This window comes from Canis lupus, chromosome 30 (assembly GCF_011100685.1).
Source record: "Canis lupus familiaris isolate Mischka breed German Shepherd chromosome 30, alternate assembly UU_Cfam_GSD_1.0, whole genome shotgun sequence".
Classification (NCBI taxonomy): Eukaryota; Metazoa; Chordata; class Mammalia; order Carnivora; family Canidae; genus Canis; species Canis lupus.
Window position 1 is genome coordinate 24,850,460 of NC_049251.1, and position 72,089 is coordinate 24,922,548.

At 36.8% G+C, this 72,089-nt stretch overlaps 3 protein-coding genes and 1 pseudogene across 18 annotated transcripts in view; 2 read left to right on the forward strand and 2 right to left on the reverse strand.

Annotated features, from left to right (window-relative positions):
• The window catches only part of GCNT3 (glucosaminyl (N-acetyl) transferase 3, mucin type), an 8,558-nt gene extending 6,810 nt beyond the window's left edge, over nucleotides 1–1,748 (forward strand). For all 6 annotated transcript variants that reach the window (XM_038580570.1, XM_038580571.1, XM_038580568.1 and 3 more), the window contains one exon: nucleotides 1–1,748. This exon is cut by the window's left edge and continues 1,374 nt beyond it. The gene's annotated coding sequence lies outside the window, so the exon portion shown is untranslated.
• Nucleotides 1,749–16,745: 14,997 nt separating this feature from the next.
• On the reverse strand, nucleotides 16,746–36,128 carry GTF2A2 (general transcription factor IIA subunit 2). 4 transcript variants are annotated; one of them, XM_038580575.1, is made up of 6 exons: nucleotides 35,972–36,117; nucleotides 35,162–35,280; nucleotides 23,256–23,376; nucleotides 22,329–22,433; nucleotides 19,232–19,358; nucleotides 16,746–17,038 (listed from the first exon to the last, which is right to left on the reverse strand). In XM_038580575.1, the coding sequence occupies exons 3-6, from the start codon at nucleotides 23,325–23,327 to the stop codon at nucleotides 17,013–17,015; spliced, it is 330 nt and encodes a 109-aa protein (XP_038436503.1). In that variant the 5' UTR covers nucleotides 23,328–23,376; nucleotides 35,162–35,280; nucleotides 35,972–36,117; the 3' UTR covers nucleotides 16,746–17,012. The 4 variants fall into 4 exon arrangements, with proteins under 4 accessions (XP_038436503.1, XP_038436504.1, XP_038436501.1 ...); XM_038580576.1 differs by having other exon boundaries at nucleotides 35,076–35,280; XM_038580573.1 differs by lacking the exon at nucleotides 35,162–35,280 and having other exon boundaries at nucleotides 35,972–36,128.
• LOC102157200 lies at nucleotides 33,287–33,781 on the forward strand (annotated as a pseudogene).
• Nucleotides 36,129–36,270: 142 nt separating the features above from the next.
• Nucleotides 36,271–60,374, reverse strand: BNIP2 (BCL2 interacting protein 2). Of its 8 annotated transcripts, XM_038580577.1 has the most exons (12): nucleotides 60,176–60,374; nucleotides 53,214–53,320; nucleotides 52,121–52,188; nucleotides 51,043–51,210; nucleotides 49,232–49,408; nucleotides 47,745–47,847; nucleotides 46,691–46,822; nucleotides 45,302–45,388; nucleotides 45,080–45,178; nucleotides 44,333–44,368; nucleotides 41,649–41,696; nucleotides 36,280–36,441 (listed from the first exon to the last, which is right to left on the reverse strand). In XM_038580577.1, exons 2-12 carry the CDS (start codon nucleotides 53,261–53,263, stop codon nucleotides 36,369–36,371), a joined length of 1,041 nt encoding a protein of 346 aa, XP_038436505.1. In that variant the 5' UTR covers nucleotides 53,264–53,320; nucleotides 60,176–60,374; the 3' UTR covers nucleotides 36,280–36,368. The 8 variants fall into 8 exon arrangements, with proteins under 8 accessions (XP_038436510.1, XP_038436509.1, XP_038436511.1 ...); XM_038580582.1 differs by lacking the exons at nucleotides 52,121–52,188; nucleotides 60,176–60,374 and adding an exon at nucleotides 50,074–50,164 and having other exon boundaries at nucleotides 36,271–36,441; nucleotides 53,214–53,297; XM_038580578.1 differs by lacking the exon at nucleotides 44,333–44,368 and having other exon boundaries at nucleotides 36,282–36,441.
• Between the last annotated feature and the right edge of the window lie 11,715 nt (nucleotides 60,375–72,089).

The window sequence follows — 72,089 nt, forward strand, 5'->3', positions numbered from 1 at the left end:
GATATCCCATCATAATATTGCTACCTGTGGGACAGGAACATATGCAGACATGCCCAGGGGGTGCTGGGACAGTAGGGTGGGGTGGGGCTCTAAAATCTTTGGGATCCCCAAGTCAGGGGGCTGCTATGGGGGTGCGGGTAAGTAGATCTCCTGCCTTATTACTTGCTGTCCTGGGTGAACACTGGGTGTGCACTCACCTCACTCCTAATAGCTCTCCCACTGATGTTCTCACAGAGTGAGAGTCAGAATCAAACCAGCGATTTGGGAGAGTAAGGGGAGGGTAGTGTGGCAGGGGACCCTGGATTTCAGTTGAATGCTTGGTGTCTGCTTTTCTACTCTGTGTGAACGCTGGTTCTAATAATTCTAGGCTTTGGTAGTGGGGATGGGGTGGGACTTAGTGGAAAGAGGGCCTTTGGGTACTATTAACTTAAAAATAAATAGCTCTTGATTCAAAGTCCTTACTTCTATTTTTTGTCTAGCAAGCCAGAAATAAGATAAAAGTAACTATTTGTGACATTTAAAATCCCTGGTGTCTGGCAAGAGAATCTCCATTATTCCAAAGTGATCACGGCAGGGTATGCAAATAGCATATTCAAAAGAATATAGAGGAACAGAATTGAATCTTTCATTATTAAAAGCCCTCCTCATTTTGTTTACACTGACAGATTCATGACTTCCCCATAAGGGAAAAAGCAGGACAATTTAACCAATTTGACCACTCATATCCTCATGGGTCAGTTACAGCATTAATTTTGCCAGCTTCACAGCCAAAGCTTAATGTCACATTAGAAAGATAATAGCGATTTAGGCAAGGCCATCATAGAATTTATTGTCCAAACTGGAACACATTTTAATGGGGAAGAGGGATACCACACTATTAATAATTAGGTTGGGAAACAAGCATGAACTAGGACTGCCTAGCAAAATCAGGAAGTCTGGGTATTCCAAGTTAGACCTTGTTAGTCAAAACTCTTATTTAAGTATATGAATGGAATGGTCGGTATTTGTAGTTCTGTGATTTATACATTTCCTTGTGGGGAGACAATTGTGTGTGTGTGTATTCCCTCCCACCCCCAATAAATGTTGCCCAGTGAAATATTTCTTTCTGAAGCTCCAGAGATGAATGTTAAACAATTGGAAGGCAATTGGCTATTCGTCGTACTCCTCTGTGATGGGCAAGGGATGTTATATAAAAAGAGAGGCATATCTTATACATAGTGCAGCTATTCTTCTGCTTATGGTATGCTGTGGAAGAGGGATTTATACACAAGTTAATGTAACTTGAATGATCCTGTGATGTCATGATGTCACTAATGTGTCCATCTCTGATTCATTTAAGTTCTCTCTCACAATCAACTTTTCCTGCAACTCAGTGACACAGTGAATTTTCTAATTATAAGTTACTTTTTTGTAGGGTTGTACTCCTTTGGTAATGGGCCTTGACCACCCCACCTTACCTACATTGCAATATTGAGTCCTCTTCACCTTGCTCCCAACCCCACCAGAGATGACCGATGAGTAGCCATGTGCCCAGCAGATGAGCCCTGTGAGGTCTGTTCCTAGCAGTGCTGATCATGGACCTCTCTATTAGCCTTTGTGACTGTCCTTGTTCCTCCTCTGAGGGGGCTGTGGGATGTGGGCAGAAAAGCCCCCCTTAGTGCATGTGAAAAAGAACTCGGGTCTTTGGTCTCATGGTCAACTTCCTCTGTAATTTATCATGTGAAATAAATTATAATTCTTAAAGATAAGAATGTGAACTTGTCATTTTGGGGGGATAAGTTGTTGGAATTTTCCAAGCACTGAAATTTTCTCTAGAAGTACATTCAGGTGCATATAGGAGGTGCTCTCTATTTAATAACACGAGGTCTTCATATCAGAAGGGTCAAATTATTCCCCCATTTGTTTAGTGTATTTTAGAATTCATACAATTAAACCATCATATCTGTTGATTTTTCCTTTCCTCTGAGTCATACCTGTTTCTTTAACCTTCCTCTGATCAAGAAAAATTGTGAGTTGAGCAATGATGTTTGTATTACCTCTCAAGGTTTGAGTGTTTCCTCTTTTTGATTTGGTAAGCATTGCTTTAACAACTATATTTCTGTTGTATGCCCTGCCTATCGTATCATTGCTCTTGATTGAGTGAAAATTTCATTAAGGAAGAAAAGGCAGTTGATAATACTGTTTGGAACAGATGGCCTGACTTATTTGGAGAGGTCAAGTATTTGCATTAAAAATAGAACAATTATACACACTGCCTTAATTAAGTACCTTAATTGGACCAAAGATCTGTTCTTTCTTCCATTCAGTCATTTATTACAAAGATGATTAAGATATCATTCCCTTCTCTATGAAGCTTGAGTGTATGACAAGGACTGACATAACTCCTGTGTTTATTCCACAAACATTAACTAAGCTCTTACTATTTACTAGGCGTTGTTCTTGACACTGGGGATATAGCAGTCAACAGAAATCCTCATGCTCCTTTTGTTCACATACTAGCAGGAAACTACTGTAAACAGATAAGTAAAATATATGTATATTGGAAGGAGATGGTGCTAGAGAGAAATTGAAGTAAGTGATAGAGACCTTAAGAGAGTGGGGTAGAGAGGGAGAGTGATTAACATTGTAAATACTGTGGGAAGGGAGGCCCTTGATGAAAAAGCAACATTTGAGTCAAGATCTGAAGAAACTAAAGGGCATGATCCATGAGGATAAACGAGGAAAGAGCATTCTAGGCCAAGAGGAGACTGGCAAGGTCCCAAAGCAGGAGCTCATCTGCCACATTTGAGGACAGCAAGGAGGCTAGCGTAAATGGAGCAGAGGTACCAGGACAGGTTTTGAATAGAGGACTGGCCTGATCTGGTTAACATTTTAGTGCTCCACTGAGAACAGACTGGTTGGGAGAGGGATGGCGGTGGGGTGGTAAGGAGCAGGAGGCTCCTTAGGAGGTTAACCTCATTAGGAGGTTATGGCAATAATCCTGGCACTAGCGAAAGTGAGTTAGACCAGGGTTATAGAAGTAGATATGGTGAGAGTGGTCAAATTCTAGAAATGCTTTGAAGGTTGTTTGAGGATTTGCTGACAGGTTGTCAGATGCACATGGATGGGTCCATGTGGTACTGTGAGTTTGTGGAATGTCTTTCTCTTTCATTAACATATTATCTGGGGAGGAGGGCGGGGGGTGGGGGTGAGTGGGTGACGGGCACTGAGGGGGACACTTGACGGGATGAGCACTGGGTGTTATTCTGCATGTTGGTAAACTGAACACCAATAAAAAGTATTTTATTAAAAAAAACATTTTATCTGAGATATAATACACAAGAAAGTACAAAAATCCCAAATCTATAGCTCAATAATTTCTACAAAGTGAACACACCTGTGTAACTAGAACCTAGGTCAGAAACAGAACATTACCAGCAACCCAGAGTGCCCCTGTATCCCTTTCCAGTTACTACCCCCTCTGCTGCAAAGATAACTACAGCCCTGACAACACAGATGATTTGGTCTGTCTTTAAGTTTGTTGTAAGTACTCTATTCTCTTTTGCTTATAGCTCCTTCAACTCGATATTATGTCTTATCTATGTTCCTGTGTGTAGCCGTAGTTCAGTTGCTCCTCCTGTTATGTAATGTTCCATTATTACCAATAGCCCATAGTTTATCCATTCTCGTGTTGATGATGGTTTGGGTCCAGCTTTTGTCGGAGTTATGCTCCCGTACACCTTCTGGAACTTGTTTTATAGACAACATGTATACATTTCAATTGAGTATCCATCAAGGGGAGAAACTCAAGTATACATGTTTGAGTTTAGTGAATAATGTCATGTAATTTTACAACATGGCCTACCAATTTAACTTCCTCTAGCAAGGTGTGAAAGTTCCACGTGCTTCCTCGTTATTATAGGCATACATTGCTTTATTGCATTTTGCTGAGTTGCGCGTCTTTTTTTTCCCCCCCACAAATTGAAGGTTTGTGGCAATCCTATGTTGAGGGAATCTTTTGGTGCCATTTTTCCAACAGCATTTGCTTACTTTATGTCTGTGTCACATTTTGGTAATTCTTGCAGTACTTCAAAATTTTGATTATTATATTTGTTTTGCTGATCAGTGGTTTCTTGAGATGGAATCTACTGGTGAAGATGCTGCTAACATTGTTGAAATGACAACAAAGGGTTTAGAATATTACATAAATTTAGTTGATAAAGCAGCAGAGGACTGACTTCAATTTTGAAAGAGGTTCTGTGAGTAAAGTGCTGTCAAACTGCATCGCATGCTACAGAGAGATTGTTTGTGACAGGAAGAATCAATTGATGAGGTAACTTCATCATTGTCTTATTTTTAAGAAACTGCCACAGCCACCCCAACCTCAGCAACCACCACCCTGATCAGTCAGCAGCCGTCATCAAAACAAAGACCCTCTGCCAGCAAATTAATCACAATTGCCTGAAAGCTCAGAAGATGATTGGCACTTTTTGTTTTTTTTTTTTTTTTTTTTTTTTAAGCAATAAGGGATTTTCAAATTAAGGTACAAACTTTTTTTTTTTTTTTTTTTTTGGACATAATGCTATTGCACACTCAAGAGACCACAGTGTAGCATAATGGTAACTTTTATATGCACAGGGAAACCAAAAAATTAATTTGACTTGCTTTATTGTGATATTTGCTACATGGCAGTGGTCTGGAACCCAACCCATATTATCTCTGAGGAGTCACTATATTATTATCTGGCTTTGTCATTTTAACCATTCTGGTGAGTGGTAGTGGTATCAGATTGTGGTTTTAATTTGCATTTGATGACTAATGATGTTAAGTAGCCTTTCATATGTTTATTAGCCATTTGGTAGTCTTATAAGTTTTCTTCCAATTATTATCTTTGTTCAGTGAAATAAAAAGCAAAATGATTTTATCAAATGAAGATGGAGGAGATAATCAAAGTGTTGGGAAGAGGAGGTCCAATTGTATCAAATTGGAAACTGGAAAAGAAGCTAGACCAAGGGGGAATAAATGATGCTGGGAGCATTAAGGATTAATGTCATCCAATGACATTAAGGTGAGCAAGTCTAAAAAGAAATCGGCCATTCATCCACATTCGGCTGCAAGAGTACAGGCATATAGAGCAGGATTTACCCAGGTTTGCGACTTACCCAAGCAAGTATGAGAGAGGGCCAAAGGAGTTGATGTTATATGCAAGGGAGTGATCATAATAATGGACCATGAAATTTATCTGAATAAGGTGGGAGGGGAGGGGACGGTGCTGGAATGATTTAAGGGGTATAGTGGAATGTCATGTTCTTCATGTGTTGGGACCACTTTGAAGTGTGATGGATTCTACTTCAAGGAGTCTCTTAAGGTCTACAGAAATGGTGACTTGAACTCTTAAATCTGTAGAGATTTCTTCTTCCACTTTTTTTTTTTTTTTTTGTATTTTTGGCAATTTGTTGAACAAGTTAGGTTTTTTCCTCTATAGTTCCCTATATTTTGGATTCTGCTGATAGGATTCCATCAGTTTTTGTCATTGAACATATTCTTGTCCCAAATATTTCTTGTAAACTGGTACTTAGATCTAGAAGGCTTCAGCAGATTCAGGACTGAAATTTTGTCAAAAAAAAAAAAAAAAGTCATAGTTGGTAGTTTGTATTTTCTTTTGCATCCCATCAAAAGGCACTTACACCCTTTATTTTTTTTTTTTTTTAAATGATGGGATTGAACTGTGGGTTTTGAAAATTGTCAGCCTGATTATGAATTGCCCATAACCTTCCCTCACCTAATCATTTCAACAGCCACTGAAGATCACTGCTATTATTTCATAACAGGTTGCAAAATGGAGACCTTTTATTTATTTTTTATTTTTTTGGAGATCTTTTAATTCCACAAATCCTTCTTACATTTTTCTGTAAAGCAAAACTTTTCCTATCATTCCACTTCAGTAGAGTTACTTCCCATTATCAGCTTTTAGGACACTGAGTAATTTACCTAGTGACAAATTTGTGTACATAGAGAGGGTATTGGTATCATTTTTAAAAAATATTTATTTATTTATTTATTTATTTATTTATTTATTTATTTATTTATTTATTTTAGAGAGATAGAGCACACTGCAGGGGTGGGTAGGGGCAGAAGGAGAGGGAGAACCTCAAGTAGACTTCCCTGCTGAATGGGGAGCCTGATGAAGGGGGCTCTGTCTCATGATCCCGAGATCATGACCTGAGCTGAAATCAAGAGTCAGATGCTTAACTGACTGAACCACTCCGGTACCCCAGAGGGTATTGGTATCATTTTGAACTCATGGCTTAAAAATGTAACTTATATACTGTGATTTACTGCAATTATTTTGATGATGCTCAAAATGTTCCATCTTTGGCCATTATTTTCCTATGGTTACTGTACCAAATTATCACAAATTTGGTAGCTTAAAACAACAGAAATTTTATTGTTTCACAGTCCTGAAGGCCAGAAACCCAAAATCAGTTTCGCTGGGCTAAAAATCAAGGGGTTGGGAAGGCTATGCTCCCTTTGAAGGCCATAGGGGAGAGCCTGTCCCTTGCCTCTTCTACATTCTGGTAGCTGCCAGCAGTCCTCGGCTTATAGCCACATCACACAAATCTCAACCTCCATGGTCACATGGCTTTCTCTTTTGTCAAATCTTAGACATTTCTCTTAGAAAAGTATATAGTATTGCATTTAGGACATACTCTATCCTATATTCTCCCTATCTCAAAATCCTTAATCACATTTGTGAAATCTTCTCTGTATAAGGAAACACATATTCCAATGTTTAGTATCTGATATCACTGGAGGCCATTATAACAGCCTACTAAAGCTAGTGAGAGCCTTTTAAAGTTGGGCTTTAAAATCCCCAAAGCTGTCTTTTTGACATGACTCCAGTGATTTTTGGTAACTGCCCTACTTCCTGATACAAGAAGCCTTTCCAGGTTCTTTATATATTCCTCATCTCTTACCCTTAATCAGCCACTCTCCAAGGAGATTTTTTTTTTTTAAGCGTGAATGGTTTTTATAAAACACAATTTGAGCATTAGGAATGCTCTTTGTTAGTGAGTTGTCCACTGAATCAAAAGTCCAGGAATCAGGGGATGATAGAGAGTGAGAATGATTCTTCTCAATATTACACCTAATAACCTATTCACAGAATTTTGGCTTCTGTACCTACAACTTCAGGATCTGCTGGTTGGGTCCCAAAAGAAGAAAATATGTCCACAAGGAAATGAACAGTACTCTCAAACAACTGGAAATTGAGATTCCCATTTGGGCATCTAGGGTTCTTGTGCCACTGAACCAATGGGAAAGGGGGTTTATTGTATGGACTGGGGTGCTTGATCTCAGTTATCAAGGGAAATATGGCTGTTGCTAAACAATGGAGGGGGCTGGGCTCTCTGGATGCCCCTGTAGTGCTTCCATGTTCAGTAGTTAACAGAAGGCTACAGTACCTCACCAACAGCAGAATGAATAAGGACTTAAACACTGCAGGAATGAGGTGTAGGGTCTCCCCACCCAGGAAAGAAACCCCAGCCAGCTAACTGACTGAGGGCAATAGGAAAATGATATGGGCTGTGAAAAAAAAGGCCAGAGATAACCATTTGATTTATAAAAAGGATGATTATGCCAGCTGTTTCTCAGATTTTTACATGTTAATCACCATCCCCCTCTCTCCTGTCAAGTGTAAAAATTTTGATGGTGACTGATCTACAAAGAGTCTTAAGATTTCAACATATCCAGGGGGGTTGACTTAACTAGAATTATCATCACCCAGATGTTCATAGTGACTTTTGGGACTTTTCAACTTTCTTTTGGGGGACAGATTAAGTATATGTTGTACAAGAACATTTTTGTGTGTGTAAATCACAAAAGAGGCAAAAGGATGGGTGTATATGCTGAGTAGTTCCAGGAGGGTGCTGGATACGGTCTGTTCCTTCAGTTCTGCAACTCTTTGGTATTTTTCTCTTCACTGTTGTGGTAGGAGATCCACAAGCCACATTTCTCCAGACTCCCTGCAGCTGGATTTCTGTTTAGTCTAACCCTTCAGTAGTGTCACAAGCCATGGTCATGGCAGCTGTGGGAGCTGGGATGCAGCACCAGCACGATGGCAGCTGTGGCTGACAGGGTAGGCCTGCTGGCTGCTGGTGAGGCAGTTGGTGTCACAGCAGCAGCTTCAGTGGAGTGACTATGGGTCTTCCTGTTCCCCTTTTGCTCCTTCCAGCAGTGGGGATGGTATGCTGTTCCTTAGTCTTCTTTAGATACACTTACCTTTCCTCTTTTGTTCCTCTAGCCCTTTGAACGTCTTTGTAACAAACTCTCTGTATTATGTTCCTTATGTTTGGAATACTTAATGTGCTTTCTATTTCATGGATTGGATACTGACTGATACACTTCCTCTAAGACAGGTGCTCTTGGGACCTCCAAACCAGCTGAAGACATAGTATTTTTCTTCAGGGGTCCTACAGATTGTCAAAACAAGTAGATAATTCAATACTAAATACAGTGGTACAGGAATTCAGGGAAAGTTGAGAAACATGGGAAATAAAAAGGTGAGTAGAAGTGGTAGGGCTTGGGACACCAGGGTGGCTCAGCGGTTGAGCATCTGCCTTTGGCTTAGGGCATGATCTCGGAGTCCTGGGATCAAGTCCTGCATCGGACTTCCTGCATGGAACCTGCTTCTCCCTCTGCCTGTGTCTCTCATGAATAAATAAAATCTTTTTTTTTTTTTTTTAAAGTGGTGGGGCTCAAGTAGAACAGAGCTGGGAAAAGCAGGGAGAAGAAACAGCAGGTTTCCCCCTAAGCATTATTTTTTTAAAGGTTAAAAAAAGGGGGAGGGCACCTGGGTAGCTCAGTTGGTCAAAAGTCTGCTTCTTGCTCAGGTTGTGTTCCTGGGTTCTAGGATGGAGCCCCGCATCTGGCTCTCTGCTGCAGGGAGCCTGTTTCTCCCTCTCCCTCTGCCTGCTGCTCCCCCTGCTTGTGCTGTGTCAAATTATTAAAATCTTAAAAAAAAAAAAAAAAAGGTTAAAATAATTGCGGCAAAATATACATTACATAAGTTTTTAAAAAAGATTTGAGAACGAAGACAGTGTCCACTTGCACACGGGTGGTGTGGGAGTGGCAGGGGGAGAGAGAGTCTTAAGCAGGCTCTACTGAGCACGGAGCCGAATACAGAGCTTGATCTCACCACCCTGAGATCATGGCCTGAACCAAAATCAAGAGTCGGAAGGTTAACTGACTATACGACCCAGGTGCCCCTACATCCCATTAAATTTACCACCTTAGCTATTTTAAAGTGTATAGTTCATCGTGGTTTACATTAACTGTTCTCCCAGAACATTTTTCATCTTGCAAAACAAAACTCTGCACCCATCAAATAACAACTAAATCCTCCCAGCCCCCAAACCTCTGGTAACCATCATTCCAAATTTGACTGTTCTAGGTACCTCATCTAGGTACAGTATTTGTTCTTATACTTCACTTAGTATAAAGTCCTCAAGGGCATCCATGCTGTGGCATGTGTGAGAATTTTTATGAAGGCTGAGTGATACTGTATTGTATGATGTATAACCTTTTGCTTATCCACCCATTCACTGATAAGCCCTTGGGTTGCTTCCATCTTTTGACTCTTATGAATAATGCTGTCATGATACTGGTCTATAAGTATTTCTTCAGTCTCGGCTTTCAGTTAATTTGGTGGATACCAAGAAGAAGAAATGCTGGCTCATATCCTATTTTAAAATATTTGAGGAACTGCCATACTGTTTTCCATAGTAGCTATACCATTTTTCATCACACCAACAAGTGCACAAGATTTGCACTTATTAGCAATTTCTCTACATCCTTACTAGCACTTGTATTGTTTTGATAGTAGCCGTCCTAATGGGTGTAAAGTGGTCTTCATCACTTTTAAGATTTTGTATCTAGCTACGTGGTTTTGAAAAAGTCTGTAGAAATTGTCTGTTTCTGTGGTAATGTGTCTTTTATTCCTATTACTTAAAAAAAATGTCTATCACTGGTTTTCAGCAATTAGATTATGCTGTGCTTGGTTATCTCGTTTGAAGTTGATCAAGCTTCTTTACTGTCACAACAGTTTATGGTTTTCATCAAATTTGAAAAAAAATTGGCCACTATTTATTTTTCTCCCTTTATGACAAAAAGAAAATTTTGGATAGGTTTTATTGCTAGGTCAATTTCACTGACCTTTTCTCCTATAGTGTCTAATCAATTAATTTGTCCAATATTTTATTCCATATACTTCTATTCCATTTGACTTAAAACATATTTTTAATTTTTCTCATGTTTTCAATGCTTGTACAAAATCCACTGTTTTAACATCCTTGTCTGACGTCATCCCTGTCATCCCTGCCATTTCTGGGTCTTTTCCTATAGACTACTGTTTCTTCTAGTTAGGAGTCACATTTTTCTGCTTCTTGACAAGTCTAGTAATTAGGTTCAGGGCATTATGACTGTTACATTATTGAGAATATGGATTTTGTTTACTTAAGTGTCGGGCTTTGTTTTAGCAGGTATCTGTAGACCAGTTTCATGCCTTTGAATCTTGTATTTAAAGCATCTTTGCTAGGGTGGGTCTAAGCTAAAGTAGCCTTCACTCCAGGGATATTTTATGGCTACTACTAAGGCATGACCACTCTGGGGTCTCTAATACTCTGGGTGATTACTGAAGACTCTTCACTCTGGCTCCTTGTCCTATGTGAGCTCTAGGAATTGCGGTTTACAACTAATACCCACCCCTGCTCCTCGGCCCCCAGTCACTTCCTGATCTTTTAGAGTGTCAATCTACTTATATAGAGAGTACTCAGTGAAGACTCTAGTGGACCACTGTATTGATTCCTTTCTGGAATTCTGCTAACTTCAATTACCTGAGTGTCCCTAAACTCAGATCTCTACTATCCATCACCGCAGTTACACATTTGTTGTTGTGATTAGAACTTTTATGATTTTTCTTTTAGTAATTTTCAAATATGCAATACAGTATTTTTTTACAGTATTGTTGATTATGGTCACCATGCTGTACATTACATCCCTAGGATTTAGTTATAACCAAAATTTGTACCTTTTGACCATCTTTGTACATTTTGCGTACCCACCCCTACTTCCTGCCTTTGGCAACCATTGATCTATTATTTATGATTTTTTTTTTTTTTAAGATTCCACATACAAGTGAAATCATACAGAATTTGTCTTTTTCCCCCCACTTAGTGTAACTCTCAAGATCCATCTGTCCATCTTGTTATGAATGGCAGGATTTCCTTTTTATGCCTGAAGATTCCATTGTGTATGTATGTATGTATACATATACATTGTGTATATATGTATATACACATATATCACATTTTCTTTATTCATCTGTTGACAGACCCTTAGGCTAGCTCTATGTCTTGGTTATTGTAAATAATATGGCAATGAACATCGGGTAAATGCCCAAAAGTTGAACTGCTGGGTCATATGGGAATTCTATTTTAAATGTTTTGTGGAATTTCCATATGGTTTTCCATAATGGCTATACCAATCTGCATTATCACCAATAGTGCACAAGAGTTCTTCATATCCTAACGCTTTTTTTTTTTTTTTATAAAAGCCATTCTAATGGTATAATAATATCTCATTGTGGTTTTGATTTGCATTTCCCTGATATTAGTAATGAGGACCCTTTCACATACCTGTTAACCATTTGTATGTCTTCTTTCAGGTCTATTCTAAATCCTCATTTTTTAATTGGTCTACTTTCTATTGAGTTGTAGGAGTTCTTATGTATTTTGAGTATTAACACTTTATCAGATAATATTTGCAAATATTTTTCTCCCATTTACTAAATTGCCTTGTCATTTAGTTGGATACCTGTTTTTGCCTTTAGTTTAATTTTTAAAGAATTTTATTTATTAGAGAAAGAGAATGAATGAGCAGGGGAGAAGCAGAGGGAGAAATCCCCATCTTAAACAGACTCTGCGTTAAGTGCAGACTGAACAGGAGCTTGATCTCCAGGACCTTGAGATCATGACTAGAGCTGAAACCAAGAGATAGACTCTTAATCAACTGGGCCTTTGCTCTTTGAGTTAGATCCAAAACAATCACTGCCAAGACTTATGTCAAGGAGTTTACCACCTGTTTTCTTCTAGGAATTTCATGGTTTTAGGTCTTATATTTAAGTCTTTAATTCATTTTGAGGTTTCTTGTTTTGTTTTTAAGTAATCCCTATACCCAATGTGGGGCTTGAACTCAGTCTTGAGATCAAGAGTTGTATGTTCTACTGACTGAGCCAGCCAGGTGCCCCTGAGCTTATTTTTGTGTATTGTAGAAGACAGTGGTTGAGGTTCTTGTTTTGCACGTGGCTGTTCAGTTTTCTCAACATGATGTATTAAAGAGACTACCATTTCCCCATGAGTATATTCTTGGCTTTTTGGTCATAAATTAAACGTTATCTGCAGGGGGTTTATTTCTGGGCTCTCTGTTCCACTGATCCAGGTGTGTATTTTGATACCATATTGGTTTGACTACTATAGCTTTGTTAATATAGTTTGAAATTAGGGAACATGCTGTCTGTAGCTTCGTTCTTAAGATTGTTTTGGGTATCTGAGGTGTCTATGGTCCATCTTGGAAAACAGAATGAATAAAATCATAGGGAGAAAAATATACGACATGTATGTCCATCCCCTTAACTTAGGCAAAGGTTTGGTACTTGTCTATGTATTTCCAGAAGTGGAAAGAATCTCCAATCTGTTTGAAGCCAGTTTCTCCTGGAATAGAACTTTGAGAGGTTCACAATCAGAAAATAAGAGTTGGGACATTCCAGATAGAATACTATTGACAGTCTTTCTGCATAGTGTTCTTGAGCTGATTGCATTAAATTCTTTGCTACATATTGCCACGTTCCTGTATCTGTTATAAAGTGAAATGCCTTGACCCAAACCCCATGAAAATTCTACCTATCTATACTTGGAAATTAAGATTCTATTATTACCACAGCATGTAAAAAAAAAAAAAAATTAGCTGGGTGAATTTTCACCAAATTAGAGGGCATTTTTAGAATGGATTGACAAAGGCTTTAAAATCTACTGGAGGGTCCTGGAAGGCTCCATAAAGAGAGGGCAGTTATTGTCTAGAATAGCTGGAAGTGAGTTATGAGATTGCTATGTAGGTCCCATATGCCATGATGGTAAGATAATGTGGACAGAGAAAACGATAGTTTAAAAAAGTCCTATATATAATACCTTAGGCCAAATGTTGCATATTATGGGCATTGATTTAAGGGAAAAATAACCCCTTTTATTTAAGAAATTTTCTAACACATATTCAAATAGATGAGTATAAGGAGTCTCATTTATTACTAAACTTTATCAATCCATGGTTAATTTTATTAATATCCACCCCCCATCACTTCACTAATTTGTTTTTGATGTAAGTGTCAGGCATCATATAATTTCATTCAAAAATATTCAGTAGCAAGCATAGATTTTGATTGGCAAGGTTCTCAATTGGACAACTCCATGTAGTATGCTTCTACATGAATAGAACCAAGGACTTATTAGTGATGCTATGAAGGACAGCTTGAAGTTTTATGTACTCTAAATTTACAGCTTTTGGGGTTTTACACTTAACTCTCCTGACTGGCTTTTTCAGCTTGGAAAAGCTGAAATTAAGTTAAGTGGGATCTTAACATTCTTGTGCACTGAATGAGGTTGGATTTATTGGTTGATCTTCAAAGTTTCATCAGCTTTGAAGCTTTTCTGTGAACCTCATCACATGACCAAGAACAAGCATCATGGCCAGCCGGTCTGGACAGATGTCCATATATTTGTTGACGGCCTGAATTCCCAGTTCTGTTGACTTTTTTAGTGAAATTTCCCTGATTTGGGGGTCTTGCCATCCCACAATTATTCCTCTAGGCCTTAACTCCTGCATGGATATTCTATCATTCCTGCATATTTTAGCTTTGTTTCATGTATCTCCTCTCCCCAAAGACCATTAAAGGCTAAGAATTTCCCTGCCCAGCTTTAAGACCTCTGGTAATCTGCTCTCATTCTTTCATGTCCAGTTTCCCTTACCATGTGCTCAATTTTATTGAGTCCAAATTTCATTACTAGGCTACAAATAATGGTTTCTCCAGTTGATATATGTGTGTGTGTGTATAAATATAAAATATAAAACTTTGAAAATTTTACCCTTAAGAATTTAATTACAACTGACTCAAAACTGAAGGCAATCTACCTTCACATTGTAATTATGCCTACCAAGATAAATTATTCATTTTTTTTCAAAATTAGCTGAAGATCAATCAAAATAAAGTTGGACAATGACCAATCCACCAAACTCAAAGAGAGAACTGTTTGCCTACTACTTGAGTGTTAAAATAGCATTAGTAATGCATCAAGAGTCGATTGATTCTACATTATTACAAAAGTCCAGCTTTTACTCTTAGTCCTAACAGTAGAAAAACTAATGGGATTTGTTCTTCTTCCACATTAACAGGCAAGTAAACTATCATTGGAGCCTGTGGCCAGTTGGGAAAGCACAAAGTGGCGTGAGTTCTTGCTGTCACCCTTTTGTAATTCCAGTAAAGTATGAGTACTATTATGGGACTATTAGAACACCTACTGCAATAAAGTGTCAGCTGTGTGATGTTTAGGCAAGTAAGTAGAACTGACAGGAGGAAATGTTAGCTAGGATTACTGCAGTCTTGCCCAAGCAAAAGCAGAAGTGTATACGGTAACTAACCTAGTAAGTACGAGAATGGACTTCACCGATGGAATGAAGTTCCAATGAAGTTACCTGGACTGAGTACCTGAGTGAGTAATGAAATGGACCATGTTCTTCTAGTCTCTTGAGCTGTCTTTCATGTACTTAAAGGACTCCTTTGTAAGAGTAGATCAATATTAGTTACATGCAGAGACAAAACTGGGGTTAAGTTTTGAAGGCTGGGTAGGATTTTGATTTTTAAAAGAAAAGTCCTGGGATGCCTGGGTAGCTCAGCGGTTGAGCATCTGCCTCGGGCTCAGGGCGTGATCCTGGAGTCCTGGGATCTGAGTCCCACATTGGGCTTCCTGCAGGGAGCCTGCTTCTCTCTCTGCCTGTGTCTCTGCCTCTCTCTGTCTCTCATGAAAAAATAAATCTTAAAATAATAATAATAAAATAAAAGGAAAGCCCTGAGAAAGGGAAGAAAACATAACCTAACTTGACTGGAGCAGATTATGTAATGGCTGGTAGGGAATGTTAGGAAGAGAACCCTGGAACAGATTACTAGAATAGACTGCAAAGATAAAAGTTCAGTGTTAATGTGAAAGTCAAGAATTACACTAATATGCAGAGGTTAAGACTATAGAAGCACTCAGAGAATGGCATAGGTCATTATTATCCAGTTAGTAGGTCAGGCCAGTCAATTATAACAAATTCCTCACCCAGTGAGGAGAAATGCTTCTGCATTTCTTGGAAACACAATCTACTGATATCATTTACAAGATCTTAAATTCCCAAACAAGTATATAACTTCAGCTCTATTCTTAAGATCTCAGTGACTATTACTAGCAGAAGAAAAAATTTAAATTATGACTTACTCTTTAAGAACCAGAAATTTCTACAACTCCTGTTTACTATCAATGCACTTCTCTCCTAACCATTATGTTGAACCTCCAAAAAAAAAAAAAAAATTGGTTTGGATTAATTGCAATTAAGAAAAATCCTAATTCTGTAACCTTTGGTAATAAAGGTTGACTTTGTTTCTTAATCTGTAAAAAGGGAACAAAGTTCTTCTGAGGTTGTTATGAAGATCATCCAGGAGAATCTATGCAACACATATAGCACTTGGTCTCACTCATAAAGTCAGTTATTGCTTGCTATTATGTTACAAAGTCTGTACTAAGTAGATCACACTTGAGCACTGGTTGCCTAAAAATGACACTTGTTATATAAGGTGCTTCTACAAATGAAAAAAGGGGGACTATGTGTAATACAAAGACCTACTTAACATTTTAATAGGTTTATAAGAAAGCTATTTTGCTTAAGCTCACTGTGAACTCTACTCTCTGAGAGAGAGAGAGAGAGAGAGAGAGAGAGAAAGAGGCAATTTTTCCTCCCAGTGCAGTAAGGTGGAACTGCCATTGACCACAGGATGGGATTGTTGACAGCCTACCCTCTCTAAATGATAAACAGTGTCAGATCCTTGTTAATAATAGTTGGTCTTGAGCCATCTAGAGTCAGCTGCTGAATTTCAGTTACTTAACTCTCTCTGGTGCTTGCTATTCTCCCTCTGATATTTTAAAAAGGCCATATTCTTCATTATGTATACCTAGATTGACAAAACAAGGAAAATTTTTCTCCTTCAAGTACACAAAGATATGGCATATATTCGGTAGGACTTTTTAATGGAAGCCTATAAAAGGTGTAGATAATTTTAAAATGTATGAAATATGGCCAGCTTAAATAATTTACATGTCATATAGAGACTAGTTTATGTTGCTAGGTTTTTTAGTTTTGTTTTGGTTATGGGAGCTGTGTAAAGATTGTCTAACTTTTCCTAATTGAGTTGTACTTAGGGTTTTCACAACAATGATTGGTTTTGTACTTTTAAAAGAGATATATATTCCAATCCAGAATATGGTTTTGCCCTACCGATGAAACTACCCTCTACTGACATGAATGCATTTCCTAATTTCCTTTGTATGGCAGATGGTGCTCTTCTAAAATGCCTAGCTAATCTCTTCACATTGCTAATTTAATAGCTCTACTACTCATTAATCACATGGAGTTTTAAAATGAGTTTATTCAAGAATGTTCTTAGGAAGGCAACAATGTTTGTCATTAAAAAAAACTGTTTCTTCATGCTGAAAAGGTAATGTAAGAGGTTACAGTTATAAGCTTCTTTCTATTGGAATTCTGGTAGTATATATAGCACAGTGTAGTCATTTCTGCGATGCTAGAATAAATAAAAAAAAGTCTCTTCTATGCTTCTCTTCAAAAACTTGATGAATTATAACAGAAGATGGCATAAAAAAGCGATTTTTTTCTATTCATTCTGTAGTATTGGAGCCAGTATCTAGGAAACAGAGGAGAGAAAGAGTAAATTAAAATTTAAATATTTTGATGATATCTTTAACGACTAAAACAGGAACTAATGGTGGTGCTGATGTAAGAGTGGGGAAGAAGAGAAGGTAAGGCTGAGGGAAGCTGATCAAGGAACTGCCCCAAGAACTTAACTTTCCTTTATATAAGAGATAATTCTTAGCTCTTCATATTTATGCTGGAGAAAAACCAAATTATATTACTTGGTTCATTATGTAAGTTAACCTGGTTTGGTTCATACAGTTGAACATGACCATTTTTTCCCTCAGGTCCTCTACTGTCCCAAAATTTTAAACCACAAAGGACCATAACATACGTATCAGAAGAAAATTGTACTTTAATTACTGGTGAGAAACAGACCTAAATTCTAGCCACTATCACTCTTCCTATTTCAGAAAGCTGACTTATAGGAAAAATGGGCTTCAGAGCAGCACTCCATTTATCTGGTCACTAAGGAATTTCAGTAGTTTCTCAATTACTGAAACTTCTCCTTTTAAATGCCAAACTTTTTGTATTTTAATTTTGGAGAGAAAACATGCTAAGGTTGTATTCTTTTCTGCTGACCGAATACATGGAACATAATCGAAGCTTTCTTTGAAATCTCAACAGTTTTTTCTTCGATGATCAGTTACCACAGTGTGCTGGAAGTGGGGCAAACTTCTTAGAAGCTAATAGGTTAAGGCTAATTTACTACTTTGCATCTACTGATTTTTGGGAAAAAAAAAAAGCTAATCTTACATCTTTAGGCAAGAGTATGACACTCGAAGAACTACCAGACAGGAGCTCCTGTAAGTAAAATATATTTACATGGACTCTTTGATATTAATAATTTGCTCAGGGGCCTCCTTTACTGACTTTTTGGCTTTACATAACTATGGCTCAAATGACTGAAATGGACATACTAGTCTTCATCTGTGCTGTCCAACATGGTAGCCACTGGCTAGCTAGTTGTGGTTATTTAAATTAGTTAGCTGATAAAATTAAATAAAAAACAAAACACTAAATTTCTTAGTTGCTCTAACACATTTTGAATGCTTAATAGTTATATGTGGCTATTGGAGAGTACAGATGGAGAATGTTTCCATAGGTACAAAAGTTTTTACTCAATAGTACTGATCTACATCAATAATTTATAGCTTCTGTAGCTCTATCAAAATGAGTTTTAGTAGACTGTGGAATTTGGATATTAATCTCAGGGTTAGAAAAATATGAAAAAAGGATATATTATCTGACATACAGAAATGTTATCGTGTGATCTGGGAAATTACATATATCTTTTCTGTCATTATAGCAAGAAGACAAAGTATTTGATAACTATATTAAAAAGTCATCTTTGCTAGTACAAGTCAGTGTAGTATTGCTAGTTTAGAGACTTTCTGATATCTGGAAAAAAGAGCCAAAGGTATAACTTTATGTAGCCCTGAAAAATGATGTATTTAACAGATATATAATTATATAATAAAATATTTAAGTGATGTTATCCCCAGACGGTGGTACAAAGTGTGCTTTTCTGTCTTCTCTACATTTTTTCAGTGATTAGCTTATTTCTTTTGAAACGCAAAATCTATAAAACAAAATAACCTGAGAAATTCTTTTCCTTTTCTTTTATAGTAATAGTCTTCTCTATTTAATTTCAGGAACAGCTGTTTTAGACATAATTAGCAGAAAGGAGATAACCATGGAAGAAAAAGATAGGACTTAAACAAGGTCCTAGGTCTGACATGGAAAATATATCTGCACAGATTAGGGAATGGATTTTTACCAATAGACCTGATAAGGTTCTTATGGTTATTTAAAAACCTTTCAAATGATTACTTTTAAAATATAAAATGTATAGGCATCCAGCAACACCAAAACTAGGATAAACTGTCAAAATTAAACTTAAATACTTCAAATTTGTACCTGAAATGGGAGAGGGGGGGATTCCCTTAATTTGCTTATTTTTAACCCACATAAATTCAACCTGTGGATGTAGTCTACATGTCATATGAATTGTTCACACCTAAAGTCCTTGAGAGGACTGAGATCTGGAATTCAGAATCCAGCTGAGATAGAAGCCAGATCTCCAGCCATTTCCTCCCTTAATTTCTGAGGGAGACTTTCTGGAGACTCACAAAAACAAGATTTTAAGTAGCTTTGCTTTCACAGTAATTAGGTAAACACTTACTTTTACCATCACAGGCTACAATTTTCACTTTATCCACTTTAATAAGTTCTGTCACCTCTCTGAATTCAACATCATTCAATACAAAAGTCCACACGTTATCGCAGAATCTGTATGTATTTAGAGAGCCCTTTAAAACAAAACATTTAGATATACCATGAAGTCATTTTTTTCCTCAAAGCACTTTGAGAACTCAGCTACCAACCACCTAATTCTTAAAACAGTAGGACTATTTAATGCTTACCTTAAGATCTTCCTTAATTTTCATCCTATCACTTAAAAAAAAAAAAAAACAAAACCCTAAATTCTCTAAGAACTAATAGTCTGTAGTTAGCAAAGTACTGACCTGAAAAAAGGTGAAAGGAAATTTGTACTTCTACTGCTCTCTTGTGGCACCATGACGGAAATTCACTTGAATTGTTCTGTAGACACTAAACCTCTTGCAGTAGAAAACCCACATACAGCTATTGATTCTGCCCAACTTTAATAGCCTACTGTTGACCAGAAACTTTACCAATACATAGTCAATTAACACATTCTGTAACATTCAAATATATGTTGAAATTCTGTTAGCTGTTATATAAATGTATATGCTTCACTTACTTTATTGTAAAATTGCTGTATTAAATGCTTTCTTAAATATTTAGATTAAAATAGACAACATAAATAAGAGCTCATTGGCTACGTGACTTTTGGTCAACAAAAGCTTAATAAAATGTGAACACAAGATTAGATAATATAATTTAGTGCGCTAGAATCCCTAATAAATATAAAACCTTTATTACTCTATTTTTAGTTATTTAAATATCTTTTTCACTGTCTTCACAAAAGTCATACTCGAATATCTCAAGAATAGGGACTTGATAAAAAATTTTATTTCAAAGAACATAGAAGGAACTTTTGAATATTAAAAAATAATTATGATATTTGGCTTTGGTCAAGTAACTGATTTTAACAGTAACTGATCTGGCCAAACTATCTTCAATGGACTTCTAATAAATACGTGTGTGTGTGTGTGTGTGTGTGTGTGTGTTTTACACTAAACGTGTTAAGATACAAAATGGAGCTGAGTGAAGTAAGTCAATCGGAGAAGGACAAACATTTTATGTTCTCATTCATTTGGGGAATATAAATAATAGTGAAAGGGAATATAAGGGAAGGGAGAAGAAATGTGTGGGAAATATCAGAAAGGGAGACAGAACATAAAGACTCCTAACTCTGGGAAACGAACTAGGGGTGAATGGGTGATGGGCACTGAGGGGGGCACTTGATGGGATGAGCACTGGGTGTTATTCTGTATGCTGGTAAACTGAACACCAATAAAAAATAAATTTATTAAAAAAAATAAAACTAGAAGACATCAAAAAAAAAAAAGAAACAAAATGGAACAGAGAAAAGGAAACTGTCAATTTTTAAGAGTGATTTTTCTTGACCATTAATCTTTTAATGCTTGATTACTATTTGAAGTTTAGTATTTTAACAGTAAGTGTTACTGTCATCTGCCAGGATACATTCTATCAAAAGCATACATTGCCTCTTTAAAGGCTAGTTCAATATAGATTTTCTCCCTAAAAATTAGTTCAAGGTTCTTGATAAACATATATGTTTGAGTTTTTTTGCTAATTTTAAAATTCTCATACTCAAGGAAATTTCCCCCTCGTAACATTCTTTTAAATGATCTCAGTTATATGAAATTCATGAGGATTTAAAATAAAAATTTAGCATAAGATTGTTTCAATGGGCCCTCAGGCCAGTAAAAATTATTACAAACAATATAGATTTAAATGTGATTGAGCAAAATGCCTTTGAAAATTAGGAATGATCAATGTGTGATCTCAGAATTGATCAAGTTTGTTTTAACGGAGAGATAGGTAATGAAAGCCTGAGCTAGAACAGTAGGAAAAGAAAAAAACAGGAATGGTAAAGTCAGATCTGTTCAAAAACTAATTATTTCTAGCTTTTGGAAAATAGACAAACTTATGAAACACTATGCAAGCAACAGTAATGTAAATCATGTTGAATTTCAGCTAAATAGATCCAAACTGGAAACCTACAGTAATACAACATGAAGGCTATTAGGTATCAACATGGGTCAATTTCAAATTAAAGCATCGGGTTTTGAATGACAAACTTGGCAGATCTGTACAAAATAGCAAACTAATTTTGCCAGAATCATTACTGTTGAAAATATAAGAACCTACTGGTAAAATTTTATAAAGATACATTTTACTCTAGGATAACATTTAGGTATATGAAACTGGTAAGAGACTTATAACTTCCACCCAGACTTTATCCCTTCACTAAACTTGTTCTCTGTCAACCCAATATCCACAACAATGCCTGGTATGTAATGGGCACTGAAATGTTTGTTAAATAAATTAAAAAACATTTTTTTTTTAAATTTAAGAAAACCCCCAAACACTATGGTTCTCTTAAAAACAAATTAACCTCTATATTCTTTTCATATACTGTAATCTCTTAATTTTTACCTTATGGTATCCCTTAGAACAGTGTACAATTATATTTGGTTATATTTATTTGACTCCATCAATATCAGTGTGGTAAATTTTTTTCTATTCATCATGATACTTTCAATAGGCCTTAGTTTGAATTTACCATCAAGTTAAAGACAATTTTGTTCAGTTTGGGATTACCAAAACATATCATTATCTACCACGAGCTCAGATCTTCATTAAGAGTAGGTGGGAGGCAACACGAATGTACTTGTCTGGAATGTGTGAAGATCAGAGTTTGAAAAACATAAGTGAGCCTCAGGGACTAGTCTGTCACTTACCTTCAATCCTGTAGGGAATGGTTTGGGCACTTGAAATAGTAACTCTTCAGGGGAGGCAACCAAACATATATATAGGCTGATTTGTGAAACAATGGAATAAAAATCTAAAAACAACTCTATCTCACACTAAGTGGATAAACTTGGTACACAGGTCATTTAAAAGCAAAGTATAATTATTATAAAACAAATTCCAAAATTTGATTAAACCATTGCTTTCTTTTATGATTCACAAATATGTAGAGGTCCTAAAAAGCACCGTTTTAACAACCACTGTGCAAGCTTCTAGATTTAGGAAAATATTCTTACCCTGAAATTGACTCTGTTCCTAACCCTCTGCGCCAATGCTGAATTTATAGCTTTATCAAACTGAAGTAGAACTTGAAGGGCAAGTTGGGGGGTAATCTGTTGAGACTGAAAAAATAAAGGTCATAAGTCCTCTTAAGGAAGGACATTAAAGACAAATTATATACAAATTATAATCTAAAATTTAACTGAGGTTAACCAGAGGCTCTTAAACTAGACTCCCTTATTCTTCTTTGCCATACTGACATTTAAAGCCTGACAGTATTTTCTTGTACTGTCTTGATATAAACATAATTTTGAAAAGAAAACACACACAGTGATGTTACATTGCAAGGACAGAACTCTATCATTCCTTTACAGTGTCTGGAAAGAGGCATTTGATAAACTGAAGGAATAAAGTTTCTTTTAAATAAAAAATGCAGGCCAGGTAATGTATTTTTTTAAAAAAAATCTAATCTCACCAGAGCTCACAAAACATATGAAACAAATGGAAATACTTAATATGTTCTTAGATGAGTTTCTTTTATTTATTTAATTTTTTTTAAATGAGTTTCTTTTAAAAGGTCAATTCTCCTAAAACTGAAATATAAATTCAAATTTAAATCTCAAAAGACTTTATCAAATTGCCCAAAATTATCTTAAAGCTACAGACCATGCCTTATAAATAAGAGAAAACCAATAATCTCAATTTTTATGTTTAACAAAAAATCTTTGAAAATGTAGGCATGTTAAAATTGTGTCATTGATCTTCATTGTATCATATGCCCCACAGTCAGGATGGTATAATGCAGAGGAATTTGCACTTATTCATCTAAATACTGACTTGCTAGGTCAAAGATTCTAAGGTACTTAACCTCATATCTCTATGCCCGAGAGAAGGGATATAACAAAATTTATTATAGACTCAAAAATTGGTTTTCAGTTTCTCACCTGTATGAGCTCATCAAGGCTCTCCTGGAGACTGTTTCCCAAAGTGGTATTTCTATATAACTGATATGCCATGGCTTAGGAGGAAGAAATTGTTTTTCTTATTCAGGCTTGCATTGATGTCCTAAAAATTTAATATGAAAGTATTAAAGTATTAAACATTATAAATCCCATATGTAACATAGTCTACTTCATTCTAATGAATAGTCTACTTCATACAGTCTTTTTTTTTTTTTTTTTGGTAAAGATTTTATTTATTTGAGAGAGAGAGCACACTTCTGAGAGAGCAGATTCCCCTCTGAGCAGGACCCTGGGATCATGACCTGAGCTGAAGGCAGACGTTTAATCGATGGAGCCACCCAGGCACCCTACTTTATACCTTCTAATGTATGCTAGCAGAACGCTTAATAATTGCAAATTGCTATATAATTAAGACTTAGTTAAAAATGATTTTTCTATTTTGACATAGGCATTTATACTTTTATACAAAGCATAGATATATTTATTAAAAGGTACATCTTTACCATTTCTTTTATTTTTATTTTTTAAGATTTTATTTCTTCATGAAAGACAGAGAGAGAGAGAGAGAGAGAGAGAGGCAGAGACACAGGCAGGAGAAGCAGGCTCCATGCAAGGAGCCCGTTGTGGGACTCGATCCCCAGACTCCAGGATCGCGCCCTGGGCCAAAAGCAGGCGCTAAACCGCTGAGCCACCCAGGGATCCCCCTACCATTTCTTTTAAAAGTCTGCCTTTTGACCTAGTCTAGAGTGAATTTACTATGTACTATCATTCCTTTCTCTTTACTGTCAAGTCACTGATCCACACAATCTTCTGCTTACACTTGCATGCCTTCTGCTTCATTTTTTTCCCCTTAACACGGGTATTTTATAGAGTGCCTACCAAGAAGATGGCAGGAGGGAGAGGAAGATGAATAAGGATATGCTCCTGGACTCTAAAAAACTTATACTCTACAGAGGGTATCAGATGTACAAAACAGTATTTAACTCAATAGAAAATAAGCACCATGATAGATCTACACAGTGTATGATGGAGGTTATCTGTGGACTGAGTGAACTCGTTAATGAAGGCTTCCTGATTCTTCAAGCTAGACTTCAGCCAAGCAATGGCGGAAGACCATCTTAGGCTGAAAGAACAGAATGAGTAAAGCCACAGATCTATGAAATGACAGAGTCTGTAGAGACAGCTATGAATTGTTCCATAGTATTAAGGTGTATGACTAGGAAGTGGTAGGAGATGGAGCTGCAAAAGATGGCATGGGTGTATTTATTCCAACAGGAGGGATGCCAGAGTGAATGTACTGGAAGATGAGAAGGAGAGGAGGGCTTGAAGAAGGTGCTAGTAGTACAGATTCAACAAATACTGAGCTACAAGTCATACACAAGTTCTCTAACCTCATAGCACTTTTGGCTTAGCGATGGATAGGAGATCTAATCAGGGAGTTGTCAGGTAAAACTCAGCAAAAATAATGGCTAGTTATCAGTCCTTACATTATATATCTGTGGACACTTGACACAGTGGGTCACTTCTCCTTTCTTGAAACCTTTTCTTTGGCTTTTGGGACCCCACGATCTGTGCTCTCCTCCCAACTCACTGGATACAACAATAACTGTTTTCTTTGGCTGGTCCTTCTGCAGGTACCTGACTTCTACTTGAGTACCCTAAGGCTTCTTAGGTCTTCTCTATATGGTTTACTTCCTTAGTATTAGGCTATCTGCTGACGACTCCCAAATATATATCCCCAGTCCTCCCCTTGTTGCCCTATATAAAATTGCCTCCTTGCCATTGAATGGAAATACCAAGTAGGTAGCTCAAATGAAATGCGTCAAAAACCAAATTCCTGATGCTGTCCCTCCAAATCTTTTCTGCCCTCACCTTGCCCACCTTACTGAACAGTAAATCTAGTCCAGTGTAAGACACTCCCCAAATTTTACATTCCACATTAGCTTCTCTCTCACTCTGCATCCGATCCATTAGTCTTCTCAACTCTTCTAAGTATAGCCAGAAGCTGACAACTTTTACCATTTCCAGTAATACCACTAAGTCCCCATCATCTACCACTAAGATCACTGTGATAGCCCTGCAAGAGGTCTCCCTGTTTCTATAACTGCCTATAATAACCCTGCCCCTACAGCAGCCACATTGAGCCTTTTAAAACAAACCACATCACTCATTTATTCAAAACCTCCAATAGCAGCATCTTACTTCAGAATAAAGTCCTTTTAGTGGTTTGCAAGGCTGCTACTTCTCTCAATTTACCTTCCACGTACTCCTTCATTCCCCTCTGTTGCAGCCATACTGGTTCCTTGCTGGTTTTCAATATGGCAAGATAGTCTTGCTTTAGGGCCTTTGCACTGACTGTCCTTTTTGCTTCAAATGTTCTTCCCACAGCCTTGCATAGGTCACTACCTGATTTAATTTAGATATCTGCTCAAATGTCACTTCATTAGAAAGAACTTCTGTGACCAACCTATAAAAAGGAACTATCTCCCTTCCCCCTTACACTATTGTTTTCATTCATACCATTAATTGAAATCGACAAATACATGCTTATTGTTTCCATCCACTAAAATGGACGTTCCATAAAGCTGGGAACTTTTGTTCACAGTTATATATTTGCTATCTAAAACAATGCCTAGTGTATAGTATGTATTCAATAAATATTTGTTAGTGAATAAGCAACTTGGTATGTCTAAATGCTAATATCAAATATTATAAATTTGTCTAAGTGTGATAGAAAGTTTTCTACTTTACTGAGGAAAACGAAGTAATGAAAACTTCCAGACTCTCAAAATGGCATCAGACCACCTACCAGGATCTATAAGCACAAACTCTGTCTCCCTACCTGTCACTATAGCCAAATTATCCATGCTGTTACCCAAATACAATCATTCCACCTCTTCATCAAGCCTGTTCTCTCTAGTACACACAAGAATATTGTTCCAACAACTGAATTAGTTCTTCTTTCCCTCACCATCAGACTTCCCATCTCTATGGATTAGTGCCATCAGCCAACAGGTGGCTATTTCTCCCAACTTAAAAAAGAAAAGTCTCAACTCCTTTTTCTCACTAGCTACATTCTATTTCTCTGTTCCTCTGGGCAGCAACACTCCTTAGAGTTGTCTGTACTCACCGTCTCTCATTTCTTTCCTCTCACTTTCTCTTATACTCACTCCTCATAGGCTTTTGCCTCCAACACTCAAATGAAACAGATGATGAAGGTCACCAATGGCATTGGTAAAGCTAATCCAAAATTGTTAGTTCTCACCAGACTTCATCATTTGAGACAGCTACTTACTCCTCTCTGATACAGGATCTTGGCTTAGCTTCTGGGACATCACACTTTTTGGGTTGTTCTCTTAAACTCACTTGTTCATCCTTTTCCTATATCGCTTGTTAGTTTATCCTATTCTCCCTGAACTCTGTGTCACAAATTACTGTCCTTGGTCTTCTGCCATCTACACTCATTTGTTAGGAAAACGTTCAGTCTCAGTCTCATGATTTTAATGATCACTTCTGCTGATTCCCAAATTCTACGGACACACTAGCATATACCTTGCCCTTGAACTCACTCCTGGATCCAACAGTCTATTCAATATCTTTATTTTTTGTCTTTCCCATTTTAGTTGATATAACTCCATACTTCTATAGGCTAATGCAAAAACCTTTGAAATTCTCCTCCATTCCTCTCATCTCACCTTCACTCCCTAGCAAACCCTGTAAACTCTATCTTCAAAATGCATGCAGAATCTATCCATTTCTCACCATTTCCACTGTTACCACCCTGGTCTGTGCTATAATCACCTGCCATCGGATTACTGAAATAGCTTCCTAATTGGCTTTCCTGCTTCCACACTGTCGCTATACTTTAATCCCAACCGAGCAGCCCATGTCTCTTTTCTGTTCCAAACCTCCCATGGCTTCCATTTCACTCAATCCTTAAAAAAATCTGGCTATCTATGATCTCTCCAACCATATCTACTATCTCTCCCTTGCTCTCAACTTTCTACAGACACACTGCCTTCCATGTTATTCTTAGAACATGGCAGACACGTACCTCCCTATGTAAGCCTTTGTAAAGACTCCTCTTTCTACCTGGAATACTCTTCCCCTAGATGCCCACTTGGTTGTTTTAACTCCTTTAAAGTATAGGATGTACTTAATAAGGCTTAAACTGGTGGCCACACTTAAAATACCAACTTCCACCTCCACTCTAGAACTTCCCAATCTCCCTTTCCCTGCTATGTACTTTTGATGGCACTATCCCCTTCTAACACATTATGTATTTTCTGCATCCTCTAACAGGGACTTTTGTCTGTTTTGTTCACCGAAGTAAAGCAAGTATCTAAAACAAACAGTAACTGACTTGTAATGGAAGCCAAATAAATACTTGTTCAGTAAATTAATGAGAGCAATAAATCAAAGTATGTGATTAGGGATATTGCTATCCCTAATCAAATCAGGGAGGGTTAAAAGGGGCTAGGAGAGGTCCCAATGGAGATATAAACTTGACAAAGGAGGAGGACCAAATCTGTGCCACATTCATTTGACAACAGTCTAAGAATCATCTAGATAATTGCTATAAGTTAACAATGAACTATCAGAGAAATTAAGAAAACAATCCCATTTACAATTGCATCAAAAAGAATAAAATACCTAAAAATTTAACCAAGGTGAAAGTCCTATACACTGAAAACTGTAAGATACTGATGAAAGAAATTAAAGACATCAAAAATAAATGGAAAGATATTCCATGCTCACAGGCTGGAAGAATATTGTTAAAATCCCCACACTACCTAAAGCAATCTACACATTCAATGCAATCCATATCAAAATTCCAATGCCATTTTTCACACAACTCCAACAAACCACAAACAATCCTAAAACTTATACAAAACAATAAAAACCCATATAGCCAAAGCAATCCTGACAAAGAACAACAAAGCTTGAGGCACCAGGCTTCCTGATTGCAAATTACACTACAAAGTTATACAAAGTTATAGTAATTAAAACATTATAATATTGGCATAAAAACAGACAACTCAGTGGAACAGAATAGAGGCCAGAAAGAAACCCACCCTGATATGGTCACTAAATTATGTTTATTGCAGCATTATTTACAATAGCCAAGATATGGAAGCGGCCCATGTGTCCACCTGTAGACAAATGGATAAGGAAAATGTGGTATATATACACAATGGATTATTACTGACCCACAGAAAAGGATGACATTATGCCACTTGAGACAACATGGATGGAGCTAGAGTATATTATGCTATGTGAAATAAGTCAGACCGAGAAAGATAAATACCATGATTCTACTCATAAGTGTAACAAAAACAAACAAACAAACAAACAAACAAACAAAAAAACCCAACCAAATGGATAAACAAGAAGCAAAATCAGGTCAATAAGTAGAGACTAATGGTTGCCAGAGGGAACAGGGGTGAGAAGCTGGATAAAATGGGTGAAGGAGAGGGAGATACAGGCTTCCGGTTATGGAATGACTAAGTCACAGGAATAAAAGGCACAGCATAAGGAATACAGTCAATGATATTGTAAAAGCAATGTAACAGGATAGATGGTACCTACACTTGGGAACAGAGCATAACGTGTATAAACTTGTCAGATTACTAAATTGTACAACTGAAACTAATGTAACATTGTGTGTCAACTAGACTCAAAACCCCCCACAAAACTGTGGTGTATATATACAAAGAAATATTATTCAGCCATAGAAAAGAGTATCTTGCCATTTGTGACACTGATGAACCCAGAGGGATGGAAGAATGGTTTGACAGCCTCAGATAAAGACAATATCTTATGATTTCTTTCACCTACAGGTGGATTAGGAAAAAACCAAACCAAACCAAACCAAACCAAACCAAAACCAGGCTCTTAAATACAGGGAACTGGTGGTTGCCAGAAGGAAGGCAGGTGGAGGGAACGGGCAAAATAGATAAAGGGAATTAAGCAGTACAAACTTCCAGTTATAAAATAAGTCACAGAAATGAAAAGTACAACACAGAGAATCCAATTAATAATATTGTAATAACATCATATGGTGACAGATAGTAACTATACTTATCATGGTGAGTACTGAGTATAAAATTGTTAAATTGGTATGCCTGAAATTAACACTATATGTTACTTATACTTAAAAAGAATAGATTACAGACATAAGTTGTTATATATAAGCCTATGGTAATTACAGAGCAAAAACCTATAGTAAAAACACAAAAGGTAAAGGATACCACTAAAGAAAGTCATCAAACCATAAAAGAAGAGAGCAAGAAATGAAGGAAGAGAAGTACAAAAACAGCTAGTAAACAATTAATAAAATGGCAGTAAGTACATACCTATCAATAATAACTTTAACTGTAAATGCACTACACTCTTCAATCAAAAGACACACAGTGGCAGAATTAAAAAAAAAAAAAGGCCCATCTATATGCTGCCTACAAGAGATTCACTTTAGATGTAAGACATATACAGATGGAAAGTAGAGACAGGAAAAGATATTCCATGCAAATGGAAACCAAAAGAAAGCTAGTGTAGCTATAGTTATATAAGAATAGACTTTAAAACACAAAGACTATAATAAAAGATGGGTGTCACATAATGATAAAGGGGTCTATCCAACACAGTACAGAACATTTGGAAATACTTGTGCACTCAGCATAGGAATACCTAGACATAGAAAGAAAATATTAAAAAACAGACCTAAAGGGAGAAATAGCAATAATAGGAGATTTCAATATTCCATTTACATCAATGCATACATCATCCAGATAGAAAGAAAATTAGTAAGGAAACATTGGTCTTAGAACAACATGTTAGACCAGATGGACTTAACATATATACATATATACAGAGCATTCTGTCCAAAAGCAATAGAATATACATTCTTCTCACATGCATAGGCAACATTCTCCAGCATAGATCGATCATAGGTTAGGGCCACAAAACAAGCCAATGAATTTAGGTGGACTGAAATCATATCAAGCATCTTATATGACCATACTATGAAACTAGAAATTAATTACATAAAGAAACTAGAAAACTCACATTGGGTGGAGATTATACAATATGTTACTGAATAACCAATGGGTCAAAGGAGAAATCAAAGAAGTAAAAAATGCCTTGAGATAAATGAAAATGAACATATAACATACCAAAGTTTGTTGGATACATCAAAAGCAGCTGTAAGAGGGAAGTTCATATTGATAAATGTCTACTTTGAGAAATAAGTTTCACAAATAACCTGACTTTACACCTCAAGAAACTGGACACACACACACACACACACACACTAAATGAAGCACAAAATTAGCAGAAGGAAGAAAAAAGAAATGAAATAAGATTTAAAAGACTTAACAATTATCAATGAAACAAAGAGCTGGCTCTTTGGAAAGATAAACAATATTGACAAGCCTAGGGATCCCTGGGTGGCGCAGCAGTTTGGCGCCTGCCTTTGTCCCAGGGCGCGATCCTGGAGACCCGGGATCGAATCCCATGTCGGGCTCCCGGTGCATGGAGCCTGCTTCTCCCTCTACCTGTGTCTCTGCCTCTCTCTCTCTCTCTCTCTGTGACTATCATAAATAAATAAAAATTAAAAAAAATATATTGACAAGCCTATAGTTAAACTCACCTAGAAAAAAATGCAAATAAAACCAGAAATGAAAGACATGTTACAACCGACATCACAAAAATAGAAAGGATCTTAAGAGACTGCTATGAACAATTATATGCCAACAAACTGGACAACCTAGAAGAAATTAATTCCTTAAAACACAGAACTGAATAATGATGAAATAGAAAATCTGAACACACCAATTACTCATAAGGAGATTTAACCAGTAAACAAACAAACAACTTCCAACAGAAGTCCAGGATCAGATAGTTTCACTGATAAATTCTACCTAACATTCAAAGAAGAATTAATACCTATCCTTCTCAAACTCTTTCAAAAATAGAAGAGGAGGGTCATGGGACTGTGCCCTCACTGGGCTCCCCACTCAGCAGGGAGTCAGCTTGAAGAGTCTCTCCCTCTGCCTCTCTCTCAACTTGGGCATGTGCTTGTGTGCTTGCGCTCTCTCTCTCTCTCTCTCTCTCTCAAATAAATAAATCATAAAAAACAACCCAGAAGAGCAATAAACTCTTTCAAACTTATTTTTTAGAGTCCAGCATTACCCTGAAACCAAAACCAGACAAGGATGCCACAAGAAAATAAATTGCAGATCAACATCCCTGATGAATATACATGCAAAAAGTCTCAATTAATATTAGCAAACTGAATTCAATGATACATTAAAGGATAATACACCATGATCAAGGGGGGATTTATTCAAGGGATGTAAGAATGGTTCGAGAGCCTCAAATCTGCCAATGTGAGACACCATATTAACAAAATGAAGGATAAAAATCATACGATCATTCCAATACATGCGGAAAAAGCATTTGACAGAATTCAACATCCATTTATGATAATAACTCTCAACAAAGTAGATTTAGAGAGAACATACCTCAACACAATAAAGGCCATACAGGACAAGCCCAAAGCTAACATCACAGTCAGCAGTGATAAGCTGAAAGCCTTTCCTCTGAGGTCACAAACAAGACCCTAATACTCAACAAAGTCCTGGAAGCCCTTTCAGAACAATTAGACAAGAGATAGAAATAAAAGCCATCAAAAAAAATAAATAAATAAAATAAAAAAAATAAAAATAAAAGCCATCCAAACTGGAAAGAAAAAAGTCAAACTAAGAACTATCAGAAAAATAAAACAATTACATTTGCAACTGCATCAAAAGGAACAACATACCTAGAAATAAATTTAACCAAGGAGGTGAAAGACATGTATGTTGAAAACTACATTAATAAGAGAAACTTGGGGGGGGGGGATAATAAGAGAAACTTAAGACACAAATAAATGGAAAAGCATTCTAGGCTCATGGATTAGAAGAATCAGTATTATTGATATGTCCTTACTAGCCAAAACAATGTACAGATTCAATGCAATCCCTATATCAAAATTCCAATGGCATTTTTCAAAGACACAGAACAATCTTAAAATTTGTATGGAAACACCAAACCCCCAAATAGCCAAAGCAACCTTGAGAAAGAAGAACAAAGCTGGAGGAATCATCCTCCCTGATCCCACCATATAACAAAGCTATCGTAATCAAAACAGTATAGTACTGGGATAAAACAGATACATCAATAGAACATAAGGGCTCAGAAATGAACCCATGGGGGATCCCTGGGTGGTGCAGCGGTTTGGCGCCTGCCTTTGTCCCAGGACGCGATCCTGGAGACCCGGGATCGAATCCCATGTTGGGCTCCTGGTGCATGGAGCCTGCTTCTCCCTCTGCCTGTGTCTCTGCCTCTCTCTCTCTCTCTCTATCATAAATAAATAAAAAATTAAAAAAAAGAAAGAAAGAACTGAACCCATGCATATATGCTCGATGAATTTACAAGAAGAAGCCAAGGCTATCTAATGGGGGAAAGGACTGTATCTTCAGTAACTGGTGTTGAGAAAACAGAAAACTGCACAAATACATGCAAAAGAATGAAACTGGACAACTTACACACTATACACAATAATCAACTCAAAATGGATTAAACAGTTGAATGTAAGACTGAAACTATAAAAATCCTAGGAGAAAACACAGACTACAGTAAGTTCCTTGATACTGATGCTATTTTTTGAATCTGATACGAAAAGTAAAATCAGAAAAAGCAAAAAATATTTAAGTGGGTCTACATCATACTAAAAAGCTTCTGCACAGCAAAGGAAACCAACAAAACAAAAAGGCAACCCACTGAATGGAAGAAAATATTTCCAAATCATATATAAAAAAATATTATAAAAAATACATAAAGATTTCATACAACTCAATAGCAAAAGAACAAATAACTCAATTTAAAAATTGGCAGAAGAGCTCAGCTGGTCCACCTGAGACCCCGAGCGCCACCCCTATTCCCCTGCGTGGTCCCATTTCCGCTCCAACAAGATGAAACAAACTATCATGAACCAAGAGAAACTCGCCAAACTGCAAGCACAAGTGTACATTGGTGGGAAAGGAACTGCTCGCCAAAAGCAGAAGGTGGTTCATAGAACAACTACAGCAGATGATAAAAAAACTTCAGGTTCTCCTTAAAGAATTTAGGGGTAAACAATATCTCTGGTATTGAAGAAGTGAGTATGTTCACAAACCAAGGAACGGTGATCCACTTTAGCAGCCCTAAAGTTCAGGCATCGCTTGCAGCGAACCCTTTCACCATTACAGGCCATGCTGAGACAAAGCAGCTGACAGAAATGCTGCTACCCCAGGATCTTAAACCAGCTTGGTGCACACAGTCTGCCTAGTTTAAGAAGACTGGCTGAAGCTCTGCCCAAACAGTCTGTGGATGGGAAAGCACCACTTGCTACCGGAGAGGATGATGACGATGAAGTTCCAGATCCTGTGGAGAACTTTGATGAAGCTTCCAAGAATGGAACAGACTGAATTGAGTCAACTTCTGAAGAAGCTGAAACTTGAAGAAGTTACTGGGAGCTGCTATTTTATATTATTACAACTGCTTTTTAAAATTTTGTTCATGGATCTGATAAAATCTAGATCTCTAATATTTTTAAGCCCAAGCCCCTTGGACACTGCAGCTCTTTTCAGTTTTTGCTTATACACAATTCATTCTTTGCAGCCAATTAAGCTGAAGAAGCCTGGCAATAAAGTCTGAAACAAGGTTAATAAAGTTCTTTGCCTAGGGGAAAAAAAATTGGCAGAAGATCTGAATAGACATTTTCCCAAAGAAGACATACCAGTCGCCAGCAGACATACGGAAAGATGCTCAACATCACTAATCATCAGGGAAATGGAATTCAAAACCAGTGATACATCACCTCATACCTGCCGAAATGGCTGGTATCAAAAAAGACAAGAAATAACAAGCGTTGGTGAGGATGTGGAGAAAAGGGAACCCTAGTGCACTACTGGTGGGAATGTAAATTGGTGCAGCCACTGTGGAAAACAGTATGGAGGGTCTTCAAAAAGTTAAAAACATAACCCCTGTATGATACAGCAATCCCATTTCTGAGTGTTTAGCCCCCCAAAATAAAAACACTAACTCCAAAAGCTATCTGCACTCCATGTTCACTGCAGCATTATTTACAACGGCCAAGCTACAGGAGCAACCTAAGGGGTCCATCAAGGGGTAAAGGTGAGAGATAAAGAAACTGTGGATATATTACAATGGAATAGTATTCAGCCATAAAAAGAACGAAATCTTGCCATTCATAGCAACAGGGACAGACATCATGCGCGTTAGCATTAAATGAAGTTACGTGAGAGAGGAAAAGGCAAATATCCTAAGATACTGGATACGTGTGGAATCTAAAACCAAAAAGAAAAAATAAGCGAGTAGATTCAGAGAACAAATGGGTGGTTGCAGGGGCCAGGGCACACAGGTTTGATTCATTCAAAATGCCGACTTTTATATGTTTATATATTTGCTAAATACACAATGTAAGAGTTAAAGTTGAGAGGACGAGTGAACTGGAAGGTTGAGCACAAGGCATACAGCCAAAGTAAAGAGGATCGAAGTAGTAATACACAAACAAGAGCTGTAGGTAAAAAACAAAAGGCAACCTACCGAACGGGAGAGACTGTCTGCAAGTCATGTATGTGATAAGAAATTAAGATCCAAAATACACAAAGAATTCAGTCAACTCGAAGGCAAACAACCAGCCTGATCAAAAACGGGGCAGATCTGAATAGACATTTTCCCCAAAGAACACATACACACCGGCAAGACACACGGGAAAAGATGCTTGACACCACGGATCATCAGAGAAACGCAAATTAAAACCACGTTGAGCGATCACCTCGCACCTGTTATAACGGCCGTTATCGCGAAGACCAGAGATACGCGCTGGCGAGAAGGAAGAGAAGATGGGACCCTTGCGCGCGGCTGGCGGGGCTGTGGACTGCTGCAGGCAGGATGGAGGCTCCTCCAAATGAATAAAATAAATAAATAAAAACAGAACTACCGAACGATCCGGCAATTCCGCTTCTGGTATCTACGCGAAAGAAAACGGAAACACTAACCCGAAGCTAATGTTACGTGGTCAGTAATACCTCAATACATAAATACTAGTTCGAAAACCAGCTCTACGTTACTCAAACATTTGCTAAAGTTACTTGCTTTAATGACCTTAGATTCTTAAAAATTCCTCGCGGGATGTTCCCATCTATGGACCCGGCAGGCGCCGCGTCAGTTTCGGGCTCCTCCACCCCGCGGCTCAGAAAACGACCAGGGTCCCACGTTCGCAAGCGGCTCCGGAGCGCCAGTCCCCGCCGGGCGGGCCACCGAGCGGACACTCGTCACCACCCGCGAGGCCGGCCTCAGGCCAGCAAGGCCGCACGGGAAGGGGCGCCCGGGGAACGCGTCCCCCCGGCCGGCTGGGCGCATAACGACGTGCGCCCGGCTCCACCCGCCGTGCGGGGCGGACGGCTTCCCCAGGCCCGAGGCGCTGGCGCCCGGGGACCCAAGCCTCCCTCCGCCTCCCGCACCTGCCACTCGCGGGGACCCGCCGCGGGGCTCTCCCGGCAGCGAGGTCGCCGACGGGCCCACCCCCCGGCCCCCGGCCCCCGCCCCCCCCCGCGGGGCGGCACGGAGCGCGGGCCCGGCTCAGCCAGTACCTGTGGGGAAGGCGCTTCCCGCCGCGGAGCGGACCGAAGCGGAGCGGCCAGCGGCCCAGCAGGAAGCAGCCACTTCCCGACCGCCTCTTCGGCAGCCGCGGGAGCCGCAGAGCTGCGCCGGCGACCCGGAAGTGCTCGCCGAACCTGGAAGTGACCGCCCGCGGGTGGGCCCGAGGCCCCGCCCCGCCCCGCCCCGCCGCGCCCCGCAGCGCTGCGCCCGCCGCTGCTAGCACACGGCCCTCCGGCCGGCCCGGGAAGGAAGGGCGGGCGCGGCGAGGGGCGGGCGCGGCGAGGGGCGGGGCTGCCGTCCTTTCCGGGTGATTCACCAGGTTTACTAAATCGTCGTCAGGGAATTGTGGTTTAGAGAGACTCCTCTTATCCACTGTTAGGTACGCGATTAGGGATGCCAGGGCAGCCACATCGCAGGCCTGAAGTACGTTCGGGGTAGTACTGTTGAAGACCCTGCAATACTAAATTGAAGACAAATTGCGAAGATTAGAGCAGGATTTCTTTACCACTCAAAACAGGGCTGATATTCACTTAGCCTAGCAAGCTCTTGTGATTCCTTAAGAATTTTAATGTGGGAAAAATCCGTATTTAAAATTTGTACCTAATGGAAGATAAACATTTCAATATACATTGAGTTTACAAAAATCCAAATGGCATCCTAAATGTGGATTAAAGGCAGCAATATGTGGACAGCCGTTTGCCATTAAACAGCTGAACAGTGATTACGGAGTAAAGACATAATCAAGTGTTCCTAAGTGGAATCTCCCGAGCAGATCTGTAAGCTAAACAGTCTCATTTATGCCATGTTTTCAGCCACTTATTGAACTGATTTTACTGTTGGATTCCCCACTACGAAAATGATTCTAAACTATGGAGTACAAAGTGTGATAGTTAAGGTAATGTTTAAAACTCAAGCAGGATGGACACCTCACTTCCTTGACAAATAGGGAGTAGCACCCAGACTACAGAAAATGGTCGAAAGCTATTTGAAAGGCTTATGAGATAATTCACTGTAAAAACTTAGTCGCATAATGGGAGACAAAAAAATGTAATGAGTCAAAAACAAACTTTCCAATTAATTTATTTAAGTTCATTAACGTTGCAAAAATATGATGTGCAACAAATCAGGACACTGTATTCCTAACAAGTCAAAGGAAAATAAAAGATCACATGTCCTTAGTAAATCAAGACCAACCCTATTATTTCTTACAGGGACCATATCAACATCTTGCACACGTCATCAGAACTGAATTTCTCACACTGTAAAATGAAAGCACCAAGCTAGGCAACATCAACTGAATAGTAGTGAAATGGTCACAGCACACTGTGTCTAAATGGCAGCATGTGAACTTACATTAAGATAAATATTTGAATTTTTGAAATCTGTATCAAAGTGTGTAGGTGTCTAACATACTCTGAATTGTGTTCTATGTGAATAGTGTTCTGAACACCTCCAATATTTACTTAGCGAGGTTTATGTAAATAAACAGTTTAAGGGGTATAACTTTAGAAAGTTCGCATACAAGAAGTACAGTGGAATAGCTAATTAGTATTATTTTCCAAGTTCCTCCTTAGCCATAGTGATTGTGAAAACAGAAAGATTTCAAAATGTAAATATTTTAAACTCTTGTAGAATGTCTTGCGAGATAGAATCAGCTATATGAAGCTAACAGCTCAGGATACTTATCAATCTGAAAGCTTAATTAAACCCTTGATTTTTATTGGATGTTTAAGTGCTTCATGTGACCTTTTCAAAGTATTCTTAAAAGTAATTCTCAAAACATAAGTGAGTAGATCTTTATCATACATAGTTGCAAGAAAGTAACAGCTATGTTCAAATTTTAGTGTCACTTCTCATGCTCAACACATTACTTGTTTTCAAATACCATTTAGACCTTTAAAGGAAAGTTACATCACTGGGACTCACCACTGATCTAATTCATTCACAATTCTGGGATGGGGAAGAGATGAGTGAAGGGCTCCCTAGATAATTCTTCTGTACATTTAGAACACTGAGTAGATAATCTCCCACTTCCCTTACTAGCTGACCTTCTCAGGCAAGTCTAACTTCTTCACGCTTTCCCCCAGCAACTCAAATCACAAATTCCTGTTCCCTGTGACAAGGATAAACTCTAAAAGAATAGTTGGTCTAACTAATATGCACAGAAACTCCTCTATTCCTTCCTTTTGAGGTTACCCATTTCTCAAATATCTAAATAGGATGAGAAAAAATAAGCAAAACAAGATGCAATGGATTAGCAAATCTCTATTTTCAGCCTATCTTCTTCCTTCTGATGGAGCAATGTTAGTAATTTTCCACATATAACATGGAAAAAAGGATGAAGCTACTGTCACCTTATATACACCTTTACTGATATCAGGAAACTGGCCTATTCAATCCAGTAATATCCTAATACTAATTTACCTCTCAATTGAAGAAATCTAAAAAAGCCCCTTCTGCACTAAATCAAACACTTCCAAATTCCCTGAGCACTCACATAAAAACAGCCAAAGAGTAATGCTACAGTCATCTAGAAGTATCTTATGAAGCAGCAGATCCCTTACCTTTTTAAATCCTGAAATCGCAGCTGAGGAAATTCTAGCCACTGATATATACCTGTTAATCAGCAAATTTCAGTATCCCGTGCAGTTATTAAATTGTGCTGTCCATTTTGGAAAACTACGTTAATGTTTACCAACCATAAAATATGAAAAATAACCTAGTCTTAAACTTTAATCTGAGCACTGTAATTGTTGACTCTTTCTGTTCAAGCTTGCTTCTATGAAGAGACAAAGCAGGGGAAAATATAAATTCTCATTATCTAAATATATTCTCAGCCCCCTTCACTCCAGTCGTAACTCATATTGTGTGAAGCCTGCAGGTTTTCCAGTTGGATACAGAAAGCCTGTTACATGGTGTACAGAGCTGCCATACACAGTACACTTCCCTTAACAGGGACACATTCAGTGACATCTGAAGTTAGAGCTACTCTTTATCCCTTTAAAGCTCTTTCTCCTATATCCTTGCTTTGTTATCTTCCTTTCAAACTACCCCCTAGGCCCTCCTTAAAATCCTATCCTTCTCACCCCCTCACCCCAGTTAATGGCTATTAAGCTTCAAGTGTAAGGCCAATATAGCATTTTCCTTGATGCTTCTTAGGAATATAACCAGGCAGGACACAAGCAAATTACTTTATATAGAGAAAATTTGATTAAAAACAGGCACTCACAGCCCAAGTATAACAAACTATAGTGACAAAAATCAAATTAAACCAGTTAAGTTAGATCCATGATCCCAACAGAAAGATAAAAATAATACAATTTTACGTACTTTCACTTCAATCAGCAATCAAAAATTAAAATTGAATGATATAGGGGAAATGTCACATAGTAACACATTATAAATAACAAACTTCATTAAGTGTGCTTTTCCTCTAACCTACCAGTTATGATTTTAAGCCTTATAGTAATGAAACATTTATCACAGGGCATGTCCCTATAAGATTCCATTAAGGTGTAGGTTAGAGCAGGTGTCTTTTTTAATCGAACGATTCACAGCACATTCCTTTTGTTATATCCCAGGCGTTAACACTGTTCCTTCTGAATTTTAATGTTCTAATAGATTAAAGGCTATTTGTACTTAAAAAAAATATTTAGGAAAATGCACCACTTTTGCAAAAAGTTGTATCTATAGTTAGGAACAATGCTTGCAAAAGCAAAAGTGAATAAACACAATAAACTGTTGAACCTGAAGAACTGTGCACTTTATGTGGAGGAAAACTACCTATGTAAAAAGCTCAGCAAATTTTGAACAGGATAAAGACTACTTAAAGAAGTCTATAGATATAGACTCTAATAACAATTAAATTCAATGATTCTTTATTCATAATTCTCATATGGTAAATTCAGAAGGAATACCTAAATTGTTGTTATTAGTTTGCTTTTTCAACACAAACTGTTTTTAAGGAATGAGCAAGCAGTAATAGTTTTGGCTTTATTTGCTATAATGACATTAATTTAGAATCTGCCTATGGCTGCTAGGATCCATGTGAAAGTCAGAAGGCTGCTGAGGAACATCTCATTCTGGGAATCCTCCAGCTCCCATAACTGGACTTAGGTTAACATGCCAAGTTTATAACTGAAGAGGACAAAAAGTAAAGGAAAATTCTCTTTTTTAATAGAAGCTTTATATGAAAAATGGCAATGGTAAACGCCACATGTGTGTTCAGTCTGGGACAGAATAAATCCTAAAAGCTTAGCTCTCATCTGCTTCAATTTTCTAGCCTAGGACATTCTTTTGTAAATTATCTTATAGGAAGGGCTGGGGTGTGATAGTACCCTCACATTTGTAGGAAAACTAATTTCTTCACGTGTGTATGAGTCACAAAACATGACAGATCAATCTGTTGTTTCAGGATGATTGTGTGGGTAATTAAGTTCTAATTGGGCACCTCAGTACAATGTACTTCAATATAAGTCAAGGTACTTAATGAATTAAACAAAAACTTTATATGCTTGTATTAAATGTCGTCCAAGACAGCATAATGATGTTAGCATAATGATGCGCTAAGACTTACAAAATAACTTACAGTACTGTCAAAATGATTCAACAGAAAATGTGAATACACACATCTGATTAGGTCAAACAACTACCTACTATCAAGTTTAAGTAACTGAGAAACACAAGTATTTTGGTAAAGTGCCCACATTGAGAGCAGTTGAAAAAGCAGCCCCTATTTTCTACAGAAAAATAGTGACAGTGAATAACTCATCACATTCTCTGAATACTACACTGCACTCACAAACTCTGGGGAGTGATACCCTGGACACAGCTTATTTCACATTAGTGAACAGAACAGACCTAAAAGTTTTAAAGTTCTGACTTTTGGCCAGACGATAAAATGTCCCATATATACATATATATATACAAACCCCACTTCTTAGCCTCTTAAATTCTCTAGTTCTAAAAATGGCTTTTTGACTTGTCTTGAAAGTTTAAAAAGGAAAAAGTGTGCAATACATTTGTATTTGCCCTTCTGAATTAAGAAACACTATTAAATGAGAAAAAAGGCTTAGGATAGTATTAATCTACTTAGATTATGTACATGACCTTTGGGTATTCATGAGAACCAGTTTAACTGTCCCTCACTTTATGAGCAACTCTGTTTTCTAAGTCACCCAGGAAATGTATCTAACCATTTACAAAAACAAAACTTCGAACATGCACTTTACAAATCATGGTCTTATTTACCTGCATATTCTTCCACAAGACAGGTATACATTAAAAAATATTGCTCAGAAACATAAAAATATATATTATCTCTTTCCTTTACCATTTAGGCATATAAATATTTTACAGAAGATGATGCATCATTCAACAAACAAATGCAAAAACTGCTTTATATAAAGTGTGGTTCTCTGCTATTTAGCAATATAAAATATAAATGATTACAATATAATTAGCTAGAAAAGAGCTAAATTCAAGAGATTTGCAAACCAATACAGCAGTGAACAGTCCCTTATACAAAAGTCCATTAAGGAAGAGTCAAGTCAATTTTGTAACAGGTTACATAAAGATCAGGGCCAATAAATGCATTATAAATGCAAAAAAGAGCACTGCTTCATCAGCACATTCTTCAGTCTTGTTTGGACTAGACGCCAAACTTACTGTTCACTTTTCGGTTCATCTTGTTTTCCATTAAGCTCTTGATCAACTCTGTTTAATGAAAAAGGATATAGATAATAAGACACCAGGAACTAGACAATTTTCTGATAATTGTGACTACTTTTAGCATAGAATATTATTCTGTTAAAAACAAAGCTTTGCAAAGAAGCAGACATAGTAAAAAGGTTACCAAACATTTCCCCAACCAGGAAAGATAATTTTTAAAGACAAGAGGACACTGGCAAGAAATGTGACCCTTGGTTTGCCTAAAGGCTATAAAATATTTTACAAATACCCAAATTAACTTTATTAAAAGTTCAAATTACAACAGGTAATTAAAATCTTGCACTGCAGCATGGGTGGGGCATAGATCTAAGTGATGAGAGTGGCAGGAAAAACATCTCCCTCAAAAATGATTTTCTTAACTGAAATATTAAAATGCCACTAATGCCACCAATTGATCAATGTTTTTAAATTCAGTGATAAAAATGCCTATTTATAGAAACCATAGTTATTCTCCAAAATTTATTGGTATACTTAGAATATAAATGCCTTTCACTTATGTTGATAGTAAGAAGCCATCAAATTTAATAATTGGAAATATCTAGAAGTGGTTAAAAATCAGACTGGATTAGTAGTGGGTTGTATAGAGATCACATCAAAATTTAGGCAAGTGGGGATGAGAAGAATTATGTTAATTACAACACAATTACAAACAACATTTTAAAGATAATGTACAACAGTCTATTACTACTATATTTGTACTTGTTTGAATTACTGATAGAGGGGAGTTTAAAACAATTTGGTATAATATACGAAGATACTTTTCATACTTGTTTCCATTACTATGATCACCACCACCCATTACTAGGATCACCTGAACATTTAGTAAATGAGGCCTAAAAGTCTTGGTCTGTGGTAAAGCCAGATTAATAACATCTAAAAACATTTTTTATGCTGGTACCAGAAGTTTGAAAGGTATATAGTCTTGATAAGACATGCAATGTACATCTAGTCTTTTCGACATCTGAAATAAATTTATGAACTAATTTCACAGTTGCTTTATTTTTAAACTACTATTTTTAAACAAACATTTTAACAATTGCGATCTCTTGCTACACTTGCACTGAGCTGTTTGAAAGAAATATCTACAACATTTAGAACTACTATACTTCCACGCTCAGTTTTGAAGCCTCCTTATTAGGTACTCATCATAGAGATTTCACCTTAAGTACACTCCTCCACATATAGCCTCTGTTAAATTTTTAAAAACGTGTTCCTTTATTTTTAAAACTTGACTGTTACCATTTTCAAGCTGACAAGGATTTATTTTTTTAAGACAAAAAAACTGTGCAAAAATTAAGAAGTACCTGAAACATATACGTAATGATTCTATTAAGGTTAAACAAAAGTAAAAAAAAAGGGGAAAAAATAAAGATATAACAGTATTGGTAGGTATTGAGCAATATATTTAAATAAAAAGTATTGTTCCACTGTTTTCTGATACCTAAATTCCAGGTAATTAAATACTAAGAACTTCGTAAAAAAGGCACAAATACAGCAGATTTTATCAACAAAGGCAATTCATTTTGAAATCCATGAAGCAGCTGGCTTCAATATACAATTACAGACTGTATTTTTGATTTCAGTTATCTCTTTGGCAAGTATACACTAGTACCTAGAAAGGAAAAAAAAATTAACAGTATCTAAAATTACTGTCCACATCTCTATGTTAAAGTGTTTGTTACACTAAGTGTCATAAAAAATGTAAAGCTATGATTCCATCACATGGTCAGCTGAATTCTTGCTCATCAACAGAGTCAAAATGTGTTCAAAGAATGTTTCAGTTCCTTATAATTACTTCCTTAGAATAGCTAGTGTTAATAACTACATAACAAATCTTTCACCTTAACTCTTAAGAGAGGCTGTTTTAAAGCTGTTTTGCTAATTTGTCATTATTAAAAAAAAAAAAATCCATTAACAAGTCAACTCCAAATCCTACAGTTCTAAATTACTATATAAAATGGTAACTATTTTATACCTTGCCTTTCATCTTCTAAGCCGAGATATTAATAGCTAATAGTTTGTTATGCTCAAAGCAGTATTCAAAATCAAAGATGGAAAGCAGAGTGTTTAACTATTTAATGGTATGTTGAATTTTAGGTATTTTATCATATGTAGAATTTGACTGGTTAGCAGGCCATTTAAGCACATAGGGAAATCAATGTTGGTTAGCCAAAGAATATGTGCATTGCAAATATAATCATAAACCCCAGGGAAATACACCAATTCTTTAAAAAAGTACATATGTATTTATCAAAAGCACTAGATAGACATTTAAACAATATGGTGAAACAGATACAGCCTTAGAGGGAATTGGGTTTCCAAATAACATTCTTAGCAAAAATGCTCTGGTTTTGTCATCAGTATATATAACATGAAGAAGTGAGGAGAGGTTATGGCTTTTAATTCCTAATTGGCATTAAAATGGTATTAGAACAGGGTGAATCCAAGCCATATTCAGCATCAGGAACTTTGGATTCACTCTGTATTTGGATTCTGGGGTATGTTTATATTTACAAATGCTATTATCTTTGTCTACAAGCTAACCAACCAATAAGGAAGAGTTAGTTTGTGCAATGCAAATGGACTAGTCTAGATGCAACCCAGTCAAGGTGTGCATATACCTTTTTTGTTTCTTTTTTAACTTTTCTTCTTCATACCTTGGTAGGGAAGAGTTATTTCAGTAAATATACATGTTATAAAGATGAACAAAATTTGAAAAAAAAAAAAAAAAAAAAAAAAAAGCACCGACAATAAGCTCATAGAAGTCTGCAGGCAAAACCAAAAATATTTAGCACACTATGTAGAAAGTGAAAACTGACCAAAGAAATCTGGCTTTGACACATTAAACAGACTAAACCTTAAATTAGTAGACCAAAAAACTTTTTCTACATCACAGCAGTGTGATACCGAAGGATTTATGTTAATAGCCTTCTACCAAATTCCAAAGGAATGAACCAAAGTTAGGCTGATATAAATAATATTGTATTTCTTCAGTAATGGGATTATTCAATGCTAGGATGGGTTTATTCAAATTTGGAGAGCAGCATGTTTAAGTTTGGAGAATGTTCTTTACTAATGACCAACCAGGAAATCACCTTAGACTGTAAATAGTCTTTAAAAATAAAAATTAATCACAACCAGAAATAATCCTTCCTGCTTCTTCAGTTGATACACTGAAGAAAATGGTGACTTATGGGGAAGGTGCTAGAAAACAATTCTTTCTTTCCCTTTTCCTTAGTTTATAAAAACAAGAGCAGTTACAAAATATTTATCATATAGGAAGTGAAAATGAATATTGAAAAATATTTACCTCTTGCACATCAAAATATAAAGATCCAATACAATTAAAGAAATAAAACAAAACATACTGTTTTATGCATTCTGGTATGCCAACATATTCCATGGGGACAAGTTCCGCTAGTTCTGCCAAATTAAAGACGTATCTAATTTTTTGGCTGAATTTTGAGCTATGGAAGAAAATAAAAATAATTACCTCAATATTCTGATCAACAAAAGTGACAAGAAATTCATATAAGGACTTTGTGTTTTTGTTTATGGTTTTCTTTTTTAAAGTGCTCTCAAAAAATTACCTAATAAAGGGTCTTGTAACAGCTAGAAGTGTTCTGATAAACCATGAGGGATGTACAATGATTAGTGATTTTAGGTTTTTCCGTAACCTGGAGTTAAAAAAAAAAGAAAAAGAAATAAAAATTTAAAAGCTCTATAAAGTCTAATGCTAGAAGAAAAGGTAAGGCATTACTAAGTATGCGCAACTTTACACAAAACCCCCTCATCCTAAAGTTCATTTAGATGTGATATGCCTAAAGATGAGAAAATACACTTTTCAATTCTGATGGTCTCTCCTACTGCTACGAGATGAACTTTATTTCATCTGGTTAAATTTTTGTCCACGGTACAGCCTGTTGTTAAATGTCTCCTAGATACATTCACTTGTTTTTAGGATTCTGTCAATACTGAATACAGAAGTAAGCTGTTTTCATTCTTCAGGACAAGAACGGAACTGGTATTCATTTCTTCAATCACCACAAAAAGCACTGTGCAGGCAGAAAGCTGGGAGTCCAGATCACCACAGGAACAGGAAATGTAAATCAGATCTAACACATTCTTAGGGAGTCTAAAATTCTGAATAAAAATTAAAGGATTACCCTGGATGGTTAAAAAGACCAAATAAACACTGCTGTTTTATCATGCATACTCCACAAATAAAGTGGTCATTAGGTGTTTTTTTTGTTTTGTTTTGTTTTAAATCATAAGAACTAGCCCATGCCATGTCTAGGTATTTAGAGAAAACTACTAATGAGTCGGAGTTCATTAAATAAGTTCAAATTAGCTATAATCAAATCAAACCAATTGGAGATTCAAAGTTCCTTCCATCAGTAAGGATGACTAATTCCCAGGAGAATATACTCCCCTGGAGCTCATTCCAAAGTAAGATTAAAGCTAAGCATCTTAAAAACCATAAAATATGCTAAGCACTATGAGTTAGGCAAAACAGAATGTATTAAAACAGGAAATGTTTTCCACCCTCTCCCAAAATGTAAATTATAGGAAAAACGTGGTATAAATAGGAGAAATAAAGAACTATTCTATAGGTTTGTTTTAAGGAATTATTACTTTTTTAAAAAGACTTTATTTATTCATGAGAGATACAGAAAGAGAAGCAGAGACACAGGCAGAGGGAGAAGCAAGCTCCATGCAGGAAGCCTGATGTGGGACTCGATCCTGGGAATCCAGGATCAGGCCCTGAGCTGAGCCACCCACGCATCCCAGGAATTATTCTTTATAAAACAGATCAAAACTAATTTCCTTCACGATATTCTAAAATACTGAATTGAAAAAACAGAAATATGAAATTAACAAATACAATTATGGTGTCTTTAAGTGCCAACTGGAAATAAAATTTAATAAAGCTATTATAAAAATTATTCAGACTAGTTCTCAATGTGTATTTACAATACCTTCTATCAATTTGCTGATAGCATTTCCTCAGCCATCCCAGGCTGGGCATTTTTCTTCGAGTTGTAGCACCATTTAAATAAACTATCATGTAGTTTTCTGCTACTAACAGCTCCAAAGTGCCAATAACATACCTGTAGAAACAAATAAGTTTAATCCTTAAATATTGCTTTGCAAAACCAAACAAAATTATCCAAATTATATAATGCCCTTTCTTCCCCTTTAATGACAGCAAAGCCAACTAAAACTTCAGAACTGCCTTAGTTAGTACTATGATTATATATAAAAAAGAGTAATTTTTTTAGAAATACATATTTAAAAGTTTATAGATGGAAACGACATGATTTCTGGGACTTGCTTCAAAATTACTATGGGAAGAACATGCACTTCTGAGAATGAAGTATAAACTGATTAATTATGGGAGATGATTCATACACAAAAATTCAATATACTTCTCTTTACCTTTATTTAGGTTTGAACTTTTCCTCAGTAAGATTTTTAAAAACACCACTAACTTAAGAAATAGAATGACTCCGTGGGAATAGAACTAAATCAGTTCAGTTACATTTGGCTTTTTGGGAGTAAATACAGTTTAGCCATATGATTTGGTGATAAAAGTAATTTCTTTACACTTAATGTGTCCTCAAATGTAACATAAAGAAGTTGGAACAGGGATCCCTGGGTGGCGCAGCGGTTTAGCGCCTGCCTTTGGCCCAGGGCGTGATCCTGGAGACCCGGGATCGAATCCCACGTCGGGCTCCCAGTGCATGGAGCCTGCTTCTCCCTCTGCCTGTCTCTGCCTCTCTCTCTCTGTGTGACTATCATAAATAAAAAAAAAAGAAGTTGGAACAGATAAACTAAAATATTCCTTCCAGTTTTAAACTGACAATTTTTCTGTTGAGTTGGAAAATGAATAGTTTCATAATGCCAAAGAATAAGGACTAAAAGAAGCAGAATGGGGGTAATTATAATCTTTTCCCAGTTAAATTCACTTCCTTAAATTGGAGATTAATTAACCAGAATTCCGTCCAAATTTTTTTGTGAAGATATACTTACTTAAAGAGATTGTCCATCAGGTATCTATAGTTAGGTTGACCACTTTCAGGCATAAAACAGACAGCAAACACAACAATGGCATTTAATCCATCCCCATAATATCCTGAAAAAGAAATTTAAAATCACCAGCATGATTTTACTTTTTCAGAGGAAATCTGTACAGTTGATAGACTACAGTGGTTCATGATCCACAAATTTTTTGATCAAAAAAGCATGGTTTCTTTTTTAACCTCATATAGTTTTATAAAGATCTTTAACCCCTGAAGAGGAAACAGTGGGCATAAAAACCAGAAAGCCACTTAAAGTGGCACAATCAGAAAGGCAGCCTTATTTTTAGCAAATAGACAAATGAAGTGATGTAATCCAGGCAAGCCTAATACAAAAAGGTCTGCAATAAAAGAATCTTATGCAAGTAATGGTTTAAGTGGGTGGTTTTTATTTTTATTTATTTTTTAAAAAGATTTTATTTATTTATTTATTCATGAGAGACACAGAGAGAAGCAGAGACACAGGCAGAAGGAGAAGAAGCAGGCTCCATGAAGGGAGCCTGATGTAGGACTCGACCCCAGATCCCAGGATCACGCCCTAAGCCAAAAGCAGCTGCTCAACTGCTGAGCCACCCAGGAGTCCCAAAGTGGGTGCTTTTTAAAAAATAGTTTTACACTCAACAATGTCTACTATTTTGTAGATTACTTGTAGAGTATTAAAAACTAAGATCATATCTCTATTTAACTGAAGAAAAAGTGTTAAAATGTGTATGTTTATTATAATCTCTAGATAATAAGCTGTATCCAGTAACAGATTGTTTTAACTTTCATTTCTATTGTTTATAAACGTGCACTGAAAAGGTTTAAACATTTCAAGAACATTAGCATCTTTAATACCTTTCTCAACTTCTTAGAAAACACTGTGATAATTCAATAGGATAAAATGGTCCTAATTATTTCCCACTAATCCAAACAAAGCACTATTTCTGAAAGACACTAGGTTTAAACCATGAGGCAGCCCTTACAATTTGCTTCTTAAGAACTAGCTGAATTAATGCAAATCGGTGGACTTCCTGATCCAGATTAACCTGTTTTCTTCATCTGAATAGGATTAAATTAGGCGGAATAATGTAACTGCAAATATTCAAGTGATTTGCTTTTAGATGAATAAAGACTACAGAAATACAGAGGAGAATGCATGGATAAAAAGGGGAGAAAGTCCCAGTGTTGAAGGGGGAGATGTCTAGAGATAGGGCGAAAGATAGTTTTCACTATATACTCTTTTGAATATACTGTGTTATTGTACTAATGATTTTTAAATTTGTTTTTATCCTTTTACTTCAAATCTGTTGTTTCTAAAATGAATGATAAAAATTTAAAAAAATAAAATGAATGATAAATGTTTATTACATATTTTTCTTAACTCAAGGGAGAGTTTCTTTATGCATTTACATTTCTGATACAGCACTAAAAAATAAGGACAATTTTGATAGCTCTTACCTCCATGGCTGATAACTTTTTTATAGGGTTCAATTGCCTTCATATCAACCCTGTGGTCCTGTTCTCCAATTCTGAACATACGCCAGCGTCGTCCATCTTCTTTTTCCTCTGCTGCTGTGTATTCAGTAATTGAGCCTTTCCTAATAATTTCAGTAGTTTTGGGTTTTGGAAGATCATCTGTCAAAATAAAAAGTTTTTGAATCACAAATTTTTATACAATAAAAATCAAATTAACATGTTAACCACTTTACTATCTAATTAGATTGTTCAGAGAATTTTTCATTATACCTTCTTTGGAATTTTAAGTATTTCTTCTATAATAGAGAAAAAAGCTTGTTATTGATATGAGGCCATTTTACATTTTTGGAAATCGTGGTTAACTTTTTTTGTATTGCCTAATTCAGAAAGTACCTAATCACAGTGCAATGTATATTCATGAGCTCAAAAAAGATAATTCATAAGCCATTAAAATCTTAGTACATCAGTCTTATAATGCCATTCCAGATTCTATTTACAACATTGTTCTTGGTAGTTACCACTACAGGTTATTTAAAGCAATTGAGAGCTAATTGTTTGTTACTAAGCATGTAAATTATTCCCCAAACACTATAATATCAGATAGAAAGTGGTTAACCAGTTGGTGATTATTTATCATTGATCAGTTTTATTGAGCAGAAATTTACTGAGAATACTCTGAAGTGTACATGCAAAACTCTATTTTAAATTGACATTAGCCAAAGCAGAAGCACCAATGATTAGGTGTAATTTATATTTCAAGATTGCATTTTAGTGGATTTTAAATGAAGTAATGATTTTTGAAATTTTAGTATTATAGTCCTTACCAAAAGATGGGGAAAGGGGGAACCTACGGCATGTTAGTTGTTTTGTTTCCAAGATAAAGCTGTTAACGGAAAATATCCTTCCAGGAAATGACTACAGCAGCATTAAAGAAAGAAGAGACAAAACACATAGGCAGAAAACTATTTCAGTATCTTTTTAAAATATTGCTTATTACTGGAGTGCTTACTGAACCAGTAAAACAGGAAGAAAAAAGGAACAAAGATACAGCATACCAAGGATCTTACTCTTTACTGCAGATAAGACACATAGTGCTAAACACTGTTTTGAAATAAAAATCATTTTAAAGATGGAATATACAAACAACTATACAAAGACACTGTACCCAGCAATTATCTAACTAAAGAAACCATCAAAGCAAAACACATGTCAATTCTTTTGAATTCAAACTAACTGATGAGAAGGAATGTAAAGTCTGGGGACCAAGAGGATACATGAATCATGCTGGCTGCTTACATGGTACAGCACTACCAGGTAAACCTAGTTTAAAAAAATCACCCTTCAGAGCTCTCTCTGTAAACCCTTAACTACTTTTTAGCATATTCCCTATAGTACATGTCTCTTCAAAGCTTTTTTCTTAGCTGACTGATGGAATAAAAGAACATGCCATAGTTACTAGGAGTATTTTAGAAGCAACATGAAAAAAAGTAACTTTACAACACTGGGCAATTAGGAAAGAAAATAAAGCCACTTGTGTCATCTACTAAAAATAGGTTTTGAAAGTCATGAGAATATTGAGTGCTAGCAGAATTTCCTATCTTAGTAACAATAATATAGTAGGAACTTTAAAATGAGTAACTTCATGTTTCAACACAATCCCTTAACCATTGATTTTAGCTTCATGATCAACTTTTAAATTTTCAATTATCCTAATAGGAGACCACTATTCAAAAAAACACATATGTATACAGACACAAACATTTATTAATGCAGGTCAGATAAAAACAATTTACCTTCCCACTCAAATTCATTACTGTTCTCCGATGGTGTGTCTAAGCCATCTAAGTCAATCTCCCCACTTTCATCCAAATCATCTGACAGCACAGAGCCATCGCTAGGATCCAGGGTCAGGCTAATGTCTGGAGCCATGAGTTTCTTTCTGACTTTATTTCCATTAACTTCTAGCGAGTATGGAATGGGTTAAAAAAAAAAAGTGAACAATAGATTAGAAGAAATGTTTACATGCTCAACTTGAGTAAGAGAAAAAAAACGTTTTTAAGTATTTATTTTTTAGGGTGGCTCAGTTGGTTAAGCCTCTGCTCATGATCTCAGAGTCCTGGAAGCGAGCCCCATGTCGGGCTCTCTGCTCAGTGAACAATCTGCTTCTGCTTCTCCCTCTCCCCCTGGCTTGTGCTCTTTCTCTCACGCTGTCTCTCTCTCAAATAAATAAATAAAATCTTTAAAAAAATGTTTATATATTTTTTAGAAAGAGTAAGAGTGTAAGCATGTGAGTGGGGAAAGGTGCAGAAGAAGAGGGAGAATTATAGGCAGGCTCCATGCCCAGTGCAGAACCCAGCACAAGGTTTGATCTCATGATCTTGGGATCATGACCTGAGCTGAAATCAAGAGTTAGAAGCTTAACTGACTGAGCCACCCAGGCTCCCCAAATAAGGGAAAAATTCTAACCATTTCATTCTTAAGAAAAGTAACATTAAGCAAACACAATCCCAAAGTATTAATTTACAAACCTTGGATTTTGATCATTATTGCTTCTATATCATGGCAAGACGACATATCCCAGCAAGGATATATCTTTTTAAGTAACAGAGGCAGACATTATAGTGAGTTTTTACTGCTAAAAATGATCTCCTCTCAACCTTTTATGATAGAAATTTCCAAAACCTAAGGGTATGCTTTTGGAAAGTTAAATTTCCAAAGCATTAAAAAAATGCTTTCTTAAAACATTCAACTTCTCCTTTGGCTCTGTATAATAGAACAAAAAGTATTCTTTTTTTTTCCTTGACAAATTAATGTGTTCAAAAATAGCACAAAGTCTACCATTTCATTGAAACCAAAGTGCCAAGTTCTTACCAGGCTGGCTCTCTGGTCCAGTTACAGCTAAAATATCTGCTTCCATACCATCATCCTCTGGTAAAGGTCTAGAAGATACAGACATAATTTTTAATTCACAAATTAAAAAAAATTTTTGAAGTTCAAAGAGCTATTAAAAATATCTTAGAGAACCAATTATGTGGAAAACTGAATAAAATAGTTTCTAAAGCTTCAGTAATTTACAAATGACTTTTAAAGAAAAAATTTTCAGACTATCAGAGATGATTTACATATTTACATAAGTAGCACATAAAAGTAGATATAAATTCCTTATGTAACTGCTGTTAAATACAACTACAAGACAAATCTAAAAATTATAAACAACCTAAAAAGCATAGAACTCAAATGCACGAGTTTAATGTGATATATAATACAATGTGTGGTAAACTGTCCCTTACATGGGAGTGTGATAATGATGGCTACAATTCTTTTGAGCTCAGCATTTCTATATTACTACTATTATCACCATGTGCTATGCAATGACTTAGTACTCCCACCAGCCGTCCATATTCTGTTAATGGACCTTCACCTTCTTATGCACTGGGATGGTCTTCTGACCAAGATGGTATGGAAGCACCATTTAAATATAAGGTCTGCCTTTGCCCTTTTTCTCTTAACCCAGCTGGCACCAATACAATTGTAAATACAAATGCAAACCAAAGTAGCTGGCCAGATGATCTAAAAAATCCTTTTTATTTAATAAGTTTTTCCTTAAAATGGAAGCACAAAATTTAATAATCCTTACATCCAAAGACTCCCTTCTTCCAGGAACCCCTCAGACTCCAGCTTAAGAAATACCATATTTAAGCATTTTTTGTAACAGTCAACATTCTGAAATTTAAATGTTGAAACAAAAATAAAAGATTATGAAACATCACATACATATTTAGTGAAAGATAAGGTATAAGATAATTCCTCTAACTGTTGGAATTTTCATTTTCTAGCATCAAATGAACACCTTTTGATACTGGGTTTCTGTAAGAAGTTTAATACTCATTTAATAAGTGGTATCTCAATAAAGACATTTTGAAGTTTTGTTTTAAATTTGTCTTCATTTGAAAGTACTGCTCACATTGGAAAATCTTCATCTTGCCATTCTTCTTTAAGTTCCACACCTTCCATCCTCAGTTTAGATTCAATATCAACTACAAACTCTTGATAATCCAGAGAGCCAATGTTCTGTGAAAAGAGAAAAATTTATAACAATGTATTTACCATGTTACTTTTTATCTGCTGAAAAGGTACAACAGAGTTAAACCTTAGTTCACACTTCCACCCTGGTTATGAAATCAATTTATTGAGCTGCAACTACCATTAAAAAAAAAAAAAAGATAAAGAATGAAACTCAGAGTATATATATACACACACACACACACACACACACTAGTGAAGTAAGTACTATTTGTTGTAAGGGTATTACGCAGTGAAAATATGTTTTCAGTTACATATATGCATGTGTGTCGTAGGTTGTGATTTAAATTTTATTAAATTTTGTGAATTACGTAAAAACAACTGGCGGGGGGGGGGGACGGTGGTGAGCGGTACAAAGAATAAAAGTAAATATATTCTCTATTCTAGACCCATAATTAAATTTTCTGTCCTCTGGATAGAAGTTGATCCTAGAAACTGAACACTAATAAATCACATTTACATCCATGATTCAGTAAAGCCAAATGGTATGTATCCTGTATCTTTTTAAAACTGAGGTATAATTAACATTTTTAAATTGAAGTATAATTAACATGTGTGCTGTTTTCTATACTTCCATCTGTGTAGCTTCAACACCATAATTCCAGAGCCACGTAAGGAAGGCTACTCAGTAACTATCCAGTAAATGAATATGACGTATCTATACTAAAGTTTTCTCATGTAGTTCAGCGTAAGTTTTCAGACACTGAACTTAGTGAATATTTCTACTCCTGCAACTATATGTGCTAACCTAGGCCATTCAGTTTTAGTTTTAGTCTGTCCAAGGAAGGGTGTGGGTGCCTACATCCTCACTTTACAAAGTGAAGAATGCAGAGATTGGTTTGGTTGATGGAATAAGAACTAGAGGTTTAAGATTATTTAAGAAGTCATAAAGATCAACTGGTTAATGAGTGCAACAAAAACTGTGATACTTTCTTTAGGGGATAAGATAATAAGCTAATATTTAGTTCAACTGCATTAGAGCAAGTCACTAGAGGACTATAGTTATTGGTTTTCTTTTTTAATTTTTAAAGATTTTATTTATTTATTCATGAGAGACACACAGAGAGAGGCAGAGAAATAGACAGATGGAGAAGCAAGCTCCCCGTGGGGAGCCCGATGTGGGACTCCATCCTGGGAACAGGATCATGCCCTGAGCCAAAGGCAGATGCTCAAGGCGTCCCTAAAGTTATTGTTTTAAAAAAAGCAATAAATATGTATTTCTTAAGAGATAGAAAGTATCACTACAAGTATTAAAAACTAAGCAAAAAGTGGTTGGCCCCAGTGGAAGAAGAAAGAGGGGGAGATGGTGAGAATGACTGATGCTTTTCATAGTAAATCCTAAACTATTTGACTTTTAAAATCATGTATATTAACTTTAAAAAACTTTCAAATAAAACAAATGGTGACACCCATTCACTTCAATTAGTTTTCTAAAACAAAGACACGATATCTCCACACACTAGTGTATTACGCAGCCATAAAGAAGGGAAATTTTGCCATTTGCAACAATATGGGTGGATCGAGGATATAATGCTAAGTGAAAAAAGTCAGTCAGAGAATGACAAATATCGTATGATTTCACTCATATGTGGCATTTAAGAAACAAATGAACAAAATAAAAAGACAAAACAAAAAAACAAGACAAGTATATAGAACTGGTGGGGAGGTGAGTGGGAAGTGAGTGAAAGAGGTGAAGAGGATTAAGAGTATACTATCATCATGAGCACTGAGTAACCTACATAAACCTTGCTGAATCATTATATTGTACACCTGAAACTAATATAACTAGTATAAGACTGTTAATTATACTGGAATAAAAAAATAAAAATTAAAAAAATTAAAAAATTAAAGATGTGGTCGTGGTTTATAGCTGCTTTATTTGCTGTCATTACAACACTCAAAAGATGTACAAAGCTGTACAAAAAAGTATTATGTTCTAGCACAACAACAAAATCACACTGGCAATCTTCTAAAGTGTTAGATTTCACACGGTAAACTATATCTGGGAGGCTCTCTTCTCAGTTTGAATTCTTATGCTCAGGGAAGGGTTTCACACATTCTTAAAAGTTTTAAATTTTCAAGGACCCACTGTGAAGCACAGAAAAAAATGGCAAATGCTCTTTTCTTCACCAACATATTTGTTTGGAAAACTCAGTATTTGCATATGTAAGTCATTTTTACTTCTCTGGGAAAACACTGAGCCAGGCAATGTTGAGAAATTAATGGAAAACACACCTAAAATATAGCAATCTTGAGTTCTTTACCACATTCTCTGTTTCTAATACATACATAGACTACATCTTAACACAGGTCTTCAATGATCACTTTATAGATTGTTCTCTGATGGTAACTTTCTCTGTAAAGAAGAAAATAAAAAAAGGATACCTATCTTACCAATCTCTTCTATTTAGAACACAGAACTAGTATAAAAGACCAAAAGATTATGGCCATAAAGCCCAAATACTTAATGCCTATTAACTTAGAAATTAATTCTCAAGTGAGACTGAAACACTATCACTAAAGGTTTAAAACTATCTCTTTCAGAAGTTTTTAATTCACTGTACTCAATTTTTTTCTGAAGTCTTGTGTAATCACTTAAAAGCGAATATACTTCCGAAATTCAATAATCAGAAAAAGTTTCCATTATTTTGTTTTACCTTTTTGTATGTGTTGGAAAAATATCAGGATGTTCTTGTTGCCTTTTTCAAATATCCCACATACTTAGAAAAATATTTAATATCTCATAAATAAAAGCAGAGACTGAAAGTTGCTATCACTATATTCCCAACACCTAGCACAGTGCATGGCACATAAGCCTGTAAATGTTAGTTACAAGTAAGACTATTATAAGGTACGACACTGGATAGCAAGCCATTGTTTTGCTCTACCTCTTAGGCTTATTTTTCTTATTAAACTACATTAATAGGCTTCCTGTTGTTTTACTCTCAAAAAGTGTAATGAAAATATTTAGGGCAACCCACATACATGCAATTATCAATTTCTGTTGGTAAAATTATTCCTTATTTCTTTTTTTTTTTAAAGACTTTATTTATTTATTCATAGAGACACAGAGAGAGAGAGAGAGAGAGAGAGGCAGAGACACAGGCAGAGGGAGAAGCAGGCTCCATGCAGGGAACCTGATATGGGACTCCAACCCGGGTCTCCAGGATCACACCCTGAGCTGCAGGTGGTGCTAAACCGCTGCGCCACCGGGGCTGCCCTTATTCCTTATTTCTAAGAGAAATATGTAACTTGTGAAATTCTATAAGACAAATGATGTCTTTTAGCTCCCCTACTACTTGAAGAAGTTTATCACTTGAAAATAACTCAAGTGTTTCAGCCAATTCATTCAATTTTTATTTCAAAATCATATTGAAGCATGTCATGTTAATACAGCACATGGACATGGATATTTAGTTTGGGGATAATTATTTAAGCTAAACAGAACCAGCAGGAGACAGCAGACAGACTCAATCTTGCCTATTTCACCATAAATTGTAGAGAGAAAAGTACACTAGGTAGACAAAAAGTTCAAACAACTGAGAGAGTATTGTTCTTGGAAGCACTTAATCATCAGCAGCTGTAAGAACAGGAAACAAACAAGAAAGGAGCAATATAAGCACAACCACTTTGAAGGAAATCAGGACACCACTGACTCACAAGTTAACTGTGGCTGTTTCCCATTTTTTGTTCATAGATTTGGTAAATTAGAATGGAGGAAATTACACTTTAAGATGCTATTTGTTAAAATAACCAAATGCAACAAGAATAACTAGATTTCTCAACATACTGGTGGTACCGGGAGCACATGATTGCTTATGCCAGTTACCAGCAGAAGGCATACAGATAAATTCAAAACACCGGCTGACATCAGTGAGGTTAAAAATCAAGGAGAATGGATTACCTCCTGAGACAACTTCTGGAAGGGAGGTGTGGCAGTAAATTCAACCAAGATAAAGAAGGGGATTTCCCTATAAACTCAGCAATATAAGCAAAAATTAAATATTAAAATCACATTTACAACTGTCTGAATTATAAATTATAATCTTACATGCCACTTTACTATTATGTAGTTTAACAGTGCTGCTAGAATAGGTGCTAGTAACTACCATCTATGCTGAAATCAATTATAGTTGGCAGAAGGAAATGTCCAGGCAAGTCTTTTACTTCTGCATTTAAACAGAAGGGCTTCATTCTAAGTATTTGTGTTCACTTTTCCCTAGGAGGCTGGCAGCACTGGTAGTGTTACTGGAAAATACTTTAGACCAGTCTATATTTATGTTTACAAAGATCACCAAAACACCTCCAGAAAAATCTTATACGCTTGTCACTGCTTCCTTGAAAGCAGGGTCATACAAGTTTCTAAGACCGAAATGACAGTGAGATGTCACCTTACACCTGTCAGAATGGCCGTTCTTGAATAGACAAGAAATAGCAAGTGTTGGCAAGGATGTGCAGAAAAAGGAGTCCCTGTGCACTGTTGATAGGCATGTAAGTTGGTAAAGCCACTATGGAAAACAGTATGGAGGTTCCCCGAAAAATTAAAAGGAACTACCATTTGATCCAGCAATTTTGGGTATTTATCTGAAGGAAACAAAATCATTATCTCAATAAGGTATATGCAGCCCCATGTTCATAGCAGCATTATTTACAATCGCCAAGATATGGAGGCAACCTGTTTCCACCGATAAATGAATAGATTAAAAAATTGTGGTATACAGGGCAGCCCGGGTGGTTCAGTGGTTTAGCACCACCTTCAGCCCAGGGCCTGATCCTGGAGACCCGGGATCGAGTCCCACATCGGGCTCCCTGCATGGAGCCTGCTTTTCCCTCTGCCTCTCTGCCTCTCTCTCTCTCTCTCTCTCTCTCTCTGTGTCTCTCATGAATAAATAAATAAAATCTTAAAAAAAAAACTGTGGTATCCATATACAATGGAATATTATTCAACCATAAAAAGAATGAAATCTTGCCAGTTGGGACAACATGGATAGACCTTGGGGGCATTATGCTATGTAAAGTAAGTTAGAGAAAGACAAATACTATAAGGTCTCACTTACTTGTGGAATCTTAAAACACACACACACACACACACACACACACACACCAAGTTCAAAGATGTAAAGAACAGACTGGTGGATGCCAGACGGAAGAGGGGTTGGAGGAATGGGTGAAGGGGGTCAAACTTCCAGTTATAAAATAAATCCTAAGGATGTAATGTATAGCGTGTCGTGTTGATTATAGTTAATAATACTGTATTACAGGGGCGCCTGGGTAGCTCAGTGGTTGAGCATTAGCCTTGGGCTCAGGGTGTGATCCCAGAGTCCCAGGATCGAGTCCTGCATCAGGCTCCCCGCAGGGAGCCTGCTTCTCCCTCTGCCAGCTCTGTCTGGCCTTCCTTGTTTTAGATGCCTTCCTCCATCACAGCTCCTACTGGCGTTACTCCAAAGGCAAAGAAAAGAACCACTTTCCTTTTGGCATTTACTAACCACTTGTACATTCATCATCTGGTATGTTCCAATCAACAACTTTTGTGAGGTACGAAATATGGGTGTTATTTATCCCCGTTTTAGTTTACATATGAGGCAAATGACCCTACATTTTGGGTCCCAGATTAAATGCAGCCTGTTTCTAATACAGCACACTGTCTCCAGTTCACTGGCAACTTTATACAGCATAAGCCTGTAATGCCAGACTTGGTTACATTTAACTTCAAAGGTCCTCTAATGCTTAAAGACTACAACAGCACTGACTAATGACCACCTAGCTCAAGATCCATGTTTGCAGAAGTGGACCTGTCATACTTCCTGTATTAGCCCAACAATGTGAGGCGGCAATAGAGGAGATTATGAAAATAAGAATAGTCTAGAAGAAATGTAAAATGACGAGAACTAAGTAAAAGGTGTCCAAAGATCATCAAGATGATAGTATACAAGCTAACTAAACGGGGTAACTGAAGTTATCCATTTACAAGTTGCAGAAATTCTTATAAAATTTTAGAGAAGGAATATGTTTCGCTGAAAACGTAACTAGGCACTAAGATAAATAGAGATCCTAATTTAAAAAGGTGAGGAGGAGGGGGAAAAAAAAAGGCAACTGTAAAGTGCAATCACACACTTCACTCAACTAAACTCTAAGGCAGGCACTATGTCAACCAGGAGGAACTGGGCAAAAGCTGTGCTCTCCGAGGGCTCCCGCCAACTGGCAGACGAGGGAAGTTTCAAAGCAACGTTAACAGATCCGAACAGATTCCTGATTTAACTGGAGTTGATCTAGGAGATTTCCAGCTGCATGAGAGACGCCCAGGAAACGCAAACCATTAAGCAAAAGCTGATGTCTGAATCCACGCAGGAACTGGGCTTTTATACGTAGGAAGGCCCTCTAAAGCCCTCATTACCAAGGGCCGCTTCCGCGTCTATTCCCCGAGGGTACTGGGCACAGCAGACGTCCGAGTTTCTTTGTTCTGCACCGGGACTGACGCTGGTCTTAAATACGCGACCGAAGCGGCCCGGTCACCGCACCCAGACCAGGGGGTGTGCAGGGGGGCCCAGCGGGGGAGGGGGGGCAAGTCCCGCCCCGAACACAACAGCACAAACGGAAAAGGGGTGGCCGGGTGGCGGGTAAGCCTAGCTAAGGCAAACAGGAGCCGAGCCAAGGGCGGGGGCCTAAGCTGGGCGGGGATCCGGGAAGCGCGTCCCGGGCAAGCTCCCCGGCGGCCCCCTCCATCCGCAGCCCTCCGCGCCTCCCCTCTCGGGCTGTCCGGGGGGCACGCACCCCTCAGACGTCCGCCGCAGGCCTGCTCTCAGCCCAGCCCCGCCGTGCCCAGCCTTCCCGGGCCGCACTCACCCCGGAGGAAGCCTTGGCCCCCTCGTCTTCCTCGCCCCTCCAGGCCGGCGACGTGGGGCTGACGGCCAGGGCGCAGGAGGGAGCGCCGAGAGGAGCCCGCTCCCCTCGGACTGCAGCGGAGACCCGGGCCCAGTGCCCTGGCTACAGCCGCAGCGACAGCAGCTGACCCGGACGCAGACAGCCGCCGGGGCGGAAGTGACGGAATCCCGACCTCCTTCGGGCGCGGGGGCCGGCGGAGACGGAGGCGGGGCGTCTTTGGCCCTTGCCCCGCCCCCTCGGCCGCGCGGACTGACGCATGCGCATTCCGCCCGGGCTGGCCGCGCCTCCTCTCCTCCCGCTGAGACCCGGTCCTCGACTCTCAAAGGGACGTTTCTACATCCCTTCTGTGGGCTTTATTGATCCTTAGAATAATTTTATAGCATAGAATGGGTGAAAGTAGGGGAGGAAGAATCGCCATAAAGGTGCTGTAAGATCACCGTCACGCCTTCCAGACGCTGTTTCTGTTCCCGTCCGGCCGTGCACAGGTGGCGGAAGGGCCCAGCTCTGCGGACCCATCGCACCTGGCGCAGCGGCGCAGGTGTGCAGAGGGGCCTCAGATCCGCATCCGCCAAGTCCCCACGAGGGCGCAGGCGTCCGCCGATGGGACGGTGCATTTGGGAATGGGAAGAGGGAGCTTGGGGGCGACCGAAAAATGTCCATCACTGACCCGAAATGCGGCTCCCAGGTTTACGGGGTTTTGGCAACATGCACCCGTTCTGTCTCATCTCTGAAAACAGGGAAAAATAATACCTACTTCCTAGGGCTTTTGTGAGATAAAGTGCTGTTTATTAGACATACGACGACATACTATCATCATATACGTGTTTGATAATATTTTCCTCCAAGCAGTTTTGTGAAGTTAGCTGGCGGAGCAAACAAGACGGATCAGCTGATAAGCAGAGCCTTAGCTGAACAATTTCTTGGATCGTGCTTACGTCAGCGATTTTATCTTAAGTTTCAGATTTTTTTTCCCCCCCCGTAGTTTCCTATTTTGCTTTTTTCAGTCCTGCAATGAGGAGCATTCCTCACAAGGTGGCAGCAAGTCATTTGAAATTATATACAGTTATGTGGGGTTGGGTTTTTTGTTTTTTTTTTGTTTTTTTTTTTTTTTTTTTGCCATCTTTCTTTTTCATTTCTATGACTTGATTGTTCAGTTAGTTTGGTCGGTGTTTGCTTTGGTTTTGAATAGTCCATTCTACAATTTATCTTCTTATCCTCATCTCATGAATTAGCTATACTTATTGTTGAAACATTGGAAACTATAGAGAAGGTATACATTTAGGTATATCCTTTCAGATTTTTGTATATATATAACTATATAAATAGCACATATGTTTCTATAAAAATGAAATAAGTACCTAGTAGTCAGGTCTTGATCTCAGGGTCATGAATTCAAGTCCTGCATTGGGCTGTATGCTGGGGAGCCTACTTAAAATAAATAAAATAAGACAAGATAAAATTAAATAAAATATAAAAAATAAAAATACATACTGAACTCCTCAATGCCATCATTTTTATTATGGATAAATTTGTATTAACAATTCTTTATTGAACAAATTTAGTTGCTCCATTTTTTTAATGGTTGAAAACCACACTTTATAGAATGTCCAAAAAAGTTCAAGACATAAGACTAACTGATTTTTCAAACAACACACTAGGTATATTTTCAAATAATATGCTCAATATATATTTTTTCAGCTTTTAGGTGAAATGCCTGTAAGCCATGGGTCAAATTGTTAGCCTGAAAAAAGTATAATAAAAACACAGTTTTCGGGATGCCTGGGTGGCTCAGCGGTTGAGCATCTGTCTTGGGCTCAGGTTATAATCTATGTGTCTCCTTGAATAGGCAGATACTTGGAATATTAAAATTGGAAAATAATTTAGAAGAAAAAAAGTGTGGCTTTAGAACATATCATCTAGGGATCCCTGGGTGGCTCAGCGGTTTGACACCTGCCTTTGGCCCAGGGCGCAATCCTGGAGTCCTGGGATTGAGTCCCGTGTCGGGCTCCCGGCATGGAGCCTGCAAAGAAATGGAGCAAAACAATTTGGTGAATTGAGGTGACGTTGGTACTTCCAAAGTGCAGCTAAATAGGAGCTAAACAGATGGCGGGGGAGGGGTGGGAGTTGGGGCCAGTCAAGGAAGACTTTCGGAAGGGGGTCATCTCGAGCTTAGTAATAAAAGGAGGATCTTCCAAACTGAGGGAATGGCTTATGCAAATGTGCAGAGACTTCAAGAAACTGCCCCTTTTTCTTCATGACTGGAGCCAGATAAAAGGGGGAGCTTTTTTTTTTAGTGCTAAGGGTTTATTCAGAGCCAATATGATGAACAACATGGAAAAGCAACCAATTATTATGTTCCTCACAATAACAGCATTATTAGTATAAGTTCTGAGAGAACCACTTTGAAAGAGGCACCCCTCTTTTGAGTATATATTTTAGTATGTGTATTAATTCATTCACATTACTTTGCCATACTTCATACATCAAAACAAAAGCACTTAGCCAAAATAGAGAGTGTTGAGTCTTTATTTCCTCATCTCTACTGCCTCCTTGGATCCGAGAGATAGGATGAGAGATGATGAAGAAGGTATACCAGACAACACTAAGAAAATGCTTGTGTAAATTCAAATTTTAGAAGGCAGAATGTATATTAAATAAAACTCTTGAATAATGCTGCACTCCCCACTGTATAATTTTATAGACAGATTGTTCTTCTGGCTTACGAGCAAATAAATTCAGTGATGTTGGGCAGCTCACTCATAGTTTTTGAAAAAAATGTGAAATATCCTTTTTACATGGGCTGAATGTCTTTGCTAGTTGAGCTTGAGGGTAAAACTGGATACAATTATATATTCATTTAATTATTCATAACTTGAGTCTGAAATGTATGTATATATATTTTTCACTTATTCACTTTATAAAATTCTAAACTAAACCCAGCAGCAGTTTTATCTTTAGCATGGTGACAAGTTTCTTGTCGACAATGAACCAGTAAAAGAAATTATTCCAGAGAGAATTTGTGCTTCCCTATTTCAAAAAATCAAATTGGATTGCACACATATATTACACATCACTGTTACAAGATGCTTCCACATTTCACAGAGCACAGAGACGGAAGCAGCAGCACACATTTTTAAGAAATATTTCCATATGCAAAATTAGATTATGGCCATTCAAGAGGAAAACTAGGCTAATTTGCCAGAGAATTTTAGTCCATGGGACTTTAAGTATTCATCTCATTCAGGGAAATAGGTTATGGTTGAAGTCATGTGAGAGAAAGAGCTCAGATCTGGAGTGAGCCGTGTTTGTTGAAGATGAGAGAGGATGTGTAATACATTGAATGAAATACATTCAACATAAATTTAAAAAGTCTAGAGTTACCTTAGATTACTCACTAAAACTAATAATCTTTGAGTCCATATTCAAGTCCTCTGTGAAGCTATTTCTGCAATGTCACAAAAGAAATAACAAATATGAGTTTAGAAATATCTGAGGGCATATTTTATAATATAAAAAAATAAAATTTGGCCATATCAGAGCAACAATAAATTGGAGATCATGGCTGAGATTTGGAAAGAAGATGGACAGAATTCATCTACTCTGAAAGGGTCATTACGAAAAACCACTCCCCTTATTAATTAATGCTTTTGCAAAAGTACTGAGAGATAGTATCCCATGCTTGATTTATTACTGAGTAAAGGCTAATTTTTAAAGAAGGAAGTAGATTTTTCTCTCAGAATGACATCGATATTTAGAAACATACAAATAAGTGATAGCCTCCATTAGAGAAGTTTGATTGATTGATTGACAATGACGATGATGATTTTTTCCAGTGATAGTGCTTTTTAAATTCTTTCTGAGCTGGGTAAATAAAAATGAGAATATAGTAAGGCAAACTGTTCTGTAGTCAGTTACAGTAACTGCATCCAGATTAATACAAAATTAGATATAACACTGTCATTCACCAAAGCAGTTATCATTTATCAGCATCTTTATTTTTTTAAAGATTTTATTTATTTATTCATGAGAGACACACAGAGAGAGAAAGGCAGAGACATAGGCAGAGAGAAAGAGAGGCAGGCTCCATGCAGGGAGCCCAACATGGGACTCGATCCCGGGTCTCCAGGATCACGCCCTGGGCTGAAGGTGGTGCTAAACCGTTGAGCCACCCAGGGATCCCCTTATCTGCATCTTTAGAGTCAAAGTACAATCTTATTTGTTTCAAGAAAACAGATCTATTTCAAAGTGCAGAAACAATTGTTGGATGGATTGGGAACTACATTCTATTTAACAAAGTGTTAACATGGCTCTACGCGTAAGGCGTTTTTCTTTTACAAGAGCTAACAAGGCACTGTGTGTACACTTTTCTTTAATACAAGTGTAAATATTGGAAAGTGATATCACCTAATTCACTATTGCAAGAGGCTAAATGTTCTATAAATGTATTTCCAAAAACACTTTACTTCCTAAAAGTTAACTACAAGTAAGAGAATCTAGATCATTATTTACATTTTAAAACAGGTAACAATGCAGGTAACAGGTACTAATGATTCTTTTTCATGAATGTCGATACAACTGAGGAGGAAGTCTACGTGGGCTACAGTCTCTGTGACCTTGGGCAAGTTCCGGGTCTTTCTCAGATTTTCAACTTCCTTGTCAATAATTCATACAGTACCAAAGACTCATTTTACCCCATTTTGCCAAAAGCTGGACTTATCATTTCCTTACATTATAGAAACGTCACGTGGATATTTAAGTACAAACACCCGAAAATGACACACCTTTCATATTATTGTCTTGACTTAAAAAAAATAGAATAAAAAATCCAATCAAATGCATACATCAAATCCATGCCATGTAATAGGAAATATACTTTAAATAATCGGAATATTTCCCAGGGATATGGGTATCGACAGTTTGCAGGTTTGCACACTGCAATAGGTAGTGCCCTGAACTCAGAATCAGCAAATTTCCTTTCCAATTCCACTCTGGGAGGATCTCCCCCACACCTCATATGCACTATGCACTCCCTAAGACTGGGAAAAGGCAAGGGCGAATGAAGAAAGAGATGGTAATCTCAGAGAGACTTGGGCATGGCCTTGAAGTGATCATTTTTGTTTAAGGACTACCCTGAAAATGAGGAATTCCTTCCACATTTAGTTTATGAGACTGTCTCTTTATAAGAGTTTGCTTCAATTCTTATCTGACACGGAGGGACGGAGGACCCCTGCTGAAATGAAATCGCTTGAAACTTGTTCCTCTTTTTCATTTTAATATTTTTTTTGTGTGTTTTGACTATTAAAAAAAAGACATTTTCTAGCAAGCCAATTTCTTGGCACAGCTATATATTTTTAAAAGTATTAATAGAAACAGATATATTTTTAGGTTCTTATAGCTAGAGTATGTTTTCTAAAGGTGTCCCAGGAGCCTTGGAGATAAGGAATCTTTTTGTTAAATTAATAAATCTATCAAAAAATAATCTCATTTTAATTTACTTCAGAACAAAAAGTCACAGGTTGTGGTCTTCACTGCCCATCATCCCCCACATCCTCATAAACGGATTTGGTATTTAATTTTTGATCCAGGAAAGACTAATTCATTTTTATCTTCATTTAATTTTAATAGTCAAGGAGTAGTCTACAGAGATTGAATAAATTTAATCCTTCTGCAATTAGTGCCAAATTAATTCATTCTGGATGTGGATAACTAAAGAAATACAGACCCTCCCACACACTGACAGAAACCTTTATCAGGTTTAATGTTTCATGTAAATGATCCTACTTGAAAGGAAGCTTGTTTTGTTTCTCTCTCCTCCCTTTCTGTCCTTGTTAATTGTTTGTTTTGAAACCTAAACTTTCTCTTGGCTTCTCTGAGGACTATAGCCTTCACTGAATCAACTGCATGATCCTACAAAGATAACATTCTGCCACTGATTTGGCTCCTTTGGGTGGAGAAATTAAGTTTTTCCCCTAATACGTTTTACAACAGCATGACTTATGTGGGATGCTCCAGAGAGGATGATATGGTCAGACATCATGAGAATGATCTGGATACTGTTGTGTGCAGCAGGGGGATGGGATTATGGTAAATAACCATTGGTTTCACACAACATGATCCATCTGGATCACCCCGGATTTGTCACCCAGAGATGCCTTTTCTAAGCAGGAATGTTGTCCCTATGGGGAAGCCCAAATACAATAAGCTACCAAGCCCGTCATCATCCAAAACATCTAAAATACCCTTCCTTCTCTCTTGCCTCTAAAATCAACATTTGAGGTTATATGATTGACATCTACATAGGTTTTATAATTAACTATCTTAACACATGAAGAATATAACAATCTAATATACTTCTCTTAATTTCTAGTACAGCTATAAAAGCATACAGGCTATTACTAAACATGACTCATCAAGATTTTTTAAAAAGATAATTTAGTTATCTCTTGTCAAGTCACTATTTAATGTTACTTTCTATATTTGCTGTGATAAGCATTAAAATCTGTATATTGGTTGATAAATCATTGTTTAGGAGTGTCTAAAGGGTTCAGTAAATTGTATGAAATTGCCATAGTGTAATAAATGGTTATTTGATAATGAATGAAATTGTTTGAAAATACTGTTAAAATGTCAAGTTTAAACATATAGATCATCACTCAAAAGGAAGGCAAACATGGAAACCACAGTGACATCATAAATATACTGCAATAAACACATTTATTTATATCGGGCAAGTTGTAGGTACTTTGTATAAATGTGTACAAATTGATATATGAAGTTAATTTCAATCTGTAAAAGTAATTGCATTGGTTTAACTTATTTAACTCTCCTTACAATAATATTTATTGCAGAAAAGAAGGTAAAGAAATAAATGATGATAAATAGATAAAATACATAGGAAATGGGAATTGTTTTACAATTTAATTACACTGTCACATAAAATTATCACACAAATACACCAACCCGACAGCGGAAATACATTAAAACTCTATTATCCAATGCAGAGAACAGTTTTTTGTTGGTCTTTATTTCATTCGCACATTTAAAATAATTTTTATTTTTTTCTACTAGCATAAAACGTGAAACAATGTCAAGAGCAAAAAGAGTAAGTCAGGAACAAGAATTTTCTAAAGGAAATGTTCTATTTTGTACAATATTGTGAAGATTGACATAAAATCTAAGGAAAGAGTAGCAAAAGCATTCTCAGTCCCCCAAGATAGGTATATTGAAGAAATAAACTCAGGAACTCAATAGAAAATGAAGTTGATTTATTTTTAAATATTTTATTTTTTAATTTTTAAAAGTAATCTCCATACCCACTGTGGGGCTCAAACTCACAACCCCAAGATCAAGAGTCACATGCCCTAACAACTAAGTCAGCCAGGCACCCCTGAAGTTAGTTGATTGGTGAGACTTATGCAGAAGTCATAAGATGTGTCCATAACTTAGTAGCTGTACATCTTAAATGACAGAACATTTCATTCTGAGCTAAATAAATACACACGGCAAAGATCTATTGGTTTTAAAAAACTAACTTAAACATTTACTCCCTAATATTTACTAAGCATATGCTTAGGGGTGTTACTTTGGCTGTGTCCCAGAAAAGCTGATCACCTTAGAGGGGAGATGAACATGTTCATGAGAAATAAGGCATTTATGTTAGGCTTGGTTACTTAATTATTGATCTGAATGTCGGGTTATTTTGTTCTAAGTTTCTCAGCCATGAATTGGGACCAGAATATAGTGTCACAAAACTGCCCAGTAAAATTCTTAAAACTTGGTATCAATTCCTGTCTTTGATATCTGATTCTAAAATTCTGCAACACATTTAAGATCTACTCTTGTAACATATATAGGTTATTAGGACAAGAAAAATTTTATTTGTTCTATGGAAACACAAAATTTATAATGAAGAGTACATGATTTAATTTGGGAAAATTGAACATGATAATTAAGCTAAACTAGTCAGAGGGAAAAAAGTCATTGAAGGGATGGGTGAGGATTGAAAAGAATTATGAGGGTGAAAGCTTGAAGGTTTGATGCAATTAATAATAGAAAGTGATTCAAAAGCATATCATGCAATTTCTTTATGAGGGTCAAATATTTAACCATGGATAATAAACTAACATTTTAGGTGATATTTAGTTTTTATGAAACAAAGCCATATTTCTCTTTTCTCTCTCATTTTTCTCAATATCCACTAAAAAGGCAAATATGTAGGTCTTTCAGTTTGGGGATTAAGTAAAACACTGTAAACACAATTCTTGGATCATAACAAATTGGATTTATTCTTCTAATTTGTTATAAAATGCCAAATGGGGCAGCACAAATGATGAGGGAGTGAAAAACCAGAAATTTTCATGGACTAATTGATCAGACAAGACTTATCTGAAATTAATTATGCAGTTTTCTAAATTTAAAAAATCTCTAATAAATTTCTAATCACTAGTATTTGAAACATCTGTAGTGCTATAGGTCTTACAGAGTTATTTTAAAGTTTTGCCTGCTGATATGCTATGCATATGTATAGATTTTCATTTTATATATATTTATGTATAAGTTCTGTTACATGTACATTTCCAATGAGCTTATTTTTCTTCTCAAATAAAACAAGCAGAAGGTATTATGGACATATAGTTGCACCAGCAATGACATTGTTTAAACATTTTAAAATGATAAAATAGGAATAGCCCATTTTTAGCATGTTACTTCCATTTTTATTGCTGTTAAAAGATTATTTTTAATAAGTCAGATTTAGTGATGAGAAAGATGTAAATATAATTCTTATCAGAGAGAGCTGTATCTGATTTTTCTTAATGGCATGATGTATAGTAATTAAAGGTATTCTAAATCCTAAGAGTTTCTAGGCTCATTTGTCTTCACCTGGTGAATTCATTTATAAAAGAAAAGAAGTAGACATTGAAATAGGTAAAATACAATAATAAAAGTAATTCAAACATGACAATGGAAAATGGAGATGTTTAAAAAGAAAATTTAGAGTATCGGATATTGATGAGAGTAGAATCATAAAATGTTATTCCTAGAATGGTTTTCATCTTCCTATAAATTAAATAAATTGACTCACTTCTGAACGTTAGAGTCTTCAAAATGATATGTATATACTGAAAATATGATCTTTTTTATTGGCTATTGCTACAGAAAGGGTCATAAGTAATGCCAGCCATTAGTAGAGTTTAGAAGACATCATTTATTATACTTTAGAATGGTCTGTTATATACAATCGTTATTTAAGAAAATATTGAACATGGGATGTAGTTAATTTTTAACATATTGGAAATATTGTTAATTTTAAATTCAAATTCCTTATTCTCAAAGGGAACAGTGCATAATCATTTTTAAAAATTTATACCCCTGTCTTAAATTTAAAGACAAAACTCAAGACAACCAACATAGCAGAACAGAAATGCCTGCCTCTCTCTGAACATATAAAACGCCATCATGCTAAAATACAACTCTTTTGTTTCATTTTTTTTAAAGATTTTATTTTTAAGTAGTCTCTACATCCAACGTGGAGCCCCAACTCAACCCCAAGATCAAGAGTCACATGCTCTACCGATTGAGCCAACAAACACTCCTGCTTTTATTTCTAACATCCTCTTAGCATTAATGCTTTTGCTAATGCTAGTACTATTGCTCCTTCCTGACCCACCATGACACCAATTTCTCATTTGACATGCTTTCCTATACTGTGCGTTTGGGTGCCTGGAGAAGTTTTGTGTGCTTACGTATGAAATTTTAAGGAGAGAATAGGGTAAATCCTCCTCTTTTTCTTTCTTCTTTCTTTCTTTCTTTCTTTCTTTCTTTCTTTCTTTCTTTCTTTCTTTCTTTCTTCTTTCTTTCTTTCTTCTTTCTTTCTTTCTTTCTTCTTTCTTTCTCTTTCTTTTTCTTTCTTTCTTTCTTCTTTCTTTCTTTCTTTCTTTCTTTCTTTCTTTCTTTCTTCTTTCTTCTCTCTTTCTTTCCTTTCTCTTTATTTCTTTTTTTAAGATTTTATTTATTCATAGAGACACACAAAGAGAGAGAGGCAGAGACACAGGCAGAGGGAGAACAGGCTCCATACAGGAAGCCCGACGTGGGACTCGATCCCAGGTCTCCAGGATCACACCCCAGGCTGCAGGCGGCGCTAAACCACTGCACCACCAGGGCTGCCCTCCTCCTCTTTTTCTCCCTAAGATCAGAGATGAGCCTTAGAATAGTCCACTCTCTCTGTTCATATAGAAATTACACTCAAGTCAGGGCAAATAAAAAGAGGAAATTACCAGTTGTGTCTGCATTTACATCAGTAGAAATATGAATATGGGAATACTGAATGGGCTTTCCTAAGACTTGACCTGTCATAGATACCTGTGTATACCCATAGGTAGAGACCCCTCCAAGATATGGAAAGAAGGGGTAACATTGTTCCGGGGTCCTGTGTTTGGAGTGGTTCTAAACTCTTTCTGGGTTTAAGCAGGAATTCCTACGTGGCACCAGGGAGAGTAGAGGAGGAAGGAATGTTACCAGTTGGTGCTAAAAACAGATTGGAGGCCCTGGCATACACCTGCATAAATATGCTGTCTGGGTTTGGCAGGCCCTCCTTGCTTTCAGGCCTCTTTACTGTCTTGAACATGAGCTGTTAAAGTATTTTCTTCTCTTATTTAACTCTGTCGAACAACCATTGCTGTTGTTGCCATCAGATTTTTGTGTACAAATCAATTATTTTACTTAATTTAATACATATGTATTTCTTGATGAATTTGGAGGTAAGAATTCAGGAGAAAGAGGATAACATTATTGTGCTTTGCCTCCAGCCTTAAAAAGCTCTAAAGATCTGGGCAGGAGCCTATTTCATGGGACGGATAATGAAGCTATAATAGAGTGCTTGTTGGTGTATTGTAATTTTTGCTTGCTTTATTTCCCCTTAAGTCTGACTTATCAAGGTATAATTTACATATATTAAAATTTACCCCATTTAGATGTATAGATCTAGAAAATTTCAAAAATGTATATAGACTTGAGAATACCACCACAGGGGCACCTGGGTGATGCAGTTGGTTGAGTGTGTGACTCTTAGTTTCTGCTCAGGTCATGATCTCAGGGTTGTGAGATTAGCCCCACACTCCACATTTAGCTGGAAGTCTGCTTGGGATTCTCTCCCTCCCACGTCCTCTCCCTCTGCTCCTCCTCTTCATTAAGATAAATAAATAAATCTTTAAAAAAAGAAAAAGAAAATACCACCACAAACAAGATACAATGTATTTGTATTATCCTGAGAAGTTCCCTTTTACCCGCCCTTACCCTAGTCCCTGGCAACCATTGATCTACACCTTGTCCCTATAGTTTTGCCATTTGATAATGTCATACAAATGAAATCAGACAGCATGTAGTCTTTTGAGTTTGGCGCCTTTTAGCATAACGCTTTTTGAGACTTACCTGTGTTGTTGCATATATTAGGAGTTGGTTTTGTTTTACTGCTAAGTAGTATTCCATTGTATACAATAATTTATCCATTAATTGATAGGTCCTTGAGTTACTTCCATTTTTTGATGATTTTGAATAAAGCTGCTATAATCATTTAAGTACAGGCTTTGTGTGTATATATGTCTTTATTTTGTGGGGTGGGGGGCACTAAATACTCAAGAGTGGTTTCTGAGTTGTATGGTAAGTTGATTTTTAACTTTATGATAAACTGCCAAATGTTTCCCAAAGTAGCTACACAACCTCTCATGCCCCCTGCGATGCATGCCAGTTATAGCTACTCTTCGTCCTTCTTGATATTGTCAGTTTGTCCTGATTTGAGCCAGTTTAACAGGTGTATAGTGAAGTACCTTGTAATTGAATTAAATCATCTCATATTTACAACATTTGATTCTATGGATCA

Coding starts and splice junctions, on each gene's coding strand:
- GTF2A2 (XM_038580573.1), bottom strand. CDS start 23,327: ATGGCATATCAGTTATATAGAAATACCACTTTGGGAAACAGTCTCCAG. Junction 19,359..22,328: donor GGAACAGAGTCAATTTCAGG/GTAAGAATATTT, acceptor TTTGTTTTAAAG/GGCTCTCTAAATACATACAG. Junction 17,039..19,231: donor TGTAGCCTGTGATGGTAAAA/GTAAGTGTTTAC, acceptor TCTGTTTCCTAG/ATACTGGCTCCAATACTACA.
- BNIP2 (XM_038580577.1), bottom strand. CDS start 53,263: ATGGAAGGTGTGGAACTTAAAGAAGAATGGCAAGATGAAGATTTTCCA. Junction 49,409..51,042: donor TAATGAATTTGAGTGGGAAG/GTAAATTGTTTT, acceptor TTATTTTGACAG/ATGATCTTCCAAAACCCAAA. Junction 44,369..45,079: donor ATACCAGAATGCATAAAACA/GTATGTTTTGTT, acceptor TTCCCTACCAAG/GTATGAAGAAGAAAAGTTAA.